The following is a 72,089-nucleotide window of genomic DNA, read 5'->3' on the forward strand; positions in this document are numbered from 1 at the left end:
TAGATTCATCTATAAAACATCTAACAACATATTCAAAATATGATTTTTGTAAAAGTAACATTTTCCCCCAATTTTAAACAAAAATATTAGATTTTTGAATCGAAAATTAAGATACACGAAATCTATGACTATTAGAAAGATATAGGAGTTCCTTAGCTTAGATCCAAGCTTTAGAAGCTACAAAAAATTTTATGGATCAGATTGAGTCAAAGTTTGACCCTCGAAAGTTGTAAAAAACTCTTCTTCGATTCTACTTGAAACTTGTGATGAACCAATCAATTTTCTCTTCTAAAGCGAAGTTCAATAGAGTCTCTATGTGGATGATAACCAAGGTGGAAAATGGAAGGAGGTTAAAGTTTTCTTTAGGATTTATTTTTAGAAAATAAAAGAATGTGAGAGAGAAAATTTTGGAATTTTGTTTTAAATTTGATATTTATAGAGCCCTAAGGAAGTAAGGGTGATTTTATGATTTATTTCTTGTTGTTTTAAAAAGTCTATGTCCCAAACTTCAATTTTAGTGAACATTCTATTTGGGTAATTTTTCGATACGAATCTAATAGTGTCATTGGATTTCTAAAATTCTGACTCCATCAAAATATCCCCCATTTGGGTAAATATTTGACAAGCAAAACGAGAATTTTATAAATTTTTTGTCTAAACTCTAATTGATATGTGTTACAGGTTAAAGTATGTTTTTCGACTATTTTGGATCTAATAGTAATGTTAGATTTCCTCAAAAATTTGTAAATTAAAATCCATACTTTTAAATCATGGTATAAACTCAAAATTTGAAAAATAAATCAGAACTTCAAATATTTTCTTGAGATACAAGTTGCATTTTCAGGAAATTACAAGTGGTAAACATTTGAGATCATTTTTTGTGATCATCAACACGTGAGAACTAAGACTGAAAAATATGTGGGCCAGATGATATTACCCAACCGCGCTGTGGTAAAGCTGACCTTGATTTGGTTGCTCTTTCGCTTGTTGACTTCTTTTGGTGCCATGAGTCTGAAGGGGCTCTCAATTTTTCTTCTTGGGTCCTCATTCTTGATGAATTTGACCCGAGAATCCAACAAAATGAATTGTACCAAATTAGACTCTCTCATTTACATAATAATGCATGCAATATGTCATATTTTATCAAATATTATGTGTAAGAGCTAGAATGAGCACATGCATAATTTCCATGTTAAAACCCTGAGTTATGCAGATGAAAGCAAAATAAGTGTCGTCAAAATACATAATAAAATATAAAGATTTAGGCACTCTTCACAAAACTAAACCCATTGAAATCTAGATGATGTATGTCTACCCAAATCATATTACCCTCCCACGTTGTATCTCATTGTGGGATGAAGACTGAGAGTGTTAATTGATTATGTGTCTACCCATTTATATTCTAGAATTTGAACCACTTGTATATGATAACTATTTGTTTAGGCATTTTATTATTGAGATAAACCTAACCAAAATTTATGACATTGAAGACAAGGTTCTCAACATATATTAATCAGATTGAATACAAGAATATTCGACTTCGAATCCATTTTTTTTTTCTAATATCCAAATTTGAATCTAAAACTGACGAATAGTTTAAAGCCATATTCAAATTCAAATTTAATTATCTTATGGGATATCCAATCCAGATATAGTATATATATATTATAGATAATATACTTTAAATATGTAACAATTGAATTCTTGAGATGAAACCGATTGCCATGTGATACAGAATCACCACCTGATTTAATGTTTAAATTTAAATAAGATTTCTTTTTCCTGGCAAGTTGAATCAATGAGAAGATCCACAAATCAAAATTTTGGGTTCAGAGGTTCGATTATGACTTAGTGAACGTGTTAGGCACCCCGACTCACCTGTTTATACAATTACCTACCTAGCGTCACTTAGTATTTCGAATCATAATATTTTTTTAATACTAGATTTTGATATTTACAAGTAATGTACATTGGATCGAATCAGATCTAAATGAATCATAGGTATATATCTAATCTACCAATGGTTCAAGGATTTTAGGCACATGCCCCTGCACTGCCTTCCATACTCGCCCCATAGTGGATCGAAGCTCCTGATTCAATCAAGTGTAACTCTAGCATGTGTGTGCAAGTGTCATTTTTAAGATTTAATTAAATTCAATAAAATGAGGTGACTTAACTCAAGACCAATCAGAGAAGGCAAGACTAATTCTTGAAATTATATGATCGATGGGTCAATTTCGATTTGTCAGGCTTAGAATCGTTATGACAACATCTCTTGCTAATTGAGAGAAACCCATTCTTCAATCTATTCTAAAAAAAATTGACTTGGACAACATCAAACTAACTTCAAAATCCCAATTTCTTTCTTTTTTTTTATTTTTTTATTTTTAGTTTTTTATGCATTAGCACATTGGCACTCCAACGCCACCGCCCTTTAGAGTTTTATGGAAAACAACATAAATGAAATAATAAAAAAAAAAATTATTTTTTATCTTTATCTAAGTTTTGGAAATGGATGGTTACGAAACTTCCACCTAACTTTCAAATTAAAATTCAATTGGCAATAAATGCAAACAAGCATTTATTATGTAAAAAACCAACATATCCTATCTTTTCCACTGAAAAAATGTGTGGAGAATACTAACGTTCCCATGAATTCTCGACTTTAGCATTCCCTTAAATATGAGACAGGATCAAGATTCAACATTTTATCTAGCATATTTTGTAAACTGGGGTTAGAAGTTTTAAAATTAGCTAGTATTTGATGAGGATGATCTCCTTATCCTCACACAAAATTAACCTATTTCGAAACTTCTAATCCTAGTTTACTAGTTGAAGAATTTTAGACCGTTAATTATTTGTAAATCACTCTTCATAGGGTTAGAAGTTTTGGAATGCACTGAGTTTTTGTGGAGATGATCTTCTCACAATAGAGATCATCCTCACAAAAACTCAGCCCATTCTAAAAATTATAACTCTAATTTACAAAACAGCTTGGATAAAACATTGGATCTTGATACTGTCTATATATATATATATATATATATATATGGGTCCCGTTCGGCACCCTAAGTTTTACCACACACTTTAACAAATGCGTTTTGTCTTACATGGGTTAGAAGTTTCGGAATGAGCTGATTTTTGGTGAGGATGATCTCTATGGTGAGGAGATCATCCTCACCAAAAATCAGCTCATTCCAAAACTTCTAACCCCATCAAAATTGATTTACAAAAAATGGACGGTCCACGATTTTTCAACGTGTAAACATGGGGCTAAACATTTCGGAATGGGCTGATTTTTGGGGAGGATGATCTTCTAATCATAGAGATCATCCTCACCAAAAATCAGCTCATTCCTAAACTTCTAACCCATGTAGGACAAAAAACGTTTGTTAAAGTGTGTGGTAAAACTTAGGGTGCTGAACATTTCCCTATATATATATATATAGGGTCAAGACCCATAGACTCATAAAGTTACTCATAAAGCTACAACGTATTTTGATGAGCAAAAATGTTCGGAATGGGCTGATTTTTTGTGAGGATGATCTCTTTGGTGAGGGGATCATCCTTGCAAAAAATCAGCCCCATTCCAAAACTTCTAACTCCATCAAAAGTGGTTTACAAAAAATGGACAATCCAGAATTCTTCAACTTGTAAACATGGGGATAAAAGTTTTAGAAGGGGCTGATTTTTTGTGAGGATGATCTCCTCACCATAGAGATCATCCTCAAAAAATATCAGCTCATTCCGAACTTTTTTGCCCATATATATATATATATATATATATATATATATATATATATATATATATATATATATATAATTTTATTGAATTCAAATTAAATATTATTAAAGTAGATATTTTGTTATTCGAATCTATATCTGATAAGGTTTTGAATATAAAATTATATTTAAATCTGATATATGAAAATTTTGAATAATATTTGAATATTCGAATACAGAATTAAATCGGATCCAGATAATTGACTGTCCATTGATAGGACTGATTGGAGGATCAACAAGGTGTAATTTTATTTTTTTTGCTAGGCAAGTGAAATTAGTGTCACTAAGTAGTAAGTGAAGGCGGATATTGAACCAAGGTTATGGTATTAACACTCAAAAGGGTTAGAAATTTTGCATAACAAACTCGACAAGCATACACTTGATGTTGAAAGCCGGTTTGGCATGCAATAGTTGAAACTTTGGAGAGGTTAAATATTGCTAATAAGAATTGGAAGATAATGGTAAGTTGAACTAAGTTAGAAATTTTCTTTTGTGGGGTTGGAGATGGGGTATGTTGGATTTGAACCCAATCTCAAAATTTCAATGCATTATGTCAACTAACTAAGCTATGAGTCCAAGTCTTAAACTTTGTGAGAATTGAAAGCATATCTTCAGAAGTGTATCCTTGGATAAATTATCAGCAACTAGAAGAATTAAAAAAATGAAAAAAAAAAAGGAAGTAAATAGGGGAGTAATCACCAATAATATACAATGATACTCCTTGAAGATGCTCATGGTGGCTTGGTGGTGATGGTTGTGGTGGAGGGGGAGAAATAGACATGGCAAATTTACCGTTTTGATAAATAAGTTTGAAAATTCTACTGTTTCGATAAATTTCTCAAGTGAATCGTAAGTATTATGCTTAATGAGGATGGATATAATCCAATAGTGATTAGTGGTGTTTTCCTTCATTTGGATCAAAGTTTTGTAAGTCTTTTAGACTTCGAGATGTGGGGTATTGTTTCTTCGGGACCTTTGAGGCAACTAATCCAAAGGGGCATTGCGAGGGAGGTAGTGGATGAATATCTTTCCCTTCGTTCCCATTATAAGGATAATGGATCAAATATCCAACCACACAAGCGATGGAATAATTCCTTGGACTTTCTTATTACAAAAGTACAAAATGAATTTGTGATTTAAATCTCTAGTTCCAATGACTTGAATTCTTGGTGCAATTTTGACAATTTTCCCTTACAGAATCCTTTTTTCTCTCTCTTTCTGATATCCCCTATTTATAGGCTCCTAGGGGGATTAGTTAGAAAGAAAGTTACAAAATTGACATTTACACAAAGTGTTGATTGTTCTTAGATCAGAACCATCGCTTCAAATGAATTGGTCGCTCTCTATTTTTATGTAATTTTCTTAGGATCTATTTGCTATTTTTTCTTGTACATCTCTTAAACAATAAAAAAATGTGTCTTATTTTTAGACACAACCTTGGTGAGCCAAAAGTATTGTACAACAACTAGCACAATGGAGATAGGATTGGCAATGATCCGAAATATACCCAATTTCTAAAATGATCCGAAAAAAAATAAAAAATCAAATTTTCAGCTTGAAATCTCAAATCCGAAATGATTTTGGATCTGATTCAAATGTACTCCAATCCGCTTCGAAAATGATCCGAGCTGACACATGTTTTTATAATATTTTAATATTCGTATACATATAGAAAAAAACAAAGGATTTTCTGGGGTATGTTCTAGGTGAAAATCTGATTGAATCAAATGGCCCCATGATGTACCTTCACTCTTTCCTCCCCTCTGACGCAACTTCCAACACAATAGAAAAAGCAGCTGAGGCCGATCATCACTCTCTCTCTCACTCACTCACACACACACACACACACACACACACACACACACACACACCAGTGTCTGTGGTGATCAAGTTGAAAACAAGGGGTTTCCCTGATATTTATGGAAACCTAGTTCTTGTCGGTTCTGATTACAAAATAAATAGAATCGGAACCGTCAAAAATCACTGGTACCCATTGATTCCAATTCTCAAGAATTGAATGAGAAAATAAATATCTCAAATCATTATAAATCTTTTTTCCTTTAAAAAAAATTAACATATTATTAATAAAATTATTAACTTAATTATAATTTGTTATACTAAATATATTAACTAATGATTATTTTTTTCAAAAATATAAAATTTATCTAAGTTAAAAGTAATAAATTTTTATAAGAGAACTCATTTTAAGCTCCAATCAACAATTTATATGAAAAAATTAAGAATTTTATATAATATGCACTTATTTAAAAAAAAAAATACTAATAAAAAAAAAAAAAACCTTAACTCATCTATATTATGAAAAGAAATGGCAAAATAAATTGGTTTTCGGTACCTAGGGGTACCCATTAGATAGAACCTAACATTTTCAATTCCTATTGGTTTGATTTCATTTTAGACTCAATTCTGATCAGTTCCAATGAAATGAAAAGGGAATTAGAACCACGTACGATTTTCGGTTCGATTTTGCTTAAATGGGTACCCCCTACTCTCAAATACTATTCTCACTAATCAAATATTCACTTTTATTTTATTCCGTCCATACTATGTAGGGTTTTGTTAAGGGCATAGGTTAAAGTGCAATAAATACACTTTGGAAATTATTTCAAAGTGTATTTATTGCGCTTTAACGTGTGTTATATAAGCCACACAAAATCGAAAGTTCCTTAAGGTTTTCCATTAACTCTCGTAGACATGACCTAAGAAGTGAAGAGATATTATTGAACTTCTTATCTTCATGTGGACGTTCCAACTATTGGATGAGTCCGCGCATCATCAACTTGATTACCTTCATAAAAAAAATACACTTAATCTCCCAACTAAAATCCATGAATCATTCCATCCCATTAGCCATTTAGAATTCCATCCAAAAAAAACCAAGAACCCTTAAATGCATAAAATATAACCAAAGGATCCATCTCAATAATAAATGTTGAGCAATGAGTTGGAACTAATTTTTTAACCTCGAGCTCATATATAAAACTACAAAATCATGTTTGTGTGTTTGTCGAAACCCCCTAAAGAACAAAATGCAATAATCAATATTCATTTTAGGGTGAGTTTAAAATAATAAAAAAAACATGTGATGGAATCATCTTGTTTACTGTGACAATACACACTCTAAAATATTTACAAAGTTAATTAGTAAAAAGTTTTTGTTGAGTAGATCAATTTTTATTTATATTACCTTGATATTAAGTTGATGAAATATTGATTTTATGCATGTTAATTATATTACTATTAAAAAATTAATTACCACAAACAAAATATGTGATTTGGCAAACAGGTTGGAATGTTTACTATAACAATAGTTTCAAGATCTGTCGCTCACGAGTCAATAAATTTATCTTCATTGATTTTAAGTTAATATGCGATTCAACCCCTAACTCTTGGCATTAGATTATACTTAGAAAAGATAATAAAAACTCAATTCCCAATTAAAGCCAAGAAAATATTCACATTCAGCCCATGGTTTTCATTATCAATATTGGAGTGGGAAATTCTTAATTTCAAACTAAGATGTTTCTCAAGAACAATATTTTCCACAAAAATGATCTATTGAGCCAAGCAATGACTGAGAGTCGGGGCAACTAGTAAGGAGCTGGTGGGGGCAATTGACCCAATGAAAGTTTGAGACACTCCTATATTTTCAACTAATTACATGTCTCATTTGTCCCCACTCCCTCAACTCCCTCCAATTTTTGCCCCCACACCATTCACGTTCTTCAACTATACAACTAACCATAGTTTGCCCCCACTACAAGAAAATCCTGACTCCGCCCCTGATGAGAATAGTTCGAGATTCTTTTGTAATCATAATTTTAAAGTTATTCAAAATCAAAATGACTTTATTTATTTTATTATTTTGATAATCGGGCATCCCTCTAGACAAAGAACGGGGCTCGTGTTGAGATGACTTACGCGAGTCATTTTAGTATTGACATGAAAGAAATGAGATCAGCATACCAAGTTAATCTTTCAATCCATTGATGATCGAGATGAGACGGAAATGATAAATCATTACTTCAACAAATAACAATTTCATTCCAATTATCACCCAACTAATCCTCGAAGACAAACAAGTTTTTTTATTAGAGGTAAAATATTTTCTTGAGAAAATCAATTTGGTGAAAAAAATATTTTTTCTTAGAAAATATTTATCGGTATTGGATTTAGCCTTGGAAAATGTTAAAAAGTGAAAGGCAGGGAAACTCCCATGACGAGTTCCTTTCATGATTTAAAAAAGGAACAAAGACGGAAGGACAATAATGCTGTAATCCTGATGAAAATATTATCTGTGTGCATCTCGAGGAAAATCTGTTGGTATAAAACTGGGACAGAAGTCTTTTTCAGAATGATAACGACATTGCTCGACGTAAAAAGCTCTGTCTCCAGACTTTCTGACTCATCCTCACCCTTCTTTATTATCAGTCAGCTCTATCACTTCCAAAGCTGAAAGTCATATTTGTTCGACCGTACGTACTTGATCAGAAAACCTATAGTGTCAATCATAAATACCTTTTCCATGTATTCATAATGTCTGATTTTGCCATGTAACTAGTGTTAGGTTTCAAGTTGATGGTTAGGAGTGTCAATTGAGCTTGCTGACTCGCTAGCCGGTCTGCCACAATATCTTGCACAAATATTTTAATTAGATGAAATTTTTTCTAATAAAACTTAAATAAAATTAAAATATATTTGTCTAATTCAAATTTAACTCTCATCTATAAAAATGATAAGTTCATAAACATTAATTTAAATTCTATTGGAAAGCTTCAAACATACAAAACAAAAATTATTTAAAAACTTTGTTTTTTTTTTTTTCATTAAAAATATTGAATTCTAGTCCTTTTATTTGGCCCAAACCCAACTTGAGTCTATTAGGGCTAGGTTAGGATTTAGTCGATTGAAGCCTGATAAGAGTATAGGGCTGATCTAAGTAGAGCCCACCTATTAGGACTCAACCAAACCCATTCATTGTCAGTCCTAATCGAGGATTACAGAAGCTAAAATTAGGGTCTCAATTGATCCCCTTGGCAAGTATATTGAACCTGCAAAGTAGAGTCAGGTTCAAAAATATCCAACCCATCAATTTCGAGTTGGGTTAGGACTTACTAGTATATTTATATATAGGGGACGTTTAAGGGACGTAAGTAAAAAAAAAAACAAACATTTTTCAAAATATTGGTTAGAAGTTTCGGATTGAGTTGATTTTTTGTGAGGATGATCTCTATGATGAGAAGATCATTCTCACCAAAAATCAACCCAATCTTAAACATGTAAATTCATCAAAGTGAACTACAAATTATTGATAAAAAAATCGATCGTCTACATTCTAAATCACTTTTGATGAGATTTTAGAAAGTTCATATTGGACTGATTTTTTGTGAGGGTGATCTTTTCATCATAGAGATAATCCTCACAAAAAATCACCTCAATCCGAAATTTCTTACCCATATTTTGAAAAATGATTGCTTTTACTTATATTCCTTGATCAGATCCAAACCCAGCTTAAGTCCACAAAGACCAGATGAGGACTAAGTCAACCTAGGCTCAATAAGGTTAAGTTTGTCTAGAGTAGAGCACACCTCTTTAGGTTTAAATCTCATGGATAAGACAAAACAGTTGTGCATAGTGAGAAGTGTGACACGTGGAGGTATTTTGTTTGATCAACACGGTTAAGAAGTATTATTAAGTGATACCACAGATTTTCTCCAAAGTAAATATATATGGAGGGTTTAAACAGAAGTGGTAAAGAGTAAGGAGTGTAAGTCAGTAAGTGAGAGATGGAGGCAAAGAGTAGTAAAAACATCGTAAGGTTTATTGATGATGATGATGAAGATTTGGAGAACCTCAAGAGGAGAATATCTTCCCATCCTTTATATGGTCGCTTGATTGAGACCCACTTGGACTGTTTGAAGGTCTCTCTCTCTCTCTCTCTCTCTCTCTCTCGTTTATTACTGTTTTAAGAATAAATGCATGTAAGGGTTTTGTATAAGATGTTTTGTATAAGAGGTAAGTGTGGGCAATAGATCCTTCCTGTTCCTCATAAAAACACCAATGGGCCATACTATACATCTAGGGGAGTTTATATATATAAGGAAAATAGTACGACTAGCCTTACTAAGTTGCTAAGTTAGTAAAGATTTCAACCTTATTAATTAAGGGTCCTTGGTCTCATATCGTGCATCCTAAAACATGATCTAATGCTTCAGGTTTGTAGAGGATAAAATTCTATGAACTTAAAAAAAAAAAAAATTCAAATAAAATTATTTTCCACTATTGAATTTCAATTTTAAGTTTCGGAGTTATGTTGAAGTTCACTGTCAATTTTCAAAAACTTGGATCAAACTCAAAAGAAATTGCTTTTCGATTTATTTATTTATTTTGGATCTGAGCTTTTCAAAGAAACTTAGAAGGGCTGTGGTGTTGGATTGCTGATGTGGTAATCTATTTGAGCAAAACTACTCTTAGTAAGGGTTAAAATCTTACTAAGTTAGTAAGGAAAATGTTTCTCTAAGGGCAAAAATTAAACAAAATAGTATAGTATTCATTTTAATTCCAAAAAGACGTAAATTACCAATTTCTAAATTAAAATGTTTTCGTTAAAATGAAAAAAAATTCCTATTCTATAAGCCAGTAAGTACTCTCCCCATTTTAATTTCAGTAAAATAATTTTTACAAAAAGTTATGTCGTGTAAAACAGTGAATTTTTTTTCTTTATTTTAACAAAAATATTTTAATTTCAAAAAAGGTAAATTATCGATTTTGGAATTAAAATGAAGAGTGTGCCATTTTAGTAATTTTTCAATTTTCAGCTCATATTTTGGTTAATCGCCCTTTTATTTTTTATTTTTATTTTTTTTTAAGTAGACAAATTTTACTGATAAAATAGAAAAACCAGTTGAGATAACCTGTCACCATACAATAAGTAGTATAATAACCAAAATACAAACCTACTTCCAACATAAAGTTTTTCATCTAAATATAAAGCCATCAAAAAACACCCTTTTAAAATTAGACTCTAGTTTACTCCAAAAATACATAAGTCCCAACACCTACAAATCCTTCCCATTGAAGACCCTTCGATTTCTTTCTCGCCACGTTACCCAGCACACGACATGGTTAGGGATCAAAGGTAACGCTTCCTACCCACACTTTTATTTATGAGTCGTGATAATTTGACTCCCCCACGTGACATACACAATTGACTCCCCTGACGTGAAGGGTGTGCCAAAACCATAGATTTCCTTTTATTAGGATACACAACTGTGCAGATTTATTGGTATGTGTGGTTGTATATCCCAAGGCATAAAGTCTATGATTCTGACACACCCCACATCAGGAGAGTTGATTGAGTATGCCATGTGAGGAGTCATATTATCACTACTCTTTATTTATATATGCTCACTACTGAATGCTGGTACTTCTATCCTCAAAATAAGTATCAATGGATTTGTATCATTAAGAAACATATAAAATCTTGATAGTTGGATTTCAAATTTACATAATTGGGATTTGTCCTTTCTTGACTCAATAGATCCTGATTCCTGACACATGCATGTATATTATTGGATTTCACATATTTCTAAAGTCAACTGAACCCGACCCTAGTCTCGGGATGGATCAGGTGACTCATGAACCAACCATGTTTTTTCAACATTTATGAAATGGCTGTATAACTAATTTTATAAAATTACATTTTTACCAAAGTGGTTATATACTGCGAGGGGTACATTTTCTATTTATTTATTTATGGTTCTTGCAAGCCTACATCCAACTCAAGGGCATAAAGGTAAATTCATTATATTGTTGCACCTCATGTATATATATAACCGTTTTTGTAAAAGAAAACAGTTATGAAATTGGGTCCTATGGCCGTTTTCGTCATCAATTTTAAAAAAGAACTGGTTCAGTTTTTTGGCAAAATGAAGAGCTGTTTTAGAAATTTTCTCTCTATGGACAGAGAATATTTATTAAGTTTTCATCTCCAAATAAGTTCTCTTACATCTGAAAATAAAAAGGTGGTTTCATGTGATTGGGAAATTTCAGGTGGGCTTGGGTGAAATTGAAGAAGTTGGTAGGGGTGCACTCAACCAAGATAACCCAACTTCTAACATCAGCATGCGTACCAATCCATCAGACCTCGATCACTTTATGGTAAATTCAATTTTCTTTGCTTGTTCTTTTATTCAAAATAATTCACACCACACATGAACTCATGTATTCTCGAGATACATCTTTTATCCCAATAGTTGGATTTCACATTTACATGATTGGGATTGTTAGTGAAATTTCGAGTTTCTTGTGTTCAAGCCTACGGATAGTGACCATGTATATATGGGTCGGATCCGTTCACAAAGTATTTTGTCCTATATGGGTTAAAAGTTTCATAATGGTCTGATTTATTGTAAGGATGATCTTACAAAAAAATCAGCTCATTCTGATATTTATAATCCTAATTTATAGGTTGAAGAATGGTGGACTGTTAGTTTGTAACTACTTCTCATGGGATTAAAAGTTTCAGAATGAGCTGATTTTTTGTGACGATTATCTCCTCATCATAGAGATCATCTTCACAAAAAATCAGCTCATTCCGAAATTTTTTAGTCATGTAAGACAAAACTTTGTCTAGAACGTTATTTAAAATTTTGTTTACCAACAATGTCTTTTATATATATATATAGGGATGGTTCCCAGCCAAAGTCTAGAAAGTCATAATAGTAAGTTGTTGGGTTCGGTGATTCGTGATATAGGATCAGGTTCCCCTACCAAAGTCTAGAAAGCGATAATAATAAAGGGTTGGGTTCGGTGACTCATGATGAATGACTCATGAAAAAACATATGATCCTGAATGTGTTAAGTGCATATTTCCTCCCCCAATTAATCCCCATGACTCTCTTATATTCATAATTCTCCCCCCTCTCCAACATATCGATCTTTTGAAGTAGTTGGTTGGCTAATATGGTATTGGATCACTAAGATCGTATATGTCACGGGTTCAATTCTTTCCACCTTTACAAGTGAGGGGGAGTGTTGAGTGTGTATTTTCCTCCACTCTCAAGTGTGCCATACCTGAGTAAAGTCCCATGACCTTCTTCTATTTATAGTTTTTCCCCTCTCCAATTGGTTGGTCTTTTGAAGTTTCAATGGTTAGTATTTAATTATATATCCCCAATAATGCACATCTTCAGGAAACTTATCCCAAGGATAAGTTCAAAGTATAATAAACTTCAATTGTTAAAAACAAGTTAAATATAATAATAATAATAATAATCAGGTAAGTTTTCCCGTTCTCTACAAGGTACGTTTTGATTGGAGTTAAAACACATCGACTCTTAATCAAATCATTTTTTAGATTGTACGCAGCCCAACATATTTAATCTCCAATCAAAACATGTCACACACATCGTATGTTGATTAGGAATTGGATAACTTTCTAGATTGCCACTCATAATAATAATAATGATGATGGAATATATCACTTGATTGTAACAACGAATTGAAGAGTGTGAATAGAAGAATAACCAAATTAGATATACTAAATTCAAATCAAGAGTGCAACCAAAACAAGATGGAGTTATTATTTAAGTGAACTAAAGTACCAAAAATAAAATAAAATAAAATAAAAGGACAAGCGTGAAAAGAAACAACGTGAGCATGTGAATCATCTTTCATAATGACTAATAATGATAAATCGAGGCTCTAAAACCGCTCTTTCATAATAGAACAATACTTTCTCTTTGGCCTTCTCTTCCCTTACCCTACGACCAAGTTTATGTGCAGCTCTCTTGAAACTGGACTTGTAGAGGGATTTATAAGGAGATTGAATTGTTTTGGAGAAATCTAGGATTAGTAATATGGACCAAAATGTGTCTTCTTTGGACAATCTGTAGAACCGTTTCGATCAAATCAAGATGGAACAAAGATCTTTGGGGCTCCATTTCGAATTCTTGATTCCCATCTCTCTCTTTGTTTCTCAAAGAAATCTCAGAACAACAATAATTATAAAACCCTAGAAAATGAAAAGTCAGAAGGGATATTATTACAAAATATTTTTGTTGATTTACTTTGAAATAAAATTCTATCTCCAAAAGGAAATTTCTGTTATTTAAGAATTTCTTTACTATTATATTTTGATTTAATAAAATATGGATGGAAACCAAATCCCCATATTTTAAAAAAAAAAAATTCTCTTAAACAATTTTTCACTGTTTTATTAAAATTTCAGTGATGATGACTCCCGATCCTGATTAAGGGGGTGTTTGTTTAACGCTGATTTCAACACTTAATGTTGAATGCAATTCAGCTTCAGCAATCAACACGTTTGTTTACTCCACATTTTCAGCATTTATTGTTGAAAAATAAGTGAAAAGCATTAAGTGAAATTGGATCACTTAATTTTTTTGTTGAAGCGGTAAGCACTGGTCTTTTTCAACACGGACAAGTATGCCCTTATACTTGAAATGATATTACCTCTTATGTCCTATGGATAATGATATAAGCACCCCACAATTAATAAGGCAACCCACACCAATATTATCTCTCTCCTATTTTCTCTCTCATCTACGTATTTAAATAATATTAATTCAAATTAAAATATAATATCAATTCAAATTAAAAATAATAATATTACTTCAAATTAAATAATATAAATTTAAATTAAAAAATAATATTAATTCAAATTAAAGAGAGAGAAAATTTTGACCCTTAAAGGGCCGAACTTTTCTCTCTCCTCCATGCATTTAAATAATATTAAATTAATATTTCGAATATTTAAATATTTAATATTTAATATTTAACGAAATATTTATATTTAATATTTTCTCTCTTTAATTTGAATTAATATTATTTTTTAATTTGAATTAAAAATTTTAAAATTTACTTTTTAAATGATGTAGAGGAGAGAGAATTTGTTCGGCTAGGTTCTCAAAACAAATTTCATTAAATTTAGTATTTTTTTAATAAATAATTTTTATTTTTGGAATTTATTAATAATTTTCCCTTAAACATGCAACTGTTGAAAAATGTAATATAGTCAATTTACCAGTTTCCAGCATTAAGTAACGAACATATTTATGTGATTACAGCGCTTAATTTGAATCAATTCAGCACAATTCAGATCGGTAAACAGATAACAATTTCAACACTTAAATTCAACGTTTATACAGTTTCAGCAATTATAATCATTCAGCACTTATTTGTTCAGTTTAACAAACAGCACCTAAGTTTTTTTCTTGGTTAAATTACACTGTCACCCTTTGTGGTTTGATCTAATTCTCTATGTCAACACACTACCAGTTTTGTCCCTCTTTGTTACAAGACACATGGCATTTTGAATTTATTTCATGACCCGCCAAAATTTGGAATACCTTGTTACGTGATTAACCACGTAGTAGTTTGTAAGAGTAGTTCAGCAGTTCAGACCACCACATTCTTCAATTTTTTCATGTTTGGTTTCTTCTTTCTTTTCAATTGTAATTACAAGCAGTTAGAGTAGGTAGTTAGATCATGGGTTATTGAGTAGTTTAGGGGTAGTTTTTTTTATGGGTTATGGGGTGCTATGTTATTGTAGTAGTTGTTAAAATGTAGGAGTGGTAGTGGTGTGTATTTAAATCTTCCTAATGTGGTAATGAGAACAAAAAAATTTAGCATAAAACTTATCTTATGGAGGTTGGTTCCCTTGAAGTAACCATTGTTCTCTAAAATAGCTAAAAAGAAAGGAAGATCATGTAACACACCTCCTTGGAAATGGCACATGTAATCAAATGGAGACAGTTGCTACAAAATTTGAAGTGGCATGCTAGCTTCAAAGTTTTTTCCATTATCTAAGAGGCTCACTTATCCCCCCTTTCGTCTATTTACCATCCACCAAACCATTGAAAAATGAATTTTTTTAAACTTTACATAAAGATCATTTTACACTTTCAAAAAATATTTTTTTTTAATAAAAAATACCCTTGTAAAAAAATGGATTGACTCGTAAGAATGTGAAACAATTAGGCTAAGACCCATAGCTCTGTTCAGTTGACCTATGTAATTTGATTCATGGGTTTACTCAATTCGAAGTTGGTTTCGTGGTTTGTTGGTCTAAAGTGAACCTGGTTCCTTGGGCTAGACAGAGATGATGGTATTTGAAGGTTAAAATGACAAGTTGGGTAAAAATGATATTGCTAGATGGTAGGTTTTGGGGAAAAAATCAGGTTTTTATTTATTTATAGGTGAGTGTGTTTGATCATTTCCCATTACTCTATGAATAAAGACGAAGGTCAAAGGGGCATATTATAAATTTAAAAATTTAGGGGGATATATTGAATATTATTAAGGAACAATGATCGCAAATACCTACTTTTTGAAAATATTTACCAAAAAGTTTCTTCTAAAAAAATATGGACTCTTAATTAGTACCCTATTTATCAAATATTAGTCTAAAAATGATTTTTAAGCGAAAATACCATAACCCTTTCAATATTTTTTGAAGTTTAAAGAAATAAGTTTATTTGAGAATATTTGAGTTACTCCTATGTTTCATAAGTAATGACATGCCCTTTAACCATGGTCATCTCTTATAGATCAATGAAACAAAGATCTAAAAGAAAAAAAAAAAAAAATCATGTTTTCTTTTCCCAAAATTAGTAATCTTTAAATCACATAGATGATGATGATGACTAAAACAATGATGATCATGGAGATGAGTATAATCATCATCAAATTGATTTAGTCAATGTATATTAAATTTAATAAAATATATAAATAATTTAAATAAATAACATATAATTTTAAAACTCGACTTGAATGTTCATCGAATTGATTCAACTAAACAATTAGCAAGTTGAACAAATGAGTCAAATAAAATTATATTGAATTTATGAATAACTTTTAAAAAATAATTTATTTCTTTTTTATTTTCATAGAAATATTAAGAACTAGCTAAATTGGTCAAGTTTTTTATTTGACTGCCTACACTTTTTTATCAAACACTTTGTAAAGTTTTTAAAAGGGTATTTCAGGTATTTTTCTTAAAAAATTGTTAATAAATTAATATTTTATTAAGTGATATTTAAATGGTTCGCATTCTTTATTATGCATATTCTCAATAAAAAGTCCTTTAGAGTCATTCTCCCTATTATCAATATGTGGGGTATGCAAAAAATTAATGTAAAATGATTAGATTCGTTAAGTTCATTGCATCTCACTAGCCACGAGAGAATTGTACTGTGAACTAGTTCAGTTTGACACATTGCAAAACAACTTTGAGGTCATGGATTCAAGTCTAGGTTACCCATAAAAAATTAATGTGAATGTTTAGATTGGACCATTTTTATAGTTTTAAAATGTAATTTTTGTTTGTATAAAAAAAATAAAAAAGGATAAAATGAGAGGGTAAATAAGTAAAATAACTTTTGAACATTTAACACAAAAGAGGGAGGTAACTGTAATTATCAAAATGTTAGGGGGTACATGGAATTTTGCCAAATCACAGGCGGTCAAATTTTAATTTACCTCTTCTTCTTTTTTTCATTTATTTATAAATTTCATTAACAAATAAAATATGGACATTGACTGTATATTTCCTTTTTAAAAATATTCTTCAGGGGCCACCCGCGAGGGTGCACCCTCACTTATCCAGTGCATGTGATGCGAGCATTGCATGTGCCTCAAGACTAGTCCTTGGACAAGACCATGGTCTATGGACTGGGCAAAGGTCAGATATGGACCCGATCCATTGTCTACTGGGATACCCGATTATCAAAAACAAAAAATATTTACCAAAAATGTCACAAAAGAATTTGGAACATTTAAATTGTCCTTGAAAGAACATTTTGAAGTGTGAACTATATTTCATTAAAAACCTAAAATACCCTTTCAATATAATCTATCAAAAGATCAAAGAAATGTTCATTTGAAAACAAATCTTTTCAAACCTTTTTTTTTTCTATGAAATTTCCTTACATTTTAAAATATTTATGACATGCCTCTTGACGTTGGTCTTTTCTTTTAGATTAATGAAAAATGTTCTAGATTGTAAAGAAAGATCTTAAGATATCTGTGGAGGGTAATTCTCAGAGCTATAGACACGTGGCTCGTAGAAATAATTACTGGCCCATCGAGTTAAGATGAAGAACTACCGAGGCTTGCAAGTCGGCTGATACCAGCTCAAACCATTTAATGTTGACATGACAGAGTGACAATACTTCCACTAATGGGATAGAAGTGACAACCCATACCCTGATAGATCGGTTGTAACTACCTCATACCTGTTAGAGTGGTTGTAACAACTCCTACAACTGTCAGGTTAGAGAGCAGTTTAACCACTCTGAAAAAGATCATTGAGAATATCTTGGAGAATCCATCAATCAAGATTCCTATAAATACTAGGTTGCAATTCATATCAAAGACTAGAAAAATTCTTCTTTGAAAACTCCTTATTAGCTCACCGCTAATTCTAACTTGATCGTCGGAGTAGTCCAGTTGCAAGCCCCCCAACCGAGTTAAGAACCTTCAAGGGACATCTCGAGGTAGTGCAAAAATCTGCATCTACAATATCTTTCCAAAATCAAACATTTTCACTTTTGAATGATAACGATGATGACTATGATTTGAAGATGGTGACCACAATCATCTTGTAAAATTATTTTTATTGTGGGCAAACAAGATAGAACGAGATCTGTGCATGTTCACCAACTTTGTCTCACTCTGTTGACAGAGCAAACAAATGTCTTTACAATCCTGCAACCGAGCAAGATTGAGTTGTTGATCTGGTTTCCGTACCACTTAGTCTAGTCAAGTTCTCTTCTATCATGTCTTGATTCTGAAGAGATTTTAAAATATTTTTATTGATTTAATTTAAAATAAAATTCTCTCTCCCAGAAAAAAATTTCTGAAGAGATTTTAAAATATTTTTATTTTTGAGGGAAGGCGGATGGAAACCAAATCCACATTAATTATCATTATTTTTTATTTTTTTTCTTAGGTAAGTTACACTTTCAACTCTTTTGGTTTGGCCTAATTTTATATCAACCCCCTAACATTTTGACAATTGTATTTGCCTCCTCTATAATTATGTAACAGGCTCACTTACCCCTCTTCCGTCTAGTTGCCGCAAACCAAACAATTGAAAAATGGATTAACGTGTAAGTTGATTTGACACATTGAGTGTGAATGTTTAGATTGGAACAGTTCTATAACAGTCCCAATGTTTAGACTTTCATCGGAATATTTTTATAGTTTTAAAATTTTCTTTTTATTTGTATGGAAAAAAAATAAATGAGAGGGTAAATGGTAAAATTATCCGAACTTTTACCCAAGAGGAGAGGTAAGTGCAATTGTCAAAATGTGAGGGGGTTTACATGGAATTATGAAAAATAACAGGCAGTCAAAGTGTAATTTATTTATTTTTATTATTTTTTTCTTTTTAAGTTTCATTTACAAATAAAATTACAACATTAACTGTGTACATTCCTATTTTAACAAAGTTTGAAAAGATTTTTTTTTATATATCCCGTCCAGCCAACTTGTCCCATCCCGATTATCGGTATGGGACTGGAAATATTTTTATACATGAAAAAATAAATATATAAATAAACAAAACACAAAAGAGAAATTCTAGAGATACAACTTGAATAAATATCCAAATCCATAAGACTACCAGTTGCATGACAAGCATCCAAAAACTTTGTACTCCGATTGCTCCATACGATTGTGTATGTGTCACCTAATATAGCCAAACTAGTACTACCTCATGCGACCAAGGATATACCTCAGCCGTAAGGCGGCCAAGGGAATCCCTTGGTAAGTATAGTTAGTGGGACCTCGACGAACAGAAAGGGCCGAGGTGTTGAAATTCAATAACCACATCTCAATTTTGATGAAGCCGGGTTGATGAACAGGTGTGCTGACATAGATCCCTAGGCATATATGTTGATGATGACATCATCATATAGGGTAATTTCATAATCCTCTCCAAAGTTACTCCATTGGATAAAGAGGAGGGCAGAGCTTTTCGAGTTGAACAATGAAAATAGATGGGTTGACTTAAATTCACAATGAGATCAGAGATTACTTTGATATAATTATTTTCAGAGTCGTGCTGGAGTGACCTCAAGATGAAATCTCATATCACACTTCTTGATGTGAAAGTGGATAGGAATCATATATACTTTTTCACTCGTATCTCGATGAAAATAATTTATGATTCCATACATTTTCACTTCAAGAAGTGTGTGATGAGATTCCAGTCTGAGGTCACTTCAGCATTATTCTTAGTTTTAAGTCCACCTAATTATATTCGATCACCATCTATGTATTTTCTTTTCAATAGTGTCGAGTGTCTCAACGACATATATCTTTCAATAGTGTCTTACGTTGGAACTATCTCAATAGATTTTTCTTTATTTGAAATGGACAGGAAACTTACAACATGGCTTTAAGCGAGTTGAAAGAAGTCATAAAGGAGTCACTAGAAGGAACCAGAGCTTTCATAAACGGCATGCAATTTCAACTCAAAGAGCTCATGACCACCCACCACCAAACACATTCTACACCCACCACCTCTTCAGGTAACTAAACTAACATCACAGCTTTATGATTGATACCCTTTAGTATAATCTCATATAATTGCAAAATCAACGGTTGTGATGCTAGTGGGTCCACACTTAAATAACTTCACTAAGTTGTGCTAAATGAATGTCTATAGATACTTTTACCACCATTAATTACTAGCTATTATGACTTCTCTAGTCGCAACCCACGGTTGCGGCATTCCATCAAACAATGGGTTGAGATTCATTTTTCTTTAAACTCTGTAACATCTCAACCGTCTGTTTTAATGGTGAAACACTCAAAGGTCCATTGGTTGAGGGCTTGAGGCGTGTTTTTCTCTCTTTCTATTCTATAATAATGAAGGAATATATTGGCCCTATGAAACTATTGATTTTTCCTCTCATCTCAATTCTCAACTGCATGTTTGATGTTAGAAGAAGTCCAAGTAGTCCATTTTGCAGCATAGTTTTGGCTTTCTCAAAAGGAGAATACTAGCCTTGGCAGTTCTATCAAAAAAAAGGACTGAGATGGGATGATATTCCTAGGGATTCCCCTAGACATAGATCCCTAGCTAGGAAAAACTCATACTACAGATCTGTGTTTGTTTTTTTCATTCGTCTCAGCTGTAAATTTGATGGAGAGCAGTCTGAACTTGAAGTTGGATAATTCCTTTCTCAAAACAACGGACTTTTCACGACCAAGTATTTCCTTTAGCCTAAGAACCATCATCCCTTTGATTTTCCTTGAGGTTCACAATTCACCATCCAATGGTCTGCCCTTATGTATGGACGATGGGGGTGGTTAAATCGAGTCAATCAGGCAAATTGATACCTATATGGGTCAAGATCGGGGGACAAAAATTTTGACACCATTTTCAGAAATATAAGTTAGAAGTTTCACTATCCTCGCAAAAAATCAACCCACTCTGAAACTGGTAACCCCATCCAAAGTGATTTACAAATAATTAACAGTCCACGATCCTTCAACTTGTAAGACTGGGGTTAGGAGTTTCAGAATAGGCTAATTTTTTGTCGTGACAAAAATAAATCAGGTCATTCTGAAACTTCTAACCTATATTTTTACAAACGGTGCAACATTTTGTCCCCCGATCCGTATATATATATATATATATCAATTTGCCTGACTGGCTCGATTTGATCACCCCCATCGTCCATTCATAGGGTCAGACCATTGGATGGTGAATTGTGAATCTCAAGGAATATCAAAGGTATGAAGCTAGGGACCATGGTTCTTAGGCTAACGGCAATATTGGTCGTGACAAGAGATGCCTTGTGCACTGAAAAGTCAATCAAAGAATTCACAAAATCCAGATTGACGAATCGTTGGACATTGCATTTATTGAGGGAATCCCTAATTTACAAACATACCCACATCTTGTGATTGGTTAATTCGGGATTGTGTGCAACTTAACTTTCTTATGGGCAAAAAAAAATCTGATATTCTAAATACAAAGAACTTTTGAAACAGGAGAGAAAATCAGTGGGACTCACTATAAGATCAAAGAGTATAATAATCACATCATCAATAATTTGGACGAATACAAGGCAGGTGATGAGGATCTCAATTGTGGCCTGCCAAGCAGGACTGACCCAGGACCTTTCACATTCAGAGGTGAAGACATTTCCAACTGTAAATATACATGGTTTCAAGATGTCAGGCCGGATTGGACCGGCCAAGTTATGGTTTCAAGAACCGGATTTTTGGACAGACTCGAAAAGTCCTTACTCTGCACTTTGAACCGCAACAGGACGAGTCTAAAATGGGATCCGGATTGATACTGAAAACCAGCTAGACAATGACCGAAGTCATTTCACTTGGCCAGACTCAAAATAGTAAAACTATGTCAAAATTAAGCATAGCTTCTTTTTTCTTTTTCGCTTGAGACTATTAGAAAGAAACAAAGAAATAATTTTTCCTAAGCTTGAAGATGGGTTTTTAGGAAGAAAAACCAACGATTGAAGACAATTTCACTGAAAATCTTACCCTGAGTGGTTGAAAACAATGGGTTTTTGGGAAGAAGATGAAGACATAAGCACTTCAGTCATTTTCTGCTAACCTCTCATGCGTGGAAGACCATGGTCAAGGGGGTATGTGTGTCATTAGTTTGAAAACCTAGGAGTATCTCTAATTTTCACGAAAACCTGGAGGAAAAATTAACCTAAGGAGAAAGGAGTTCATGCATCATCAAATGGTGTCAGAAAATGCTGTAGGTCTAGGATTCTATTTCATATGAAGTTGCCGGGTCCATTGAGGATGATGGGCCTAAGGTCCATCATATACTGTTTAGATCAAATATACACACTAATACATATTTGTTGAATTTTGTTATGCAGGAGAAAGTGAAGAGTAATGCTTGCATGAAAGACAACGTTGAATTAAGGATAATGATGGAAGGTCCACAATTTGTAGTTTGAAAATCAAAAGATTTTAGCAAATTTGGTTTGAATGATCTCTTCAACCAATTGGAATACTTGTTTTTATTCTCTCTCTAAATCTAAAGATCGTCTTGTCTTGTCTTGTCTTATTGTCTATCTAGTGAGAGGATCATTTCTCTGTACATAAAGAACATCCTGATTTCAGTACGATGAATGGGAAGAATGAAGAACTAATAACGTAGTTCTATCAACGAAAATTCTAACCTAATCAAGGAAGAGAGAATTAATACCCAGTTAGGAATCTCGATTCAAATACCCATAAATGGTATTTTCCGTGGAAATAGTACTCTAGCATATTTCAATGATCTCCGACATGGAAGAAACAGCTCGAGACTGCTTAGATGTTCCAAGATATAAACATCCAACCATTATCTGATCAGTTTTTGGATGAAAACAACTAAAAACATTTTTGTACCTTAAAATTACCAAGTTGTTCTTACATAATTTAGGTTCCAAACCTAAACTGATAAGCAAACCAAAGTTCCTAAGTTTAGGTATTCTGGAAGAGGATGAGAGTTCAAAGATGTGCTTATTTTCAGACATAAAAGGGAAAAGGCTTACTGATCTAACATATTTCAGTTGGACACCATGCTTTCGGTTTCTTTCACGAAGCCGTCGCCAGTCCAATCTTTGTCGGACTGCAATCCTTGTTTGATAGCTTTCCTTTGTCGAATAGCTTCTTGTTGTCTCTGAACTAAATCGGTATGCGTTGTGAAATATGGAAGAGAAACCCTGAAAAAGGCCAAAACCACAATGTTAGAATCTGCAACCTGTTAACCATAAGATGATGCACGATGATGGAAGGAAGGTAATTTTAAAGAGATTACATTGCCACACCAATTTTTTTTACAACACACCAATCAATGAAATTATATATAATCATTTCAAAATACTTCAATTGGTACACACAAGAAATAGGCCAAACTTCTATTTCTCCCGTCATCACTCTCTCTAATAACCTGCCCCTTTACAGCTCGAAGAGCTATGCTCGCCTGAGTTGAAATCCAACTCAAAGAGCTTCTTCGGAAAGTGGGTGCCATAATTTAAAAATATAATGGTTATCGGCACTCTAAACTCCATAACTAATTTAATTGTTTGGTGCATTACAAAAAATAAAGTTGGTGTAGTAATATAAGCATTCAAAATTTATTGTACATAGTATTTTCAATAGAATGGTCATGGTCATCCCTTGAGTCAATCTTTTGTTTTGAAAATCTAACTTGTAGGTCCCATCTCATGGTGGGCCCTAGAGTACAGCTGACTATGCAGGAAGGTTGCACTCTTTCTAAGCCTCCCATACTGATGTACAAGTACCCATTTGCTTATAGTTGCGGAATTACAAAAGATTTAAGAGTCCGACTAGCCTTACTAACTTAGTAAGATTTCAACTCTTACTAAAGGTTGTTGACCTCACCTTGTGGCATTCAAAAACATGATCCAATCCCCCGCAGGGTTGTAGAGAACGAAATTCTATGAACTTTGAAAAAAAAAAATTCACCACTGAATTTTAATTTTAAATCTGGGATTTCTGTGGAAGTTCGGTACCGTCCATTTTCAAAACCTTGGATGAAGCCCAATTTTTTTTGGATCTAAGTTTTTCCAAGAAATCTAGAAGAGTGTGGTGTTGGATTGCCAATGTGGTAATCCATTTGAGCAAAACGACCCTTAGTAAAACTTGAAATATCACTAAGTTAGTAAGATTTTACTCTGGTAATGCATACCCTCTGAAATCTTCTATTGAAGAAAAATTGTGCTTTCTCATGAAATCCTTCAGGTCAGCGTTAAGTTTCTTCACAAGGCCATACCCGTGCATCATTACACCAGTGCAAACCTATATAAAATGAAAGCCCATGAAGCAATATAAGTTGCATAAGAGAAAAAAAAGAAAGATAACAAATAGATCAGCGAAGGTAGCATTGCAGATTTAAAAAAAAAGTTGAAATTACATAAAAATGCCTGCAATGGTGCTCATTAGCTGTTACAGTTAATCCAAGTTTCAAAAGGAATAACATGGGTGTCAAAACCAAAAGTAATTCCTCCAATGGATAAATATTAAGAACACAAATGTTGCCGCCTAAGAGTAAAAATATATGTTTGAAGTTTGTGAAGAACTTCATATACTAGGAAGTTAAGAGTCACCTATCAGTAGCTGGTGTGCATCTGAAAGTTAAAGGACAGAGTTTCCCTTGTAATAGACATGAAATTTCTGTCTGCTACCACCCAATACTTACAGAAAAAAAAAAAAAAAAAACTTCATTTGGTGTGACAAGAACATTAAAAGAAAGTCTTCTACATTCTTCTCTGCTAGTATTATTTATTGTGTTAGGAGAAGGAATTTAATGAACTAATAATTCATTTTTTGTAGGATCTTGCCCAAGAACCTAATTGCTCTATTTTCGTGTTGATGAAATCTTAACCATCTATTTTCATGTTGACGAAACTAATTTCTCTATTGGATCACGTCCAAGAACCTCAGAATCTGAAGATTCCATTGACGTGGAGCATCACATTTCTGCATTTTTTTTTTTTTTCCGTAAAAAGGTCAATTATTTTACCATACCACATATAACAAAATTTCAAGAATAAACAGATGCTCTTTTAAAAACCATAGAACAGAGAGAGTTGTAGGTAAATCAGATGAATTAAAGTATAAGTTTATTTAAGCTAGCAAACAAAAGATCCCAATCGTGTTCTAACCTGAACAGTATTTGCACCAAGGAGAATAAATTCCGCAGCGTCATCACCAGTCTCAACTCCTCCAATACCAGAAAGTGAATAATCCTTATCACCAAATTCCGATTTCATCATTTGTGCAATACTCATCACTTTTCCAAGTGCAATAGGGTGGACTGCCTTGCAAGAATAGCCTCCGGGAGTGGAGTACCTTAACACAAAGGAAAATAATCAGAAATTCTGGGAATTAAGACATGTCAGGGAATATTGTAACATTGATCACGGTAAGAATGGCTAACCCCTCAACACAAGGCTCTGGACGTAAAGTACTGAGATTGATTCCCATGACACTCATGATTGTGTTAATTGCAGAAACCCCCTCACATCCAGATCTCAAAGCCACCCTAGCTGGCTATATATAACAACAACAACAACAGAACAGGATATGATAGAGAGAATTGCAACCAAATAACAGTATAACATGACAGTGTTAAAAAAATTAGTGAAAGTATTTGTTCATATAGAAGTTCTTAGGCGAAGGACATGAAAAGATAAGGATCATATAATTGCAACACTCAGTATTCATGGAAAATCTAATAGAAACTACCAAAAAGATCAAGATTACACGATTTGATAAGTGATTTGGACAAGTTATGGAAAAATTAGAGGTAAAGTATGAGTTCATAATATCTATTGGAATATATTATGTTTAGTCTTATGTCTTTTTGTTATGTTTCTAGTTTTTCCCTGTAAGAGCATTTATGTCCATTCACTTTGATTATTATAAATACTCTGCCAAGTCCTCGTTGGGACTTGACAATTCTTCTTGGTATTAGAGACCTAGAGGACCCATCGACAGCTCCCCTTGGGCTTCTTTTTCTCTTTGGTTTTGGCCCCTTGAAGCATCACTGCCGTTGCCACCCTACTCCCTTCTTCTCCAAACGTTTCATTTGATCTTGGAACCAAACAAACCTAGCAGCAGGTTTGTTTGAGGGTTTCCCCTTCAGGGGTTTCTTCTTTTTTATTTCTTTTTGGCCCAAGGTGTCCTAGTCACATGCTGCGATAGGGCTGTTTTTGCGATAAGCCTGCACTGTAGGCTGTGTTCAATGTTGTTAGGCGACTATTGTGATAAGGGTTTGTTGCTGGGCTGCGACATGGATGTCATGCAACTGCTACAATAGGGTTGTTGGATGCTTGCTGGGCTGTGCGACATAGCTGCCCCCTCCCTTGATGTTTTTTCTCTTCTGTTAGATAGGGCTGGGCTGTGCGACTAGGCAGCCCCCCACCCTTGCTGTTTTCTGGGTTGTGCGACTAGGCTGCCCCCACCCTTGCTGTTTTCTGGTCTGTGCAACTAAGCTGGACTGTGCAACTAGGCTGCTGGCTATTTTTCTATGCTGTCTTGCAACACAGCTGTGTTGCTGGATTGATCTGCTGTGTTTTTTGCAAGTGTGCTGATTTTTTAGCCTCTTCGGTGATCATAGAAGACCTCCTTTCAAGCCAAAGCTTTGTCTTTTATGCCTCAGCTGTTTTTCTACTTGTGTTCTCCTCTTTGCACCCTAAGTGTGTTAATTTGACCATACATTCTTCCTACATTTGATTATTGGTCTTCCTACATTTGATTATCCATTTTCTATTGAGAATTATGACATCACATCAGTCTTGGTCATGGTTTGTGAGACTCTATTTGGGAAGTAGAGACAAATTTGGATGGCTTTTGGGTACGTTAATACTTGTCGTGGCCGAAGGGGCCGTAGTTGTGGTTGAGGGAGTAGTCTTATTTGCAATCATTATAGGAAGACCGGCCATGAGAAGGTCCGATGCTTTCCGCTCTATCCTCATTTGTTGAGATTTACTGCTACTCATTCGTTGGGATATTCATCTCCCTGTACTGCTACTGAAGATTCTTCACTTTTTCCCACCATTGTTTCTCCCAGCATTGTCGATTTACAACATCTTCAAACCTAGATTGCCACTATTGTTTGTGATCAGATCCGTCCTCATACTCGCTCATCTTCGATTGTGGCATCCATTACCACACCTCCAGGTATACCTTCTATATTTCATGTCACCCAGTCTGGTCCAGCTCCCTTGACATGGGTTATTGATTCTGGTGCCTCTAATCACATGACCGATGAGTCTAACCATTTTACTCCATCTATTTTTCCTGATACTCATAGGGAGATTCACCTTGTAGATGGATCTCTTACACCTATATATAGCAAGGGTACCATCCCTTTATCATCTGGTATTTCTCGACTCTATGCTTCATGTTTCCCACCTATCTCTTAATCTTTTGTTTGTGAGTAGAATTATCAAATCTTTAAATTGCTCACTGACCTTTTTTCCTACGCACTGTACTTTTTAAGACCTAACTTCAAGGAGGAATTTTGGTAAAGAGTATGAGAGGGATGAGTTGTACCTATTTGGATCTCCGCATACTGTTGCTTCGGCCTCTGTACTACCCTCCTCTGAGAGTCATACTTTTTCTTCTTAGTCTTTAGATCTGTGGCATGCTCACTTAGGACATACTAATTTTCAATACTTGTGTTCTTTATTTCCTGTTTTAAAAAATTCTTATAATGGGCATACGTTTCAATGTTCTATGTGTGAGCTTTCCAAACATACACGTACTTCATATATCCCTCGCATGCATCGGTTTAATACTATGTTTGATTTAGTCCATTCTAATGTATGGAGGGAAGATTGTGAGAGTAGACTTTTAAGACACTTAATTGAATACAAGACATGGCTTTAGTGGAAATGAATGGAGGAAGAAGATTCATTCAATTGACTCTAGAATTTTGGATATGGCTTTGAAATGATGATATTATTCTAGGATCTGCAACATTAGCGTGAAATAACTTCACTTTGGTGATTCCCCCATTCTCAACTCTTAATGCAATTTTGGTGACCCCCCCATTCTCAACCATTAAAAAGGGTAAAATAATCTTTATTAAAAGTAAAAAAACAATGCATTTTGTAAGATGGTGAAGTTTGGTCGGAGCAGCAAGATTAAGGTGGAACGAAAGGTTTTCGAGATAAAAAAGGTGTGGTGCCACAATAGTAGAGAAGTCGAAGTGAAGGAGAAAGGTAGAAGGTTTGCATTGGTTATCCAGTTGAAGGAGGAGGAAGCAATATGGGTATCCAATCAACTGGAGCTAGCGAGGAATACGTCGAAAACATTCAGGGCAAAGTTCTCCAAAGAAGGTAGAATCTTCATTATACAGGGCGGGCAAAACTTCTATGGCAGGTTCTTGAAACTCCAACAGTTCACGGATATAGTCAGAACAAAAGCAATCGTCTTCCCGAAAGGTCTAGGAGGCAATGGTTGGGGAGAAGTGAGCCTCTCTCTAAAGATGCTACTAAAACTTGATGAGAAAATGAAGGCATCGATGGTGGAGAATGGGTCAGTTAGATCGTGGGCCGAAGTTGTTCAGAGGCCTCATACTGCCGAGTTTAAGAAGTGTGCTCCAGGTGTGGAGATGGGACCCAGTTTTGAAGGCAAGCAAGGTCCTATCTGGGGGAAAGCCTTTGGTAAATGTTGATGGGCCTTCATTTGTAAGGCAAATTCTATGGAGGCTGATTGGGAGGGTTTCTTATCAAACATTAAACAAGCGGTAGCTCAGCCATCGAAGATTAAATTACTTTTTTGGGAGCTTTCTACTTATATCTTGATGCTGGGAGACAAATCCGAGTTTGCGAAAATTAACTCCAAGAGAAGGGTCATGGTGGGAGACACGTCTTTTGAATTACGTCAATGGTTTGTGGACTGCAATATTTTGAAGCCAGATTGGAAGAATGGGGGATCATGGGTTCGGATCAAGGGAATACCTTTCCATCTGTGGGGGAATCTTGCATTTAGGAGAATCGGCGCTCAACTGGGTGGGCTGCTGGAGGTGGAATCAAATACTTTTCGTCGCGCAAGGTTGGATAGTGCGCGGCAGAGAGTCGGTTACTCTCCATGGAAGTTGCCTTGAGGCCTCAATTTATGGGTTGATGGATTCAGGTACTTGTTAGGTATCGAGGTGGAAGACGCAGGAGTCAAGAGCTCAGAAGTTTCAAAGGAGGTGGAGAGGGTCACAGTTAATGGGGCTATCATGTCAGTCGATACAGGAACCCAAGTGGAGGAGGCCTGGGTTCAGTTGCCGGAAAGGATGGAGGAGGACTAGTTTCAGTCGGCAAACATGGTGAACCAAGAAGAGATACCTGCCAATATCTTTTCGGTTCGGTGTGTAGCAAACCCAGGGGGAGGTTGCGTGCGAAGGAAGCAACTGTATTCCTTGATAGCTAAGCTACCGTCTTGCAGTGGTACAGGTAGCAAGTGCTTTAAATGCTTGAAATCATGTCGTTCGGTGCAGGTTCAGACACGCATGACAGAGTTGATGATTAAAGCTACGAGGAATTTGAGGTATAAGAAATGGCTCCGTATGAGTGGAGCGTTGGAAAGCAAAGAGCCCAAGTTAATAAGGCTGGGGCATTTGACCTCAGGGGTCCATTATGTAGAGGGGCCCAAACATAATGACTTGTTTGATGTTAAGCTGGGCGACGAGACCCATTTTGCTGACGAAGGGCCTACTAATAGCGCGACCCAGTTTGAGGTTGATGGTGGGTTGGGCGATGTCGTCCCGCTGGGTAAGAGTCCAGTAGCCGAGGACCCAGGCCCGCCTAGGTTTGGCAAGCTCATGGATAGGTTTGGTTTGGGCCTAGTGGGTTTAACTAAGGAGGTTGGGCTAAAGATTAAGAAGGCCCGAATCATCTTAAGTCGGTATTTAGACCTTATAAGAAAGTCTAACAGTAGAAAAACCTCAATTGAAGTTCTGAAGCATGTTCCCTCTACATCAATGGAGACGGAGAAAGGCAAGACGATCGAGAGCTTACAGCACAGTGGTAAATCGACTGAGATCTGGATGGGGTCTAAAGCTGAAAAACGTTTATGTCCAACAAGGAAGGAGCAAGGAAAATTTGGGAAGGAGTCAAGTGAGATTGGGCATGTTGCAAAAGTCGACGAAACTTTGGGAAGGAAGGTTCAATGGGAAGTCTGCTCTGCTTCAGCAGTTAAAGAGGGTTTCCTGGAAGGGCACATGTTCAAAGATCGACATAGGGTGGCTAGTCCGACGTGTTCTTCCCTCCTCTTACTTTTAGTATGGGCATAGCAAAGGCAGAGTAGAGGATGGGAGATGGGGTTTAGGGATAGGGAGAGAGGGGCTTTTCCTTTTCAAGTTCTTGGCGGATACGGGAGACTCGTGGGTTCCAGGGATGTGCATTTCTCTGGCATAGTTGGGTGGCATTAACGGGACACTGCGAGTGACGAGTAGACTAATAATAAAAAAAAGAAACAAAATTGTAGCTGACCAGCAAGATACGAGGCAAGACAACCAATTTAGAGGGGATATAAGATTCTTAATGGCGGCTGGGGATAAAGGATACTTAACGGAGGCTGATAACGTTATGGATTATTCATGGTTTTAGCAAAGAAAATGGAGTTTCTCTGCAAATACTACAAAGCCAATCTCGTTAAATAGATTGGGGATGGGCAGTAAAGAATACCAAACTAACTTCAGGATTCTGACAAAACAGATATTAGCTAATATGCTGGAATCTGGTTTGAAAGTGGGAATGTCAGTCAGAAACGAAGGTAAAATGTCTCAACTATTGGTTAATGTGGCCCTAAAAACTAGTACGGGAGTTGAGTTTTGCATGCAAAAGGTGGTGGGGTAGTGGCCGCTTTCGGAGAGGGTCCCCTCAGATCATGGGGGTGTGGAGATGTCGCCTAGAGATCGTTTCCAGCATGAATTCTCAAGGTTAAAGATTTCGAGACAGTTTCTGGGTTGTAGTAATATGGTCAAGGAGAAGAATAAAAGACTGAAGAAGGAAATTATTCAATTGAAGAGATCTGTGGAGGATTTTACGTTAGCAGCTTCAAATGGGAAGAGGGCCGGAAGGCGCTTAGCTGGTTTAAATGTCGATTAGAATTCTCTCTTGGAATGTTAGGGGGTTGAACGCGGTTACGAAAAGAGCAGCTATCAAAGCCGTCCTTTATCAACAAAAGCCTCACATTGTGGCCTTGCAAGAATCCAAGTTAGATAAAGTGGATGGTAGTTTGATTCGGGAAATTTGGGGGATTCGGTCAATGGCGTGGTGCGTGCTTCCTATATGGGGGGCCTCGGGTGGTATCATTCTATTGTGGAATAGGAAGTCAGTGGTGGTGGAAGAGGAGCTTATCGAGGTATTTTCAGCCTCAATCTTATGCAGGTTGAACGCGGCTACGAAAGAGCAGCTATTAAAGCCATCCTTTATCAACAAAAGCCTCATATTGTGGCCTTGCAAGAATCCAAGTTAGATAAAGTGGACGGTAGTTTGATTCGGGAAATTTGGGGGATTCGGTCAGTGGGGTGGTGCGTGCTTCCTGCATGGGGAGCTTCGGGTGGTATCATTCTATTGTGGAATAGGAAGTCAATGGTGGTGGAAGAGGAGCTTATCGAGGCATTTTCAGCCTCAATCTTATGCACGTTGATCGAAAAGGATTTTACCTGGGTCTTTTTAGGGATTTACTGTCAGACGTTAGAGAGAGAGCGGAGGCATTTCTAGGCAGAGTTAGATGATATTAAGGGGCATTGGGATAAACCATGGGTGTTGGGGGGTGACTTTAATGTTATCCGATTTTCATTCGGAAAGAGGAGGGGATCGAGAATCAACCCAAAAATGCGTAGGTTCTCGGAATTTGTTGATCGAAATGAGTTGATTGATCTTGCGCTATGTGGGAGAAGATTCACTTGGTCAAACAATCAGGAGCATTCGAATCGTATTAGATTAGATCGGTTTCTCCTTTCGGTAGAGTGGGAAGAACAATTTGGAAGGATTATTCAGGAAAAGTGGCCGAATCCTGCATCTGATCATTCTCATATTCCTTTGGTGGCCGGAGCACCGAGGAATCGGCCTACGCCTTTTAGATTTAAAAACATGTGGTTAGAGCATCCAGGGTTTGGGGAGATGGTTCAAATCTGGTGGAATGAGTTATTGTTTGAAGGAAAGCCAGGGGCTGTGTTGAGGCTAAAACTGAAGGCTATCAAAGAAAAGTTGAAAATATGAAATAAGGAATCATTTAGGTCTGTGAAAGAAAGGAAAAACGCAATGTTAGAGAAGTTACAAGAGCTTGAGAGTAAAGAGGAAAGAGGTTTCCTAGGAGTTGAAGAGATATCTCGACGGGTGAACCTCAAAGTAGAATTCCAAAGACTCCACAATGGAGGAAATTTGTTGGAAACAAAAGTCGAGAGTCCGTTGGCTTAAGGAGGGAGATAAAAACACATCTTTTTTTCACCATATGGTGAATTTTATCAATCGGGTCAATTTCATTTCAAAACTCAAAATCGATGATACATGGAAAGTGGGTGAGGATGAAGTGTGTGAGGGGGTGGTACAGTTCTATCAAAATCTGTATACAGAGGAACATGTAGTCAGGCCCACGCTAGATTCTTTACATTTTGACAGCATCACTCTAGATCAAAGGAGCTGGCTTGAAAAACCGTTCAAGACAAAAGAAGTTTGGGGAGTGGTGAGTGGATTGGCCAGTGATAAGGCTCCAGGACCGGATGGTTTCTCTCTAGGCTTCTTCAAAGCTTGTTGGGGGACTGTGAGAAATGATCTGATGGCAACTATCAAGGACTTTTATAAGGAAGGTTTCTTAGATCTGGGTTCTAACTATACTTTCTTGGCTTTGATCCCTAGTGTCCAGTACAGAAGACATTACAGACCTTAGACCAATCAGTCTGGTGGGTTCAGATTATAAAATCATCTCTAAGGTCTTGGCATCTAGGTTCAAGACTGTGCTAAGTTCTATCATTGGCCCAACTCAAAGGGCTTTTGTATCAAGAAAACAAATTCTGGACGGGGTGCTTATAGCGAATGAATGCATTGACTCGCGTAGGAAAGCAAATACTCCGGGGCTTGTTTGCAAAGTTGATCCTGAGAAAGCTTACGACCAAGTGAATTGGAATCTGGTGAAGTACCTTTTGAGGAGGATGGGGTTTGGGGAATGGTGGGTTCGTTGGGTCATGAAATGCATCTCCACTGCTACATTTTCGATTTTGATCAATGGAGTTCCAACAGGCTACTTTAGAAGTTCTAAGGGCCTTCGACAAAGAGATCTGTTGTCGCCTTTCCTGTTTGTGATAGTTATGGAAGCCTTGGGAAGGAATGCTATCTATGACAGTGGTCGAGGGGGAGCTTACATGTTTTACTACTGGCGCGGGTGGTCACACGATCTCGCACCTTCAGTTTGCAGATGATACCTTATTCTTTTTGGAGTACTCGACGAGACAACTGGAAAGTTCGCAATCAATGCATTTTTGAAGGGAAAATCTCCATGTTGGAAGGCCTTGTTCTTTTGATTTTAGAGTTTATGTTTTCTTGGTGCAAACTTTATAAGGAGTTCAAGGGGATCTTCTTTGAAGATTTTGTTGTGCGATGAGATAGGGTGTGCTCTTTGTCGTGAGAGTATCTATTGGGTGTGCTGAGTTGTTTTATAGTGCTTTGCTTTCCTTGTCTCCTTTTTCCCTTTGTTTTGGGCGGGTCATCTCGTCCCCCCTTGTTTTTTTCTTAATAAATTTATCTTTAATGATAATAAAAAATGTATAGGGGCCTTTTCCTATTACTGCTTTTACTAGTTATCGGTATTAGGTTACATTTATTGATGACTATTCCCGTTGTACTTCGGTCTATTTGATATGATCTCGGTCTGAAGTGCTTCTTATTTTTAGTAACTTTCTTAAAATGATTCAAACCTAATACAACATCACTATTAAAGCCCTTCGGTCTAATAATGGAGGTGAATATATTTCTTATAGGATTTGCTCTTACCTTTATGAGCATGGTATGCTCCACCAATTGACCTCTCCCTACACTCCTAAACAGAATGGGATGGCAGAACACAAGAATCGCTATCTTATAAACATTGTTCGTTGCCTTCTTCGAGAGATGCATGTTCCTAAGTTATATAAGAACATGTCGGTCCTCACTATGACTTTTTTTATTAACTGTGTTCCGAGTCACATTTTAGGGGGACAGGTGCCTCTTCATGTTCTTTGCCCTGATAGCATCTCATTTCCAATTATACCTAGAGTTTTGGGATACACTTGCTTTGTTCAGGACCGTACCCCTCATTGCATGAAATTAGATGACAAAGTCATTCAATGTGTTTTCTTGGGCTACCCATCTATGTCAAAGGGGTATTGATATTATGATCTTGTTTCTCATTTTGTCATACATTCTATGGATGTCATTTTTTTTTTAAATGTTCCCTACTTTCTGATGCAGGACGGTGAGGGGAGATAAGAAAATAGAGGGATTTTAGGAAATTTGATTTAGGATTTTGGGTAAGGATTAAGGATTTGAGATTGAGTTTACGATTTGGGTTAGGATAGGATAAACACCAAAGGTAAAATGAAAACAATGATTGTAGATATGAGCACAATCCCAATGAAAATGGTTAAAGGTTTGTAAGGTAAGAAAATGATTAAGGGTCAAGGTTTGTAACTTTCAAGAATTAATAAAATCAAGAACAAGAACTAAAAAAAATCAAGAAAAACAAAAGAATAAAAATAAATAAAGATTAGAAGAAAAAAGAGAAGGGATAGAAAGATAAAACCTTGGAATCACACTAAGAATGGTGGAGACTCACTTCATTCCATCAAAGAAACTCATTATTTATTCATCAAAATCTTCATTTTTCATTATTAAAAAAAAAGAACTGATACAACCTTTATAAAGAAAATAAATCAAGAATCCTAGTCAAACTAAAATTCCAAATAAATAACCTTATTTTCGTAACTTTCTCTCTCCTAATTTTCAAACCCTAATAAACCTAAATAAAAGACAAATTAAAATTATTAAACTGCCGTTAAATATTATACTAAGACTATGAGCCAATAAAACATCAAAATAAGACAAAAAACATAAATTAAAGCCCTAAAACATAAATCTAAATAAGAACTAAAATCTAATCTTCAAGATTTAATGTCCCCATCACTTTCGTGCCACATCTTCTTTGCATGACTTTTCTTCTGCTCCTCCTATAGTGTTGCCTTCTCCGGTCTTCTCTCCATCTTCGCCAACGCTTCAGGTTTACTCTCGCCACCCTTACCTTTCTTCACCCTTGTAAACCTCCTCCTTGGACTCAGGTATAATCTCACCTACCCCTACTCTTATCCCTTCTGTTTCTGACTCTCACTTACCTATTACACTTCGAAAAAGTAAGTGGAGGTGTGTTACTAATCATCCTAGTGCCTAATTTGTTTCCTATCAGGGAATCTCTCCTTATCAGGCCCATTTTTCTGCCATTGCCTCTATTTGAGTTTCCCAATCTGTTTCAGAAGCTTTACGAAATCCTCAGGTGGACTGCTGAGATGGATGTTTTGCAGAAGAATCATCCCAGGAGCTTGTTCCCCTTCCCTTTGGAGAGCGGACTATTGGTAGTAAATGAGATTTCACAATCAAGTATCTCGCGAAAGACACTGTTGATCGATACAAGGCCCGCCTAAGGGATTTACGCAAACTCTAGGAAAGAATTTTGGTAATACATTTTCTCTTGTAGCTAAAATTTCTATTGTTCGCCTCTTAATCTCTTTAGCTACATGTTGCTCATGGCCTCTTCACTAACTCGATATGAAGAATGTCTTTTCTAAATGATGATCTGACTGAGGTTATCTATATGGACCCCTCTCATGGGTTTCGTCTTTAGGGGGAGTATTTTGGGAAGGTATGTCGTCTCCTCAAATCTCTGCATGGCCTGAAACAGTCTTCACGAGCCTGGTTTCAGTGTTTTTATGAGGTCATTTTATCTATGGATTTTTCTAGATGCCATTCAGATCAAATATGCTTTGTTCGTCGAGGTTTGGATGGTCGTTGTGTTATTGTTTTGGTTTATGTGGATGATATTATCCTCACTAGAGATGATGCCCGGTGGATTGACAGGGTAAAATTGATATTGGACCGTGCTTTGAGGTTAAGGACTTGGGTCCTCTTAAGTACTTCTTAGGGATAGAAGTAGCGCGCTCCGATCGTAGTATTTCGCTATCCTAGTGCAAATACACATTGGATCTTCTTTAGGACACCGGTATGTTTAGTGTCGTCTAGTTTCCTCTCCTATGAATAGAATCACCTTCTTCATGTCGAACCTTGTGAGCTATTATATGATCCCTCTTCTTATCAGAGACTCGTAAGCCACTTGATTTATCTAACAAAAACTAGACCAGATTTGACTTTTGTGGTTAGTATGGTCAGTCAATTCATGCATGCTCCGTGTACTTCTCACCTAGATGTTGTTCATCGTATTCTTCGTTATTTGAAGTCGCGTCCAGGTCTTGGCCTTTTTTATTCATCCACTGCTCAACCTCATTTGTCTTGCTTCACTGATGCTAATTATATTTGTTCTATTACGGATAGGAGATTTACCTCTGATTTTTGTACTTTTCATGGTAATAATCTGATCTCGTGGAAAAGTAAGAAATAAAGTGTGATATCTCTTTCTTCTGCTGAAGCTAAGTATCTAGCTATGGCCCTTGGCACATGTAAGCTTATTTGACTTCGATTTTTGCTGACAGAGCTAGGATTTCCCATTTCTGATTCCACCACACTGTTTTGCGACAACAAGTCTGGTATTATATTGATGCTCACTTTCTCAAGGAAAAGTTTGATCTGGTACTCTTCAGATAGTATTTGTATCTTCTTCAGATCAGCTTGCCGACATGCTTACGAAGTATGTTGGTCTTTCTGTTACCAATTCTCATCTTGTCAAGCTAGACTTAGTTGATATATTTGCACCAACTTGAGGGGGAGTATTAGAATATATTATATTTAGTTTTATGTCTTTTTGTTATGTTTCTAGTTTTTTCCCATAAGGGCATTTATGTCCATTCACTCTAATTATTATAAATACTCTGCCAAGCCCTCATTTGGGACTTGACAATTCTTCTATATCATCTTCATCAAAAGTTTTATTCTACAAGTTATATAAAATAACTATGCCCGAGATCTATTCATGTGTCACTAATAGTGTACCAAGGCATGACACAAGCATCATAGGGTTGTATACTTGCCAACAAATCAACCACAGTCTAACCCAAGATGGGTCCACCAACCTATGCAGTTGGCTAGGCCTTCCTGTTACATAGATCAGGGTTAGAACTATTGTGCACTGCGTCGACCCTTGACCATGTTCCTATCTTTTGAACCAATCCATAGGTCACATCCTTATCCCTCTACACTGCCTATGAAGAGGTAGACTCCAAAACAGAAACTACTCCACCCTAAGATTATTGTAGACTCTAGAAGCAATTACCTTCATTGGGAAGATTTCCAAACCCTTAGCCAGACCGATTTCCTAAATTAGATTGGTAGTTCTAGGGTCAAAGATAATTATATCCCAACCATACATGAGATAGGGGATGCTTGATACTTCCAAAGACCCAGAAGTCTAAGATGGTTTGTGTAAAACATATATTCGTTATAGAAATCAAGGAAAATCCTAACAAGTCTCTGCTAGATATGTTAGAAGATTTGAAGCGGTAAATCAGTTATCTAAAATAGAAAAAGACTTACAAAGTCTCACAACCATTCCCAATATAGAAAGAACCCTAAGATAAATGCAATGGAGCTAGAATCCTAATTAAAGGAGGAACTTTCTAAAATGTTAAAGACCAAGGAAAGTCTATAACTAAGAGAGGGATTAGGATAGTTGATTAATGCAATCCAAGATCCTCAATCTTCTCATATCAAAGACCATACCAAAATTATTGAGTCATCAAGCCATCCACCCGGAAATGAAGCATGATCATCATTTTCAATGTTGTTCGATCTTGGTATTGAAGAATATGAAGTTAAAAGGGAAGGAAATCTATTGCTTGTAACGCACCTTTATGCTTTTGTAACGCGTTACCTCATGTAATCATATTATATCAACAAAGTTGCCTTCGGGCTTTGCCTTGTGTTGCCTTGTTTACTTGTTTGCTAGCTACGTTTGTGGTCTACGATCATTTTTACAGGCTTGCTTGTGGATTAGCACCCCTTGCGCCGCACGACCTCACTTCAAAAGAATACGGCCGTGACACGTTGGCACGGGCGAACACTAGTATATACATAGAATTTGAATTGAGAATTCTCTCTTGTGCAATCACCTTGTGTGTGAAGCATTTTCGAAGTAAAGTGATTTCTCCAGAGAACTTTAAGGGTATGTTTGATTGCATGGAAAGTCACTTTCCATGGAATTTGAAATCCATGGAAAATTAGTTGTGGAAAATAGGTAGGGTTGGAAAATCAAATTCCATTGTTTGATTTCACTTGGATAAAATCATGGAAAAAATATGAGAAAAAAGAAGAGGAGAATGAGGAAGAAGATGAGAGGAGGGGGAGAGGAAGAAGAAGATGGCGAGGAAGAGGGAGGGTGATGGATGTGGCGACGGTGGCTGCGGCGACGGCGGCGACGGCGGTGGCGGCTACGTCGACGGTGGAGGCAGCGACGGCGACAGTGAAGGCGGCGACGATGGCGGCGATGGAGGTAAGTGAGGAAGATGGGGGGGAGAACGTGGTGGTGGTGGTGGCGGAGGAGGTGAGGGATGGAGAAGGAGAAGAAGAAAAAGAAGAAGAGAGAGAAGGTGGTCGGAGACGGAGCCGACGGGGACGGCGATGGTGACGACGGCGAGGTAAGTGTAATGGTGGTGGTGGTGGTGGTGGTAGTGGTAATGATGGTGGTAGGGAAGAATTGAGGATGGAAAATATGTGTGGATTTCATTTTCCCACCCATATGGGTGGGAAAGTGAAATCCATGATTTAGTGGACTTTTTGAATGGGGTGGAAAATGAATTTCCATTTCCATGTGCAATCAAACACTTGAAAAATGTCATTTTCCATGGAAATTGATTTTCCACCCTATTTTCCATGTGCAATCAAACATACCCTAAGTGATTTCCTTCATGGTTGTTGAGTGATTCCAACCTACCTGTTCGAGTGATTCCCAGGACATCTATCCAATTTGTATGAATCTCATGTACATATTCAAGCTAGTTCTTTCCTTCGACTATCCCATCATCCTCTATCAATTTTGATCAATTTTGTTTTTTTCTTCTTTCTCTCTGACATTTTATACCATAAAAATCAGAAAATACCAAATGTTTTACCCATTTTCAGCCAATTCCTTCTCCAAATTTCAACAAAAATCAAAGTCCCTAAACAGTCTAAATGTTTCGTCAAAACTGCAGCTCGAAAACCCTTCATCATGCATGATTGATTCATTCAATTTCACCGAAGAAAGACTGTTACATTGTCTGCTGACTTGATTTGGAGTGTCTTTGCCCCCTCAGGTTATGGAGTTTGAAAGATTAAGAATATCAAGATGTGATCAATTTGTGGAACATATCTCATTGTGTGGATTCCCCTCCCCCCCCCCCCCCCCCCCTCCAAAAAAAAAAACCGTTGCCTAGTATGAGATTTGCAAGATTGTTCTATCAGTCTTGCTAAACTCAAATCCATGACGTGGTACACATATCAACCAATAACTAGCTGTCCACCATGGGTGAAGGCATCATTTGATCCAAAGGGTGCATTTAGTATGCAGTCCAAATTGTTTCTTTTTCCAAAGAATTTGGGTAGAGGGTGTTTGGAGAGTTTGATTGGAAAAAGATCGGAAAATGATTTTTAAAAGGGGAAAACCTTATGGGGTGTTCAACTGGCAAAACTAATTTCTTTGAGAGAGGACGAGGAGGTGACATATATCTGTAACTGTGCCTAGGAAATGGATGCCTGCATTGTACGCACAACATCACTTGCATGGTTGTAGTGTGGTGCTCTAATTGTTCTCTTGACCCTTCAACATCTTTAGTAGAATGTTTGTGCCTTGCAGTCCCCCTCTACCCACATAGGTCATATCCATAGATAAGTCGCCAAAATGTGAAAGGTATGGATAAGGCTTTGTGAGTAGGTCAACTAAGTCAGTTGTAAACATGATTCAAAATTTCTTGTTGTTTCAGAATGATTTGCCAGCATTTGAGGGTTACATTTATAACTTTACCAACAGCAATGATGTCTAGAAAAAAAATACAATTCAAGTTCAAGAAATGATATTTTTGACGTCGTCAAAATTTTACCTTTATACATAAAAACATCAAAACAAGATCTACAAAAGCAAGTCACAGAGAGATAGAGGAATAGTAAGCCAACCTGTGTAATGTCCGTGATGTTTGGTGTCATCTTTGCCCACACAGGAACGGTGGCTTTTGCATTTACCCATCCACATACCTCCTCCAATAATGCACAGTCTTGCCCAACTGCGGCACCCATTTTACGCTCTGGCATGCCATGAGGACACGAGAAATTGACTTCAATGGCGTCCTTAACAATAATAACAAAATCATAATGAAATGTTAGCTTTTGATGAAAGGAAAGGGAGCTTCATTCATCGAAAATCTTAGATAATTATAGTATCATAAGAAATGTGAAATCTTACCACTCCAGTTTCCTCAACTCGCTCAATAAGTTCCCCCCAAGCACCTTCGTCATATTCCTCCATAATTGAAGCAATAAGTATCCGATCTGGATACTCCTTTTTTAACTGTTTGAACTCTTTCAACATAGTTTCAAGAGGTCGGTCACTGATGAGCTCGATATTTTCCCATCCAATAATTTGTCCTTTGGCTGAGCCATTAGCTCCTGCTCGAAGCCGAGCATATCGAGGGGTTACATTTATAACTTTACCAGCATCCAATGATACCTGACCCCAAAAAAAAAAAAAAATTTACAGTTCAAGCTCACAACCTTATGATTAGAGAAGAAAGATTGATCACAAGAAGAAAAATTATATTTTTTGGCATGCAAAGTAACAAAATTATGTTTCGGCAATTATTTGGCAGTGGCTCAATTCGGTTAATTCGTATAAATTCAGGGAAATTTTGAAAAAAAAAAAAAATGGAAAATTTTCAAGAATATAGAAATGATGCTTTTAGGTTTCCTACCAAAATCCATTATCTTCAACCTCCCTAAAAATCCTATCTTGTTCTTGAGATTTGAATAATGAAAATAAAATTTTGAGGGTGTATGGAAAAAATGTTATCATGTTTCAATATTAATCAGTAAATCGCCGATTAATTCATCAATTTAATTGGTTCATCCCTTCTTTCGGAGAATTTAACGCGGGGGGGGGGGGGGGGGGGGGGGGGGGGGTGGGGGTGGCAGGGGTGTTAATTCAGAGAATTTTGTGACTATGCTGGCATATGAAAAGGTTTAAAAATATCTACTTCTTTGCAAGGGAATGGTGATCAAGCATGCAAAGTTCATATATTATTAAAAAGTAAGTCAAAAGATGAAACAGTTTGCATCTCAAATTAAAAAGTTCCATCCCTTTAACTATTTATTAATTTGTTTAAGAAAAGGCAAGAACAAAAGATTATAAAAAGCTCAAAATTCGACTTTTGGAATTATCAATCCAAAAACATGAAGAGATAAATCGATAAAAGACCGATTCCACCATAGGAATGGTGATGAAACATGTAACAGACTTTGGGATTTATTAATCCAAAAGCACGAAGAGATCAATCCAACACTACTCAACCACATTACTTAAAAGTACGATTCCACAATGTCCGAACAGATTTTTTTTTTTAAACTATCTTAGATCAAAAGAACAGAGGAACTAAAATCAAACACTTTTTTAACTAATCAATCGAAATCATCCAACAGATCAAGATAATAAATCTAATCAATAATAGTAAATTCAGATCACATTTCTGGCTCAAACTATCAAGAAACACAATCAGATAATCTTAAAATGAAAAAACTTACAGTTTTGGCGATCACGCCACCCCAACCTTCTTCAAAAGCCCTCTTCATCACAGTGTAATTAGTGCCAGGAGGTCCAGAACCAATAACAAAAGGATTTGGCATCTTCAATCCATTAACAGTAACACTAAGATCTGGTTCTGCTTTCGTCTCAGAAGCATGAACCCTAAGTCCAACCCTACTTATGTTGTTCTTGCTGAAATTCGATCCACGAAGCTTTGAAATTGGAAACAGAGAAGAGTTTCCTCCATTGAACTGAATTGAACTTAGAGACTCCATTAAAGATCTAGGGTTTCAGATTGATGAAGAATATCAGAATTGAAGTTGAATCTCTGTTGGTGCAGAAAGAGAGATGATTTGGAGGATAGATTCGACAGTTGTCTTCGTTTGATAATCAGTTATTAATAAATAATTAATAATTTATGTTAGAGATCGGAAGATAAGCATGGAATTTAGCGAAAATTGAAAAAATCTCTAAAAACCTATTCTTCGGCGAATTTTCTTCTTTTAAATGTTCAATCTTTTTAGGCTGGCGTGGGAATTGAAATGCTGACTGACTGACTTTTGGAAAAAATAACAAAGTGATGACGTGGGAATTAGAACCGATGAACTAAATGGAGAGCTAGATTTTGATAGAGATGTCGCTATCAAATTTTTTACTCTACAACCTTGAAGCAATGGATCATATGTTTGGATGCCACAAGGTGAGCCCAGCAAGGGCGAAGTCAGGATTTTGCTCATTTGGGGTAATCAAGAGTAGAAAAAATTTTGTGATGGACAATTAAGACTGAAAAAAATAGTTGTGGAAGCAACTAAGAGTGAAAAAAAAAATTTGTAGGAACAATAATGACAGATGTCTTTATTCGACGCTAAAATCTGTTTCAATAGCACATTAATCCATAGAATTTGAAAACTCTTGTGGGGGCAAGTGCCGCCACTCTAAATCCGTGTTTGAAGCCTAGGACCCTTAGTGAGGGTAAAATCCTTACTAACTTAGTAAGGCTAGTTGGACTCTATATGAAATCTTAGTTATAAATCTCAACTCATTGGATTGAGTCGACAAGAGTTGTAAACTCATGAGTCAAATTAATGTAATTAATGACCTAAACGACTCTTTTCATCAAATACCCTTGATTTTTCTCCCCAAAATCAGTCATTTTTGAACTAAAGTTCTCAATCAATCTTCATGCCTCATGGACAATACAGTATTTTTGGAGAAGTAGAAGACGATGAATGGTTAGGGAGAGTTTTTCTTGAATAGGTTGAAACAGATGAATTGAAGTTCAAGCGGAAGACTAGACTTCAAAGATTTTGTAAAGAGGTTTAGGCTAATGAATTGGAAATGAGGTTGAAAAATGTTTAAGAATTTGAAGATGATGGATTTTTTAATTGAAAAGTCAAACGTTTGCTTCAATAGGTTGAAGTCAATCGATTAAATATGAGGTTAGGTTAAAGAGTTGAAGATGGATTTTTTAGAGAAAAATCAAGAATTTGTCTGAATTTTCGAATTGACACTTTCATAATTTTGAGTTGACTCAATGAGTTGGTTCCAACGAGTTTTGTAATTTGTCACCTCCAAATCCATTTTGTGGAATTTAATTCAATGAATTAAATTTGGATATTTAACTTTAGAATGCAATTTCGAACCAATAAGTGGTTAAAGCCCATAGGTTGTGAGTTCGATACCCAATATGAGCATTAATTCCTCAAGGGCCACTTGCGAGGGTGCACCCTCACTTAGTGCATGTGATGTGCGAGCATTGCACGTGCCCCAAGACTAATCCTTGGACAAGACCATGGTCTATGGACTAGGCAAAGCCCAAATACAGGCTTGATCCACTGTCTATTTGCAATCCGGTTATCTAAAAATAAAAATTAGCTACATAATTTAATTATTACCTAGCTAAATATTTATACTCACCCCTCCAGTCTTTGACCAGTAAAACACCTAGACTTATGCAATAGCATTTTAGGCCCCATGTGGATACTCAAAGCCAAAAGTACTCTGCCAAAGAGTTGGAGTACTCTGTAAAAGAGCTAGAGAAGTACTCTAAACTAGATATGCGTTTGGGAACCAAACTCTGTGAAGTAACGTCAAAAGTTGGAATTGTGTTTGGAACCATTCTGATTTCTAAAAAAATATCATAATTGTGACGCCCCGCCAAACGCTAACACAAATCCCCATGTCAGATCTTGAGATACTAGGTGGCACCTCGAAATTTCGGCATAATCTCATCTGTTTATGTTAGCATTCTAAGGCGTTCAACCTGTACCTAATAAACGACATACAATCCTGCATATATACATACAAAATATAATACTAGCGGAAGTCTATATACATCTAATAACGTATAAAAAATCAGAGTGCGAAAGAAAAAGTTTATATACACGATTATACAGAAATTCCTCACTCTAACAAAATTCCTAACGCTCAAAACCAAAATCTATATTACTCTTGGACGAATCGACACCACTAGGGGTAATAACCCCAGTACTCACCAGATAATGGACTCTGATCGTCTATCTGACCCACTAGATGGTCCCTACTCGCTGGTTCTACGCCCGCCTCGCCAACTGTAAGCTCTGAAGCTAAAAGAAAATAGGAAGGAACGAATAAATAACAATGGTTACCCAGTAAGGAAACAAACAATTTCTGCTAATAACCCCTCCTAACATGAACGAATAAACATACTGAATCATTTTAAAATATATAAAATTTTACAGAAAAAACTACGATTAACTAGTACATATAGTTAGGGATGAGCAACTAAACATTTTTAAACTGACATTACATCAATTAACAGTACTCACTATAGCATTTTCTGTATATACAAATCTAATTGATCAAATGAAAACATTAAACATGCATTTCATTTTATATATCAAAGTAAGGCAACAGATACATAATACACTATGGTGGAGTATTGTAATTAAAAAGTTGGAATTCACGACTGGATCGCTCACAGTCGAGACATGATGTTACAATTCTTTTCTTGTTTTTCGTTCTTGATTTTGTGGCCGGTCGCTGCACTTACCACGCTTGGTTGACCATTTATCCGGCTCAGGCTGACTGTTTAACGTGACTGTAAACAATGGGTCTTTTTTCGATGTGTCAAAACGTTTGACTACTATAGAATGTTAGTGATCACTGACTAATCATCTTCGTCTATGCCTATCAGGCGTGTATGTGATTCCCAAATATACAAACCATTCGTATACGACCACCTTTAAATTACAAGTTCACTAGTAAAGATAGAGAGGAATAATCCGGATTCTAGTTGTGACTCCACTCTCATACGTGTCCCATACCACGTATGAGCTTGATGGTCCCTACCGTACATCTCAGGATAGTACACCACTCCGGATGATATGACGTACTATCCCTTCAGGCATTCACAGACTCTTTAACAGCTCACAAATTAGCTACATATATATTATTTTCATTTGAAAACAAAAGAGAAATTAACAATACAAGGTTGAGAATGGATATCCAATTTCCTACCATGCAACTGTGACCACCCGACATAAAATAAATAACAGAACAGAAAAGTAAACAGCGCCTCGCACTAACAGAAAGTAAATAAACATACAACCAATAACATTATCCCTGGATATTCGTTCACCAACCTACACACAACACAATAATGTAAAATGCAAACATCACCCTTCGGGTGTGACTTTGACATTTTACCGTTTCATACCATTTTTCCCTTTTTTCAATTTTTTTACAGTTTTCAATTTCTCAAATACAATATCCACTTTCTGATATTTATCAACTCAATATGAGTTCATTGAATATTAAATCATTTTTTCAACTATGAAATTCATTTTTATCAATAACATTGAAAAAGTATAAAACTTAAACCAAAACAAGGTCTGAACGGTGCACAAGACCCAACTGATGAAATAACCCGTTGAAATATCCTACCCACGTATAATTTGTTATAAAATACAATTACACATATCAAATATGCAAGTTCTGGCGTGAATTTGAAATAACCAATTAAATTCTAAAATTTTGGAAACACACCACAAATTTTAATAAAATCTTAAATACAATTTTCACAATTTATGATTACTAATAGAAATTGAGAGTTCCTTACTATCTCTGTGCAAAATGATCATAGCACGTGCGCGAAAATCAAGGCGAACAACACGAAAATCGAGACAGATCAAATTATAAAAAAGCTGATTTTTGGATCTGGCCTGGTGGTTTCGAAGATTTCGACGCCGTCGTCCTTTCTCCCTTTTGCAACAGAGGATGATTTCATCCCGAAACGAATGAAATCCGAGGTCAAAATTTTGAAATTTCCGTATATAAATACGACTGATTTTTTATGATACGGGGTGAAAAAGAAAGTGAAATGGAAAGAGGTTGGATGGATTTTGTAGAGAACACGGCTGCGGACGTTTCTCCCTTCTACGTCGGTCGACAACGACGAGCCGTTTGTCGTGAATCTGAGGTTGAAGTTTAAAAAAAAAAATTCTTTTTAAATTTTTGTTGATTGTTTTGGACTGGTTGGAGAAGACGAAGAATAAAAAAAAATAAAAATTTTATTTATATAAAATTTGGGACGAAATCGATATTTTGCCTATTGTTTTAATCGACGATCACTTGACCATCCGGACTTCAAAACTGACAAATGAATACTCTATTTCGTTTAATTTTTCATTCCGGATCTAATAGTGTGGTCAATTTCTATAAATTATATCTCTAACAAAAATTTACATTTTTGGCCTGAGGTGACTCCTAAAATTGACATCATTTTTGTTTTTGATGATAATTCGACTTCTTGATCTCCAAAAATGACAAATAAATAGTCCATGTTCAATAATTTTTCGTTACAAATCCAATGGTGTAATGGAATCTTAATAATTCTTGATTTAACAAAAAATTACTATTTTAACCTGGTCCGACTCGGTAATCGAGGATTTTACAACTTTTTTATGCGGACTCGCACTTAAGTGTGCTTACAGGCTAAAGTATATTTTTCAATCATTTTAAATCCAATGGTGAGGTCAGATTCCATTAAAAATGATCAGAAACATCCTAAAATTTTATCCCTAAGTCCTACTTTCAAGATTTTCTCAAAATTCCACTATTTATTTTTTCTCGAGATACAAATTGAAAACTCGGGATTTTACAATAATACCCTTATATTCAACCTGTTAATGTTTTTTGTCCTATTATATCCTCAAATTGTAATGTTTTTGACATTTTTAACTATAAATATTAAAATAATGATAAAGAAAACCCACATCTAGGTAAAATAATTTAAGAGTGTTATTGGCATCCCAACTTTTACTTACTACACCCTAATTTCTTAAGTTATTTATTACACCCCAATAAAAGATTAAGATGATGTTTGTTAAACTGAAAAAAATAAGTACTGAATAGCATTAAGCGCTGAATTTAAGTGCTGAAAAAGTTGTTTGTTTAGATGCTAAATCATGTTTGTTACACATTGCTGAAGCTGGTAAATTGTCTTTGTTACCCTTACAATCATATTATACATTATTTGCATATTTCAAATGCCTATTTCTTATCAAACACAATAAAATATATTACTTCTTATAAAATTAAAATATAATTCATTTTTAAATAATAAATAATACTCAAATCTTCAATTTATAAATAATAAGTTCTATTTATAAAAGCCCACAAATTTCAAATTAAAAATAATAATGTCATACAAGTCACAAAAATTTGAAATCAACATTAAAAGAACTTAATTTTGGATGAATAATTTTCGATGGAAACGAAGGATGTGTAATTATAAAAGCACCCTATGAATTAATAAGGGCAACCTACACCATAGCCAATTTTTTTTGTTTTATATAGGTTAAAGTTTTTGGATTGAGCAAATTTTTAGTAAGGATGGTCTATATGGTCTAGAGATCATCCTCACTAAAAATCAGTCCTTTTTGAAACTTCTAACTCATCAAAAATAGTTTTAAAAAAAAAAGGGACGATTTACAATTATAGAACTTGTTTTGATAGGGTTAGAAGTTTCAGGATGTGCTGATTTTTGGTGAGGATGATCTCCTCATTGTAGGGATCATCCTCATCAAAAATCAACTTATTCCAAAACTTTTAACCCATATAAGACAAAATAATTTAGCCATGGTGTGGGTTTATTAATTTGTGGAGTGCTTATATACTAATGAGGAGATCATTCTCACCAAAAATCTACTCATTCCAAAACTTTTAAATTATATAAGACAAAATAATTTAGCCATGGTGTGGATTTATTAATTTGTGGGGTGTTTATATCCATGGGATATAAGAGGTAATATCTTTTTAAGAATAAGGGCATACTTGTCCATGTTCAAAAAGGGCATACTTGTCCGTGTCGAAAAAACGAAGTGCTTACCACTTCAGCACTTTTTTTCAACATTAAAATAGTGCTGAATTTTTTTCACTTATTTTCAGCAATAAGCGCTGAAAATATAGAGTAAACAAACGCGTTATTTTAACAAAAAGTGCTGAATTTAATTTTTTTCAGCAATAAGCACTGAAAAATAGCGCAAACAAACACTGCCTAAAACACACTCTTCAAACATTATAAAGGTTTGGCTCAAATTATAATCTGAACATTATAACACTTATTCAAAAAATTTAATAGTTGTTTACAATTATGATTAGGTTGATATCAAACCATAATCATAAAAATAGAAATCTACTTAAAAAAATAAAGAAAGAGAACTCTATTGGCACCTCAACTTTCACTTATTCTAGATTTATTTTCTTAATTTTTTTAATTGGGGTGTAATAAGTAAAAGTTGGCGTGCCAATAGCAATTCTCTAATTTAATGTTTAGGTTAAAAAAGTGTACAAAAAAATATTTTTTTTTCAACTATTCTACCATACTTCACGTGAAAACCAAGATTCAATGGATTACGTCATAATCCTAACCAGAAATAATAAGATCAACAATGTTGTTCTTTTATGTCATCTTGTTTTTGTAAAATATTGCAATTTAAATGGGTTATGTCATGCATTCTTCTATGTAGTCTTAACTCATACGCAATGCTAATCAAAGTGTGCAATTGAGAGTAAGATCTTCCTTATGAGCTGTATTGAGTCAAATATTCTTTCTTTTACGATGGACAAGGTATTTTGAATCTTCTCCAAAAATTGTATCCTGGTGTGATGGCCATAAATTCTATCACCCAGAATTAGGTGTAAGCTTGCCCCGAAATCACCCGGGAGCACACTTGTAATACTATGTAAGGTTCAATATGAAGCCATGTCAGTCTCTTGTTAGGGTATATCTGTTAGCTTAGTGGCATTTTTGTAATAAAGGGAGTATGACCGGCATTCACTTTTTATGTTTCCTTCTGGAAACATCGGAAAAGAATATTATACACTTTGTAGGAATGGTGTCTAGTACTTCCCAATCCCTGGCCTATACCCACGTTGACTGAAGCCCTCGAGCCAAGCTACGTGGAGTCTCGCGTGTCATAGGATCATCTATTGCTTATAACACACCTATTGCTTTTGTAACATGTTACACCGTGTAATTTCAATATTATATCAACAAAGTTACCTCTGGAATTTACCTCGTGTTGCCTCGTTTACTTGTTTGCTAGCTACATTTATGATGTACGATCATTTTTACAGGTTTGCTTGTAGATTAGCATCCCCTTGCACCGCACGACCTCCCTTCGAAAGAATACGACCGTGACAGTTGGTATCAGAGCTCAGTTGTTATAGCACAGTTGGTAGCCATACCATGTTGGTTCAGGTTCACGTTGGTTTCAATTCCCAAGCTCTTCCCTCAGTTTCAATTTAGGTCACGCGAACAATGGCAAGAGAAGAGAAAAATACCGCGAACCAACTCGTTCCAAACACACCACCACCACGTACAAATAAGGAACGTATTAATGTACTCGAAGATAAGATGACCATGCTATCCGATCTCATTGATGGTATTGCACAATTAGATGGTCGCTAGAACACGTTGGAAGAAGAATCTATGACCCTTAGAGCTAGAGTTGTTGAACTCGAGGAAGATACTCGAGGATCCCTAGCCAACTTACAGGAACAAATTACAAATCTCACTAAGAAGGTAGGTCTCCTGGTCAAAACAGTCGGTAATGAACGACCTACCAATAGTGATGTTTTTCCCTCTCGCTTGTGAGTCCCCGAGCCATGTACCTTCAATAGTGTTTCACGATGCGAAAGATCTCGAAAATTTCCCGTTCAATATGGAGCAGTACTTCCGTGCATCTCGTCAGGATTCAAAAGAGGTAAAGGTAACAACTGCTTTTATGTATCTTGCAGCTGACGCCAAACTATGGTGGCGAACAAAGTACACAAAGATGAAATGTGGCTAATGTTCCAATGATATATGGGAGGACCTCAAAAGAGAATTGAAGCACCAGTTTCTACCAGAGAACATGGAGTTCATTGCCCGCAGAAAGTTGAGGCAACTCCATCAAACAGGTACAGTTCACGACTACGTCAAGCAGTTTTCTACCTTGATACTTGATATCCGTGACATGTCAGAGAAAAACAAGTTGTTCTCATTTACATAAGGGCTCAAGCCTTGGGTTCAAACGGAGCTCCAAAAGCAACGTGTGCAAGATCTCGTGTTTACAATTGTAGCAACCAAACGATTGACTAATTATACTCCCGCGAAAGGGAACCAACAAAATATACACCCTCAATCAAAGGGGTACTCATAGCAACATGAGCCCACCAAGAAGTCTTCAAATGGTAAGAATGGAGGGCATAGGCATAATTTTAGTTAAGGATTCTCACGAAATTCCTCTCCTTCATAGAGCATAAGTACCTCGCCAGTCAAGCGTCGTCACAAGCATGTATGAGTTTTGTGTGGTGGACAGCACAAGACATATAAGTGCCCACAGCGAGCCAAACTGACTGCATTACTAGCCTCCCAAAGTAACTCTAGTCACGAGAGTACGAGTGGGTAAGATGATGAAAATTCTCCTTACATGGAAGCCATGCATCTATTAAATATAATGAAGCAGACATTTGAGACTCTGAATAGCCGTCAACGGAAGGGTATGTCGATATTGAAGTTGGTGGTAAGACCACCCAGACAATGGTTGATACAGAAGCTATACATAGCTTCATTACCTCTGTAGAGGCGAAGCGCCTCTATATCTAGCTTGATAAGGGTTCAAGCCGTATGAACACTGTAAACTACCAAGCCACTCCTATCCAAGGTTCGGCCAAGTCAGTGTCCGCCAAGATAGGTACATGGAAGGGTAAGTTTGATTTACTCACAATTCCTCTCGATGAGTTCAGAGTTGTCATTGGGATGGATTTCTTGCGACAGAACAGGGTTGTACCAATGTTATTAGCCAACACATTGGTCATGCTAGGTGAATGTCCAAGCTTCATTCCCGTCTCCAAAGACAAGGAAAATGGAAAGTTGATTGCAATCCTTCAATTAAAGAAAGGGTTGAAAAAAGGTGAGCAACCGTACATTACTACCTTGATAGTTGAACCTGAAGAACAGGACCATAGTTCAACTCCACACAGGTTACACAGGTATTGACAGAAGTTGATGACGTGATTTCGAATGAGTTTCCGAAGACACTACAGCCACATAGGTCAATAGATCATCAAAATGAACTGCTACCTAGTACCACGCCTCCTATAGAAAGATCTTTTAGGATGACTCCTCCAAGACTAATTGAGTTGTGCAAGCAACAAAAGAAATATGGGTTTTTGCGACATAGTGTCGATTATTGAGCATCGAAAAAGATCACCATCAAGAATAAGTATCCTATCTAACAGATTGGCAGCTTGTTTGATAAACTTTGGACAGTCAAGTACTCTTCAAGATTGGATTTGACATCAAGTTATTGTCAAGTTTCAATTGTAGATGAAACCCCTAAATTACTTTGTCAGAGTGTCAACAAGAATTGGGATGTGCCAAAAAGTATTGTCAGCGACAGAGGTTCAAGAATCACAGGAGAGTTATGGGACGAACCATGCAAAGTACTTGGGTTACAGCTTGACTTTCCAACTAGTGGACATCTTCAATCAGATTGGCCAACGGAGATATTCAATTCCGTGTTGGAGTATTTCAAGCATCTTGCCAATACCAAACTTATGAATTGGGCGAATTTTTTCAATTTCAACCTTCAAAAGAGCTCTTCCTCCAATAAGAGTCCTTTTGAAATTATCACAGGCCAACAATGTTTAACTTCTCACACTATTGTTTCAAGCTACAAGATATATAGTCCAAGAACGTACAGGTTTGCTAAACTCTAGTTACCGTACAGGTCACGCAGCATTAACTCTGTCATCCATGCAAGTTTCAAGCCATACAATGCAGATCCAGGAGATCTCCCGTGTAACATTCCAACACGTACATCTTCTCATTCAGCTATTTAGTCAGAGTGTGTTGTCGACAAAATTCTTGAAAGCATCAATTCAGTAGCAGTTCAAGCCAGCAACAGCAGTAGCAGCAGCACGTGGAGTACATCGTCACACAGAATGTGAAGTTATCAAGGAAAGTGTAAATAACCTACTATCTTTTAAGCAGAAGATTGAAGATTTTGTCAGGACAATGTGATGAGAAAGTCTATAGAATAAGTGGGGGAGTTTGTGACAACCATAAATTCTGTCACCTAGAGTTAAGTGTAAGCTCGTCCCGGAGTCACCCGGGAGCACCCTTGTAATACTATGTAAGGTTCAATATGAAACCATGTCAGTCCCATACCAAGGCATATATGTTAGTTTAGTGACATTTTTATAATAAAGAAAGTATGATAGGCCTCCACTTTTGATGTTTCCTTCTGGAAACCTAGGAAAGAATATTATACACCTTGTAGGAAGGGTGTCTAGTGCTTCCCAATCCCTGGCCTACACCCACGTTGACTGAAGCTTTCGAGCCAAGCTACGTGGAGTCTCGCGTGTCATAGGATAATCTATTGTTTGTAACACACCTATTACTTTTGTAACTTGTTACACCGTGTAATTCAATATTATATCAACAAAGTAACCTTTGGATTTTGTCTCATGTTGCCTCGTTTACTTGTTTGCTAACTATGTTTGTGGTGTACGATCATTTTTACAAGCTTGCTTGTGGATTAGCACCCTCTTGCGCCACACGACCTCTCTTCGAAAGAACACGGCCGTGACACCTAAATCACTGTTCATGGGGTATTTATAGCTTCTGTAAAGTCCCTCTCATGATACAACTTTTATTCCCTCGGCAAACGTGTCTTTTGGCCCTTTCCCAGTACAAGAAGGTCACATCACGTTCTCCCATTCGTGGCTTTTGTATAAGGAATCGTGTGGTCGCCAGGCCACATGGCGTCTCCACAATAGCGTCCAAGCATTTCTTCCACATGGTCTGATGAGTGCCACATGTCCCAATAGGGAAGTCGTGATGCTTTATTCTATTATATTCGAATCGCATCGCCTACATTTATCTCCCTACTTGATGAGGTCGAAACACGTTCACCATCCATCCAATACCTTAAATGAGGCCATGTGTTGCCTTTAGAGATGCGCAATTTCCTTAACATACACATGCCCTGGAGAGGGTTGGAATTGATTTCAAGATCTCTGTCGAAGGATGATGAACTATCTCTCGGAGGTCTGTGATCATGACAGTGATGTGACCTTTGGCCACTAGGTCATTAAATGGGGGTATTTTGGGTATTTCCTTCTAACCTCATAAATAGAAGTAGAGGTGTCCCCATTCATTCGAATACCTCATCACCCTCACCCTTTATCTCTTTCTTTTATCTTCGTTGTTCGATCCCTCATGACGTCTAGGACCAAGATGGCGGGTAAGGGTAATAAGCTAAGGGCAATGAGAGAAAACATGGCTATTTTCGCCAGTGAGGCTACCTTGGGGTGCAACTATCCACATGCCGACGACGAATATGTGTTTTGTGTGGATGCCATGTGAAATCGCCTCGACCCGTTTTCCACCAAATTGGGGATAGGGGTCCGATTGGTAAATTGGGGACTTTTAGGGAATTAGGAGTCGCCACCTAGTTTAGGTCTAGGAACCAAGAATAACTTCAAAACGGATCGGGTCGGTCCACGGATCAGATAAATGGGTAAGGGGTCAGATTACGGGTTTCGGAAGGTGTTAGGCACCGAACCCGCCCGATCGAGGTGATCGGTCTCTACTACGATCCAAACTATCCTACGGTCAACGGGTAGAGACTAAAGTCAAGATTATGGTCCAATCATCATCACCATCATCATCAAATTATATTGAGTGTGCTAAACGAATCTCAAAGCCAATATTGTATCAAATCTCACGTGATTTCTCGAATTTCGTATAAAATGGCAATATTTGAAAAAGCCTTGATCCTGATCTATGCTCCAAAGTCCACGTGGCAACATTTCCATCTCAAATCCCAATATACAATGATTTTCTGATTAAACTAAAATAGGAATTTATGAAAATTTTCTAAATTAGGAAATCGAGAACATGAAATTTCTAATTTGGTAACTCATAGAATATCTAGATTAAAATTCGAAATTTTCTAAATTGGGAGTTTATGAAGATATGAGAATTTCTCAAATTAGAAATAAATTTCCCAAATTAGGAATTTCCCAAATGATGAGTTTCTAATTAGAAATTTATACAAAGGTTTTCAAATTAGAGAAATATCAATACTGGATTTCCCAAATTAGAAAATGACAAAATTTCCAAAATTAGAATATTCCAAAAATGAATCTTACCAAAAAATGGGAATTGTGAACAAGCAAGTTTTCAAATTAGAACACATAGTGGATCAACAAGTCGGTGCTTCAACAATCAAAACATTAGGGACATGGGGTAAATTAGTGAATCAACCGCTCACACATATATCCAAATTTTCCTTTAAAAAAGGGACACGTGGAAAATGTTAATCATTGATTGATGAAGTAATTCCCATATACATAGAGATCAATGAGTTGACTCGTGCTTGTTTTGTTAAAAAAAACAATTTTAAGTTTTCATGTACATAAAAATCTGTGAGTCAACTCAATGCCAATTTTATTAAAAAAGATGATTTTAGAATTCCAATGTACATGCAAATCAGTGGGTCGACTCACATGACAACTTTATTCAGCAAAATGATTTTTGAAATCCCCCACACATATAAATCAGTGAGTTGACTCACATGCACATTGTTCAAAAATCGATATTAAACTTTTATGCACATAAAAAAAAAACAGTGAGTCGATTTAATAATGAATAAAAAAACTATGAAATTGAGAATAAATAAAAACTTACCTTCAATCGAATAACGTTGGAGGCTTGGATCCCTTCAAAAGCCTTGAAATATCGTGAGATGCCAAAGAATTCAAGATGAGGTTGTGATGGACGATAGTTGGGACTACTATGGGTTCTCCTTAGAATAATGTGCGATTCATTCGACCTATGAATGCATGGTTGTACGAAGTTGATGCACGTGCTGAGATGCAAGGAAGAGATGAAGACAGTGGAGGATCAAGTTCGAAAAGAGAGATGAAGTCCCTCACAACTGAATCGAGAGGTGGAGATGGCTGCTTCGAGTACAGGTGACGATTGGACTGTGAGAGGAAACGGAGGTGGTGCCTTGGCTAGGAAATCAAGAGGAGAATGAGGTGGCTGTTAATGGCTGTAATGGAGGCTGTTGATGGAGGTGGCTGGGCGTTAATGGGGACTGTTAATGGAGGCTGTTAATGGAGGTAGCTGGGCGTTAATGGGGACTGTTAATGGAGGCTGCTAGAGGGCGTGTGGGGGCTGTTATGACGACGAAGAAGAGGGCTGAGAGAGGGGGTGTTTGGGGCTGCCGTTGGGGCTGTTAATGGAAGGTGAGGTTGCAAATTGAATGGAGAAGAAGATGGGAAAATAAGGGAGAAGAAGATGGGGCAGCAAAGGAGAAGAATGAATAGAGGGGAAAGAGAGATAGCAGCCACATTTCAGTCCATTGGGCAGCCCCCAACGTTGGAGAAGAAGAAGTTTTTTTTTGTTTTTTTCTTTTTCTTTTTCTTCTTTCTTTTTCCTTCTTTTGTTGCTAACCTCTTCTCAAGAATGTCAACCTTTCTCGTCTTTTTCAAAAAATCAGCCTCCTCTCAAGAGAACATTGGATTCTCTTTTTATAGAGTTAACTTTCTATTTTTCTTTTTTTTTCAACTTTCTCTTTCTTTCCTTTTTGATGCTTGTATCCAATTTCTTTTCTTTTCTTTTCTTTATTTTATTTTATTTACTTCTTCTTTGACCGAACCAATAGAGAGAATATCTCTTTTTTAAAGTTTAGAAAGAATGGGACCATGATCCCACGCTTCGCAATACGTGGCACATTGGTGGATCAAATTTCGATTTTTAATTTTGGTTGATGGTTTGGGTTAATTTTTAATTTTGGTTTGATTTTGATGGATTAATTAACTTCTGGATTGAATGTTGATTTAAATTTTAATTGTTTAATTTTAAATATTTAATCTTAATTGTTTAATTTTTAATTTGAGTTTTACTTTTTTAATTGTTCAAATTTGAATTGTTGATTTGCATTTTAATTTCAAGTCGATTAGTTGATTTGAATGTCGATTAGTCAATTTTATCTTTGGTTGGTTGATCGCTTTTAATTTATATGTTGATTGGCCAATTAGAGTTTGATTTAAGTATTATCGATTGCTTGGATTTTTATATAAACGTTAATGGGTTGATTAAATTTCGGTTTAAAGTTTTCAAATTAATTGTTTAAATTGTGAATTAGATTTTAATTGTTTAATTTTGAATTAAATTTTAATTGTTTAATTTTAAATTAAAATTTAAGTTTTAATTGTTTAATTTTAATTTTTATTATATTTTCCTAAGGATCGAGATCTCTAAGTTGGCTTTGGAGGTCGAGGGGGATTTTGGCCATTTTTTCGATTTTTGTCCATTTGGGTGAATTTTAGCGTAAAGTTTCTTTCAATCGCAACGTGATTATTTCTAAGTTTCGAGGTCATGTTTTCCTAGCGTAGCGAGGTCTCTAAGTTGTTCAAATGTGTAGCGAGCCTAAGCGTACGTGCTTGCTAAGTTGAGTGTATGGTGTAGCGATCCTAAGCGTGCGTTATTCTATGTCGCGTGGCAAAGAGAAAGAAAGGCATAAAATTAGAAGAAAAAGGGAATTAGAAGGATGCTTCTCTCAAGCTTTCGAGTTCTTTATGCTCATCATTAGGAATCCACAGCAACCAGGTGACGGATCGTCAAATCAGGCGGATGCAAAAATGGGGTGTCTACACCATGTCATTTGAAAAAGTGCCACCCTCTCATAAATGGATTTTTGTTGATAAAGCTATCGAGCACCCATTAAGGGCAAATCCGAACTTCACAATAAGATTTCTTCTTGGTCGAAAAGACATGGTGCGTCGCTGCCTATTACCTTCGCCTCTCATTCTAACCCCTCGTCATACTGAGTCTACTGGGTTCATCATGCCTTAGCTGATGAGGACATGGTGTCGCACTTGAAGGCAGCGTGGGTTTATGACACCTTATGTATTTTAACAAAACTAAAGGTCGAGAAAGATCCAGTGGGACTTGTTATTTTTTCATCAAGGTGGTATAAGGCCACTAACACCTTTATTCTCTCATGGGGATAGCTTACAATCGCCCTCGAAGGTGTCTATTTTCCGTTAGGGCTCTCATGGTTGATGACTTGGGAAAAAATGACTTCACATATGTTGTAATCTTGTCCACAAATTTCATTGTGTACTTCTTTGAGAATCCTTTATCCTTCTATTTAATGTATTCATTGTGCCAATGTCCCGTCTAGCCTTCTGTGGTATAACTCCCCATCAAATAAGGTTAAAATATTTAGAAACTTGATTGGGATCTGTATTCCTTTTGTTGGTTTCGATCGTGCTTCTACCAATGGCTGGTGCCAGTCATCTTTATCTTCGTTCACATCTTTTTCCAGTAAGTCTTCTGGTATTATTTGCTTTTCTACTTTGATTTCAAACTTGCTTCCTTCGAAAGATAACTTCATGGGCAGAGTTGTGAGTATGTAGGCATGGCGATTTTATGGTCATCTCGTATGCAAAATTATTGTTTTCTCATACATCTTCAGTAATCGTTGCGTACTTGCCCTATAAGGTGCTAAGGTGAATTTCTTGAGAGCAAATGTATCGTTCATTTGATTGACAAGTAGGTTGGAGTCCCCCTTAAAGTCGATCTGGATTATGCCTAAATCTTTTGCAAGCGTTAGTCTAATAAGAAAAGCCTCATATTCTGCTATGTTATTCGTGCAAGGGAAGTCTAGTTTGAAGGAGAAAGAGGAAGTTGTCCCATCGGTCGATGTGAGCACCACTCATGCGCCTTCTCCGTTTGATGTGGTTGATCCATTGAATTACATCTACCACTTGCATTATTTGGTCGCACACGCCATGCTCTCTAGGATGGCGTCAGGTATGTCCTCATGGCAAAAGAGTTTGGAAGATCCTGGAAAGGTGGTGAGTAGCTCAGCAACTATATGCCCTTTATCGCCTTTGGGTTACAACACTCTATGTAAATTCTGACAATTGGGGCAACCACTTCGTGATCCATCCTAAGAGGGTTGGCTTCAACAACAAATATCGGATTGGATATGCCTTTGTTATCAACTTCACTTTGTTGGCTAGGGGGTAGTGCCTTAACTTTTGAGTTGTGACTAGTGACAAGCATGCACGCTCAGCCATAGAGTATTTGAGTTCTACCTCCTTTAGTGCACAACTTATGTAGTAAATTGATTTCTTACCTTCGAATCCCTTTTGAGCTAACAGTACACCGATGGCATACTCGATCGTAGCGATGTACAACAAGAAAGGCCTATTAAGGAGTGGTAGGGCTAATGGGGGGAGAGGGGGAACTGATCAGTTGCTCAATTTTGGCAAAGGCTTTGACATGTTTTGATTTCCATTCGAACGCAACCCCATTTTTTTAAAAGTTGCCCTAAAGGTTCAATGACTTGGCTAGCCCTAGTATAAAATGTCGAACGTACGAGACCTTTCCAAAGATGTTCTTGAGCTATCGGGCATTTTGCGATAATGTCATGGACCTTATAATCGTAAATTTGTCTTCATCCACTTCAATGTCGTGCTTGTGTACCACAAACCCTAAAATTTCTTATCTGGAACCTCAAAAATGCACTTGAGTGGGTTCATCAGCAATTTGAACGCACAAAAGCACTCGAAGACCTTTCAAAGGACTTGAACGTGTATTTCCTTCATTCTACTTTTTACTACGATGTAGTCCACGTAGTCTTCGAGGTCCTTATGCAACATGTCGTCGAATATTGTTGTCATTGGCCTTTGGTACATAGCTCCAACATTTTTAGCCTAAAGGGCATAACTGTGTAATAGAAATTCCCTAGAGGTGTTCGAAATATCGTTTTCTTAGTGTCTTCTTTTGCCATGCGGATTTGGTTATAACCATTGTGTCTGTCCATAAATGAAAACATGGCATGCCCAATAGTAGCGTTGATCAACATATTAATCTTCGGTAAGGGGAAAGCGTCCTTAAGGCAATTTTGGTTTACGTTGCGAAAATCGACATAGCACCATATTTTGCCATTTTTCTTGTCCACTAGGACTACATTAACCAACCACATGGGGTGTTGGATAGGCTTGATGAATCTGGCTACTTCCAATCATTGTACTTCTTCAACTATTTATTTTCGACATCATGCCTAAAGTGCCATGTCAGCTGCTTCACTGGCCCCGTCCCTAGTTTTACGTGTAGTCAATGCGATGCTAGATTCTCATCATCAAGTCCTAGCATCTCCTTGTACATCCAAGCAAAGATATCTACATATTCCTCTAATAAAGCCACCATCTATAAACGTTCCATCTCCGTGAGAGTTTTACTTATTTTGACAAAGTTTGGTATGTCTCATTATTTCAACTCGACGTCTTCTAGATCAATAAAATTGTAAAGTTTGGTATGTCTCATTATTTCAACTCGACGTCTTCTAGATCAATAAAATTGTGTGTATACACGCCCTTTTTGTGATGGATTTACAACTTCCAAGGTGAGGTCAGTAATTACAGGATTAACTTCGTGGCAATGCTGGCCCTCCTCCCACGAAAATCGTCATAAGCGATACATTGTCTTTCTATCTACTCTCGTGCCCTCACTTCAAAAAATTCCAAAAAAAGATTCACAAATCGAGATCCGTTGGAGTAAGTTGATCACGATCTAAGATGTGTAGATTCAGATAATCAAACAAATGGAGTCGTCTCATTAGTCAATATACTCATCACTTGATTTATTATTTATTAATTTAAATTCATTTATTTTAATTGACTATTCTTTTGATACCTAGTTATCGATACAATTTCTTATTTCGAGGTAAAATGCCTGGAAAAAGAAAAAATCGTGGTTGGGAAAGTCATAGTAGCAAAACCCATTGGATACGCGACCTTCCGAGGGGCATCATGTGTCCTTTCAACTTCTCTTCTTCTTGCCTAAATAAAACCCATTCGGGTAGCCTTGTTGAGTAAACTGCGTCTTTCTTAAATAAGGAGGCCTCCGCCAAGTGAGCCTCTTCTAGGGCGTAAGGCATGTCCTAGGCTGTTATTTTTATGACTCAGTTTCCGGTAGAACTCACAGCTTGGTGTTGATGCAACCAAGGCCTTCCCAATAAGATATGACAAGTGGTGTCAGCCCCCAAGACGCTGAACCTAGTATTTGCTTTTGTTAACTTGATCGTTAGCTTAACATCCATGTGTCCCATCGTGCAAAAGCCATGATCGTTGAACCCCTGGAGGGTTTGAGATAAACACTAAGGCAAGTAAGGCTTCGTATCTCTTCTCGTCTGAAAATCCCAATTGGTCGAAAAACTATTTGAATAGACTAGTATCCTTTAACCGTTGAGTGATAGCCTCCTAGTTATCATAGACGACATGTTCGCCTTCCTCGAGGGTAATGTGACTTAAGGTCATGACCGCATTGTTGCCTCGCACTCCTGTTTCCTCCTCCTCTGGTTGCGGTCTGTAGGTAGTAGGAGCTCGCCCACAGCACGTTTGTCTACGAAAATTCTACGTAGCGCCTGACAACTTTGAGTGGGGTGACCAACCATCCTATGAAAACAATAGAACTTTGGATGCCACATCTTCAAGGCTACGGGAAAAATTCGGGGCATTTTCATCTCCTTTTGCGAGAATCTTTTACCATAGTGCCCTTAAACATCATGCTCTGTGTTTTGCCTCTTTGGGGGATATCCTACTACAAAAGCTTGAGGCGTTTGTCATTTGTCATTTGTCATTCTTCGTTCGCTCCACCTTCCACGGTCGAGTCTCGTTTTGTTCTAACCGTACTGATGCGACAGTTCTTAGGGAAGACTCATGCAATACTGAGAACGTGGGAATTCCAAGATTTTCCAAAAGGGCTCTATAGGACACAATCATGTCGTTTACGCACATTTCCACTAAGCGAGCTTCTGTTACCTGTCTGTGGCAATCCATCACTAGGTGTCGAAATCGTCTCACATACTCGTTCAGGTTCTCTGTTTCGTTTTGTCGTACCCTTCCTACGTTGGTCAAAGTCAATTGATCAACAATGAGAAAGAATTTTCAGTGAAACATATCTACCATTTTTCACCAAATACCCACGGAGCCCATTGGTAGATTATTGTACCAGGTGTATGCACGACCCGTAAGTGACTTTGAGAAATCACATAAGCGTAGATCATGATTGTCGATGTGATCGTCTAAAGCCTCTATAAAGTGTGAAACATGTTTTCAAGCGTTGCCCATCCTGTTATACATCATGAAGTTTGGAGGAATGTTTCCTTGGGGGTATGAATAGAGTTGAAGCTCTAAGGGATAGGGTGGCCCATGTTCATACAGACGCTCATCGCTTTTATTGCGTTCACTTTCCAACATGCGTGTGAGGTCAAACAAAGTAACAAACTCTGTCCATGGGATGGTGGTTGACGTATCTGTGTGTCTGTTGACGTACCACAGGCTTGTTTATGTTCCCCCTGCAAGGTCAAACGTGTCTTTATAGGCTAGCCGACTACGTCCGATGCCCCTCGTGTGGTCGCCTCTTCGGCAGTCGGCAATGCCACCGATGGGTCATACAAGACATTTGATCCAGACTGTTTGAGGAATGCCAGGATCTCCTTGTTGGTACTAGCGAAACCTTGGATGACTTTGGCCAATGACTCCTGAGTCTCTGCGTCTTCTTCGATTGTGTCTATTTTCCAAGGTGATGGTTGAGTTGTGGCTGCAGTATCTGCTACCAGGCCTTGTTGGCGCTCACCTAGTACACTCCTCGCACTAGTCCATGCCCACTTGTCCTCTAGTACCTCTTCACATGTTCGGTGAGGTGGCTATGTGGTGGTTGTTGCCTCTCTCATTTTTTTTTTTTTTCAATTTTCTTAAAAAGCATCGCCAATGGAGTCGCCCAGATGTATTGGGTCAAATACTCTTTTCTTATAATGGATAAGGTCTTTTGAATCTTCTCCTTAAATCATGACATGGGCCACTGTCCATGGAGTATTTATAGCTTTTGTAAAGTCCCTCCCATGGTACGGTTTCTACCCCCCCCCCCCCCCCCCCCAACCGGCAAATGTGTCCGTTGGCCCTCTCCCAATACAAGAAGGCCATGTCGCATTCTCTTGTTCGTGGCTTTTGTATGAGGCATCTCACGTGGACACCAGCCCACATGGCGTCTCCACAATGGCATCCAGCCTGGCACTTCATGTGGTTTGACGAGTGTCACATGTCCCAATGGGGTAGCATTGTGATGCTTCTCTATTATGACCGGATTGCATCATGTACAAGAGCCAAATTACACATAAAAAACAACAAATTAAGAAGAAAAAATACTCAAGTTAAATGATGTAATTGACGGATATCGAATAAGAGAGCTTAAGAAACAAATCAAAACTGCAATAACTGAGAGAGAGTTGAGAACGAGGGGAGGGGGTTATAGGGTTCAGACTTCAGATTGTATAAACCAGGGACATTTGGGTGGAGTTGTTGTAAAAGGTTAAGGATATTCTAGGAATAGTTGACGGTCTTTTTTAACTCTGCGTAAGAGTAATTAAAGCACCACTTTTTTTGGCTTCTACAATTGGAGTCAAAATCTCTTGCGCAGGGTAAACGAGTCGTGCTGGGGTGCCCAGGGGGGGACACCTGGGTGACACATCTGACGTGGTGGCACGCACATAACTCTTAGATGTTTTTCCAAGAGATACGAGTTAAAAGCATCAAGGTTATGTGCACACCACAACGTCAGATGTGTCTCTCGTGTGTCCCCCCTTGTGTCACTCCAGCATTAGTCGGAGTAAAAGTATCCAAATGTTGATAGAAGTACTTCTATCTCCCCACAAGAGCTAGAAATACTCCGCTTTTGCAATTCAATAGACCGTTGTTCCGTCACTTAATCATTCAGCCAGAAACAGTTGAGATGTCACAAGGGTGTCTTTGAAGGTTAGACCCTTAATAGACCGAATTCTTTTACAGAATCCAATATTCCTCGAATTTAAGTACGAGTTTCAAAATTCCTATCAGCAATTAGAAAATAGATACAAAAGGACTGTGAAAAGCTTAAGTTGCAGAGCTTTGATCAACAGTTCACCTTCAACCAAATAAATTTAAAATAAAACAAATAAAAAAACCCGTTATCTAGTGTCAGTTGAAACATTCTACGATTGTCCACCCAAAACAGAAGACGAAGAGTATTCTTGTCCATGAACAAATGTAATGACTGAATAACATATAGAATACAAAATTTTAAGGGCATAAGAGAATAAGGTCTAGAAAGGCCGTCACATGGTCCACCAAACCCATCTAAAGCTAATTCACACACAACATTGCTTAATATAAAATCCGAGATACCTACAAGCCAACCTCCATTTCAGCTCTCTTTAGCGCAGACGTCACTCTTGTGAAATACTCTGGTTCGTTTCCCTTTATATCATCAAGTGTCCTCGACTCATGTTCATCTGCCTAAATGAATGGAAAAAAAAGTAGTTTAGAAAGAAATAGCAAGCATACGAGTTATATATATATATATATGGGTAGCGTTCAATGGCCAACAGTTTGGCAAACATTTTGGCAAACACATTTTTCAAAACATGGGTTAGAGGTCTTGGAATGGGCTGATTTTTGGTGAGGATGATCTCTACGGTGAGGAGATCATCATCACCAAAAATCAGCCCATTCCAAGACCTCTAACCCATGTTTTGAAAAAGTGTTTGCCAAAATGTTTGCCAAACTGTTGGCCATTGAACGGGACCCTATATATATATATATAGAGAGAGAGAGAGAGAGTGTAAGGACTTTCTGACACCCCCCTCTGACGCACACCCTCCTCCCCCCTAATGCCCTCATCACAGAACTATAGATCATTTGCCTCGGGACACGCATAATCATTATATAAAAAAAACTAGTGTATCCTGAGGCAAATGATCTACGGTTTTGTGATGGGAGTGTAGGGGGGCATCATATTATCACGACTCAATAGGGAAATGCTACTGTCCAAAGCAAACATGGCTGTTAACAACCTCCAATAGCTTGTTTTTTCCCCACCCCTAAAAAGCAATCAATTTTTGTCATCTAGTGGCAAAATGCAAGGCTTTATTATCATTCTATAATGGAATTTTCGTAGGTAACTTTGAAGCTAAAAAATGCAACACCACATGATCTGGAAAACTTCATTGTCGGCTCTTCTATTACCGTTCACGTAAAAGGAGGACAAGTCTATACAAAGATCTATGTTATGGTTGATACCATTAACACCTTTGAGACCGAAGTTGAAACCTTAGATGAATCAAAGCCTTTAGTCTCAAGGATCCCTAACTGATCTTAAATACAACTGGACTTGATTTAAAGCATAAAATGACTCCAATGTAAACGTAGATGTTGGTAAGGATGAAAGAGAGATAAATCAGATAGGCATATACCCTCTATCAGTAGAATTTTGTTGTAAGAATAGAATAGTCTTTTTATCTATCATTATAGAGTTATTAGTATTTTTAGTTTTGTATAGGGGTATTTCTGTCACCCTAATTTGTTCTAAAATAATTGATAATTTCCTGAAGACATGAAAATCTATTCATGATCCCCAATTCTCTCCATTATTTTTTTCTCTTCTCTTCTTCTTGACCTTAACTCAACTTCATCAAGATTTTCCACTAATTTCTCAATTGAAACATCTTTCAACAAACACATTCATCAAATTGTAGTTGAATTTTATTATCATTTGATTGAAGTCAAGCTATTCTCTCGTCTCTGTTCTGTGAAGATTTATACTCTTACACAATATATAACACAAAATAAGTTCTAAGAGAAATAAAAAAGGTTGGGAGTTTATGCTTGTAACTGCCATATAGCAAACCCAAGATGTGATTCCTCATGTTGGGCAAATATAAATATAATAAAGTGCTAAAAGCATCAAAGGTTACCATCTATGCCGTTCTAACATGAATTTTGAAAATGCAATCGGTACCAAATATAACATGACTAAATCCAAACCAAAGGAGAATACTAGAATAGAGATTTAAAGAACCTTATTAACTGTTAGTAGACAGCAGAAAAATATTACCTCTTTAAATTTAAGAAGAATTAAGTTTGACACAGATGCCGGCTTTGCCTGGTCCCACCTGAAATATATCATGGAAACAAGGGCAGCAATGTTAGGGAATCGGCAAAAAAAAAAAAATCCCCACCACTTGAAATGCCATGAATGTGTTAGCTATATAAAATTATTATGGTTGGTATATTTAAACTATTTGGTGCTATGATGACATTTCAGCTTCAAGTTTGGGTAATCTATATTTGAGCCAAGAAAAATTGTGTGCTAAATAGTCAAAGTTGAATCATTCGAAGACAATCTGACCTCACAAGCATTAACTCATTAACAGATCGCCACATTCCCCTTCCTGTATCTTTTGCAGATTGATCTCTCGTGCTTCTCCCATGCCATAGCTCTTTTACAACATACATAACTTCCTCAATATCTACCTTAGAGAATTGACCAAACAAATTATGAGAAATAATAAACAAACAATATCGAACCAAGATAAACACTTGAACAATATTATGGAAAATTAAACCATAAGATATCAAGGAAAATATGTTATAATAAAGTATAAAAAAACGACCATGAAATTTCATATATTAGCATCTTAAAGACAACAGAAATATTAAGAACAAAGAAGATAGGATCATAGTGGGAAGAAAAAACTATTCACTCCAAAAGTCAAGAATAGGTGCATCAACTTCACTCTACTGATCCAAAAGATAATAGTCTAAATACGGTATTTCTGCAAAAAAGGCTTTCTAATTTTCTTATAACAAGTAAACAAATATGAATATATTATCTTCAAAATCTATAGGGCCATTAAATGCATTAAAGGGGACTCATACTGAATTATCGCTGATCGTGGTTGAAAATGGTTATGTTATTAACAATATGAACTAGGGAGAAAGAAACCATAGCTTCGTATATAAATATTTAAGAAAAGAAAAAGATTTGAGGAGAGGGGGGGGGGTTCTTCTCCCTTGACCAAAAGTTAGCGTTATTGACTCGAGTGAAAAGACAAAAATACTTTCTCCCTCCTTCCCTCCCTCTATAGTAACCACTAGCCTAGTAGAGATAAAGCACCACAGAAGAGGAATAAAGCTTATTTGCATCTTTACAAGAGTTATATTCCTACAAAGTTTGACAGACCAGCAAACTTTTAAATAAATGCCAAGACTCGAGAAAGCAACTTGGCCAAGCCATACCACACTTCATATAAATGCAAATACTTAGTCAAGCAATACCAAGTTCTCGATCTTGTCAAAATTTGTATTGATATTGGGCAAGCCAAGTCGCAATCAGAAATTTGATTGCTAAACCATTGAGATTTCAGACTTCCTATTTTAACACAACAATGAGTTGGTGATAGAATATATTTATGTGCCAAAATGTGCATCACAAGATCACAGAGTTCCTGCAGAGTAACACCAATACAACCAATATTTAAAAGGTGTCTGAAGCTTACACCTAAACGCTAGCCTTGAAGCTGGGTTTCTCCAAAAAGGTCCATATCTTATTAGAAAGGCATAAAACCTTGTGAGACATAATTTATTCACTAAGCCTTTGGAAAAGGCAGATGCTTAGTGTTGCCACCAGTTAAGCTTGTCTCTAAAGACAACAGTATCTCAAAGGTGACAATGGGTTTGAATCCACGTCTGTTGATATCAACACTCACAAGCTTTAACATAGTAAGTTGGTAGAATCTTCCAGTTATAACACCGCAGTCTTGGGACTTCTTCAGCCACTTGTCAACCAAAATCAAAGTCAGATGCTTCACATTTTTTTGATAAGTAAAAATTGTATTAGAAAAGCGAGGGGGAGATCAAGGAGACCATCCCACCGAGAAAAAAAATACAAAGAAAACAACTAAGCTAACACTATATTACAAAGCCGATTCCATCATGCTAAGAAATCTTCAACAAAAAAAAAGACCCAATTAAATCTTTAAAACCTTCAGCCCACAACAACAAGAGTCCTTTGATTGTGATAATCAACTCCACCAACTGCTCATTGTCTTCAAGGATACGATTATTTCTCTCGTCCCAAATACCCAACAAATTGCGAACTAGATGATGCTCCAAAGGATTCTTTTTGACTCTCAAAACCACGATCCCCACTGAAGTCAAGATTGGAAAAAAGAAGTAATCGATGACAGAACAAACCCAACAATGCCAAAAAGCCAGAAAGTGGGACCAAATCATGTAGGCCACATGACAATGTAGAAGGATATGATCTGCCGACTCCCCACTCATTTTACACCATTTTTATGACTTGTGTTTGAGGTGTGCACCTTACATATATAAGATGGTATGATAAGTTATAGTAGCTTAGAATTCTTATCTATATTTTCTGTTTACAAAAGCATATATTCCCCATAAGAAGCCCACCATGTTTTATTTCAAAACATTTCCTAAGATTTCCCTTTTTTGCAAATATATCCAATTATAACTTTTATTTTTATTGCGATTGCTCATTTAAAAAAGGAGTGCCCAAGAGGCTTAAGCCTCACACTTTATGGGTATTGAAGCACCTCGTCCCAAGTTTCCACCATAAAAGAAATAATTAGCAAATATAATAAAACAACAAAACTTCCACACCTGAACTTGCATGGAAGTTCCATATAATAGCTCCTCGTGCTCAATAAGGCGTTGATGAAGAGTTCGATAATGATCTATATCCAAATTCACGACTGGCTCTGTTTGAACGTTCAGCCCCGCAAGCTGGGTCAAAACGTAGGAGGCCATCACCTGTCCAAAAATAGCAGGGATGGTTCCCAGAACAGGAATGATACGGACCCTGAAACCCGGTACAATCTGAACATCGGGATTCCTAAGTTAGAATGTCAAAGATCATATCCTTTAATTCAAAATAAAGAACAGTGGAAATAACTTTAAGTAACCTTAGAATGCAGGAGATATGGAAACATGGAAGATTTCTATTTAATATTGAGAACTGCTATTGGCACCCAAAATTTTACTTATTACATAATTTCTTAAATAATTTATCACATCTCAATTAAAGATTAAAACACACTCTTCAAACAGTACAAAGGTTCAGCTCAAATTATAATCTCAACATCACAAAAACTTAATATAACACTCGTTCAAACAATTTAAGTAGTTGTTTACAATTATGATTAGTCTCATATAAAATTTTAAACCCCAAAAAACGGGGGGGGAGGAGGAGTTTTTATTGGCACCCCTACTATAAGTTATTCTCAACCATTCACTTATTTTCTTTATTTTAAATTGGGGTGTAATAAGTAAAAGTAGAGGTGCCAATAGTGGCTCTCTTTACATTTCCTACACTTGGAAGTATCTATGTATTAATTCATAATGAGGGAATGAAATCAGTTTTAGTTTTTGAATAACAAAAAGAACATGAAATCCAATTTTGTGGATAGGACCCAAGCAATGTATACAAAATGTAATGTAATGGCTAAGCCAACAATTGTGTATAATTCGAAGAATGATGCCCGATCCTATTTGGATATAAGAAGTAAATTGTTCATTTACTATGGAAGAAACCCATGGATGTAATGAATTGAGGTATTTATGTGAAATTTTTTTGAGATTCGAATAGAACTCTAGGAATAGGGGCAGAGCTAGTAAGGAGCTGGTGGGGGCAATTGCCCCCACAGAACTTTGAGACAGCCCTATATCTTCAACTAATTACATGCCCCATTTGTCCCCACTCCCTCTCCTCTCTCCCCATTTTCCCCCACATCCTCAGCTCCCTCCAATTTGCCCCTAAACCCTCAATTTCTTGCTGATGAATTTGCCTCTTGACCGGGCCTTCTCATATACTAATTGGAAATGACCTAAATATCCTTTTCTTCAACTTCTAATAAAAAACCTTTGAATTTCTCCCTAAAATCATTCATCTTAAAGTTCTTCAACTATACAACTAACCATAGTTTGCCCCCACTACAAGAAAATCCTGGCTCCGCCCTTGTCTAGGAAACAACATTAATGAGTTATCTTTTCTCAGTGGTTCACAAAAATGATAGAAGTTCAAACCTTTCCTTCCAGTCATTCAGACTGAATTTAGAAATGTTACTGCAAACACATGGTGTTATGTTAAACCAACAGAAATTTATTATCAACTCTAAATAAAAATAATTTATAACCTGATAATCTGAAGGATTTTCGTCTTCTCCGTTTGAACCCTTAAATGGAAGCAACTTTACTTTAGGTTTCTCCAAAGAGAAAACTACAGGAATTCCACCTTCAATACCATAATCTTTCCTCAAACGATATCTTACCTGCACAATAAGAGTTTCATAAGGAGAAAAAAAATGATGAATGATATCTTACCTTAAGGTTTGAGTTATTGTTAGCTTATAACTTACACACTGTGATTTATACAAACTTCCCCAATTTATCTCACAACCCAAGATACTAAATAAGTAGTTTCGACTTCAAGAATAACAAATTTGCATAGTTCATGGTGAAATCAAATGAGAACTATCGTGAAGTGAGAAATAAATGAGAGAAAAAACAGGAATTTTTGCTAGGAAATAGGTTCATTAGAAACTACAGTCCTTACTTTTTAACAAGGAAGACGAAGAAGAAGAACAATATTGAGAATAGATAACATAAGCTACCTTGTAAGAGAAAACTCTCCACACCATACATCCCCCAAAAAATAGACTTTGTCAAAACCTAATTGATGCAGGACGGCGATGGGAGATAAGAAAATATGGGGAATCAGGGAATTTGGTTTAGGATTGGGCAAACCCAAAAGATAAAATGAAAACAATGATTGTGTAGGTATGACACAATGCCAATGAAAATGGTTAAAGGTTAGTAGGATAAGGAAAAGATTAAGGGTTAAAGATTTGGAAAAGAGATTAATGAAATAAGGGTTAAAGAAAATGGGGAAAGGATTAACGGTAGAGTTTTGTAGGTTTCAAGAATTAAGAATCAAGAAAAAACAAAAGAATAGAAAGGAAAAATAAAGATTAGAAGAAAAAAAAGAAGGGATAGAAAGATAGAACCTTAAAATCACACCAAGGTTTTCTTAGAATAATCACACTAAGAATGGTGGAGAACTCACTTCATTCATGAAAGAAACTCATTCTTTATTCATCAAAATCTTCGTTGTTCATTAATAAAAAAAGCCCAATACCAATTATATAAAGAAAATAAATCAAGAATCCAAGTCAAACTAAAATACCAAATAAATAAATCTAATTTCGTAACTTTCTCTCTCTAATTTTTAAACCCCAACAAATGTAAATAAAAGATAAAGTAAAGTTACTAAACTATCCCTAAATATTATAATCTAAGACCATGGGCCAATAAAACATCAAAATAAGTCCAAAAAACATAAAATTAAAGTCCTAAAACATAAATCTAAATAAAAACAAAATTCTACTCTTCAAGATTTGATGTCCCCATCATTCTCCTCGACTGGGTAGATATCGCCACTGACAAAATAAAATTGTGGTAATTCTCATCATCGGTTGCATTCCGCATGACTAATTTCCTGAACAAAATCGTCCAACCATTCTATATATCCCTCCAGACTGCTAGCCATTCATACTTCAACCCCAACTCCCTACTACCAAACTTTAAATGAACAATCCTTGAAATCAATAGTTATGATTTCTCGTGACCTATAAAAAAAAAAATTCAAAAGCTATGGTCCTTAAGATCACTAGCAAAAAGATAAAAATCCAGGGACTATATAAGTTATCCAAATCCCATAAATGAATTAGGGAAAAAATAGAGTAAACCGGGGCGGATTTACGGTGGGGGCCTTGCCCCCACAAGAATTTTCAAAGTGTTTGGATTAGTGAGCTATTGCGACAGATTTTAGTGGTGGATAAAAAAATCTGCCACTATTGCCCCCCACAATTCTTTTTTCCACTATGAATCGCCCCCACGACTATTTTTTTTTTCATTCTTAGTTGCCCCACAAATTTTTTTCTACTCTTGGTTGCCCCCACATAGGCAAAATCCTAGGCTCTGCTCCTGAGAGTAAACATATCAATTTCAATTAACATTATCCATAAAATCACAAAAAGAAACATTTCCCCAAAATTATAAAATTCATCAAATATCAAAACTAAATTAGGAAAAATTATTACTGATCGAGATAGTGGGTCATTTATTGATTCTCTTAAATCGGCAACACGAATTCGTGTTGGGTCAGCTCTAGCACCAGCACCTGTTGCGGAAAGGACCTTCAAACCCCTACGTACACATGCAGCAAGAAGTGCCACCTGTAACAAACAACTAATCAAACACTTCAAAATTGAAGAATGACATAATTTAAAAATATCATTTTCCATACTAGAGATAATATTAGGTTTCATATA

General features: G+C 36.3%; 3 protein-coding genes across 5 annotated transcripts in view; 1 reads left to right on the forward strand and 2 right to left on the reverse strand.

Moving 5' to 3' along the window:
- Window positions 1-9,576: 9,576 nt before the first annotated feature.
- Window positions 9,577-22,778, forward strand: KNATM (KNOX meinox protein). The gene is made up of 5 exons (XM_086432046.1): window positions 9,577-9,722; window positions 11,854-11,961; window positions 20,210-20,360; window positions 21,832-22,016; window positions 22,698-22,778. Exons 1-5 carry the CDS (start codon window positions 9,588-9,590, stop codon window positions 22,776-22,778), a joined length of 660 nt encoding a protein of 219 aa, XP_086288172.1. The 5' UTR covers window positions 9,577-9,587.
- A 401-nt stretch (window positions 22,779-23,179) lies between these two features.
- Window positions 23,180-42,841, reverse strand: PYD1 (pyrimidine 1). The gene is made up of 7 exons (XM_086432251.1): window positions 42,297-42,841; window positions 40,966-41,229; window positions 40,680-40,850; window positions 25,772-25,884; window positions 25,497-25,683; window positions 24,521-24,630; window positions 23,180-23,531 (listed from the first exon to the last, which is right to left on the reverse strand). Exons 1-7 carry the CDS (start codon window positions 42,570-42,572, stop codon window positions 23,375-23,377), a joined length of 1,278 nt encoding a protein of 425 aa, XP_086288377.1. The 5' UTR covers window positions 42,573-42,841; the 3' UTR covers window positions 23,180-23,374.
- Window positions 42,842-63,812: 20,971 nt separating this feature from the next.
- LOC147410067 (NAD(P)-binding Rossmann-fold superfamily protein) overlaps window positions 63,813-72,089 on the reverse strand; it is a 19,062-nt gene continuing 10,785 nt past the window's right edge. For 2 of the 3 annotated variants that reach the window (XM_086432253.1, XM_086432252.1), the window contains exons 6-11: window positions 71,859-71,993; window positions 69,894-70,028; window positions 68,362-68,577; window positions 66,080-66,204; window positions 65,786-65,843; window positions 63,813-64,188 (exon numbers count right to left, since the gene is read on the reverse strand). In XM_086432253.1, coding sequence (XP_086288379.1) covers window positions 64,078-64,188; window positions 65,786-65,843; window positions 66,080-66,204; window positions 68,362-68,577; window positions 69,894-70,028; window positions 71,859-71,993 — 780 coding nt within the window. In that variant the 3' untranslated portion in view covers window positions 63,813-64,077. Of the gene's footprint in view, window positions 64,189-65,785; window positions 65,844-66,079; window positions 66,205-68,361; window positions 68,578-69,893; window positions 70,029-71,858; window positions 71,994-72,089 lie in introns of those variants that run through there. The other variant, XR_015175592.1, reaches the window with a different exon arrangement.

Source organism: Akebia trifoliata, chromosome 2 (assembly GCF_017979445.1).
Source record: "Akebia trifoliata isolate Shusen 1 chromosome 2, ASM1797944v1, whole genome shotgun sequence".
Classification (NCBI taxonomy): domain Eukaryota; kingdom Viridiplantae; phylum Streptophyta; class Magnoliopsida; order Ranunculales; family Lardizabalaceae; genus Akebia; species Akebia trifoliata.

Excerpts from the sequence above, each read along its gene's own strand:
- KNATM (XM_086432046.1), top strand. The coding sequence starts at position 9,588 with ATGGAGGCAAAGAGTAGTAAAAACATCGTAAGGTTTATTGATGATGAT. Across the intron at positions 9,723-11,853 it reads CCCACTTGGACTGTTTGAAG|GTGGGCTTGGGTGAAATTGA; the intron begins GTCTCTCTCTCT and ends GGGAAATTTCAG. Across the intron at positions 11,962-20,209 it reads CAGACCTCGATCACTTTATG|GAAACTTACAACATGGCTTT; the intron begins GTAAATTCAATT and ends TGAAATGGACAG.
- PYD1 (XM_086432251.1), bottom strand. The coding sequence starts at position 42,572 with ATGGAGTCTCTAAGTTCAATTCAGTTCAATGGAGGAAACTCTTCTCTG. Across the intron at positions 41,230-42,296 it reads GTGGCGTGATCGCCAAAACT|GTATCATTGGATGCTGGTAA; the intron begins GTAAGTTTTTTC and ends TTTTGGGGTCAG. Across the intron at positions 25,885-40,679 it reads ACATCACGGACATTACACAG|CCAGCTAGGGTGGCTTTGAG; the intron begins GTTGGCTTACTA and ends TGTTATATATAG.